The sequence below is a fragment of the Protopterus annectens genome, chromosome 4.part0 (genome assembly GCF_019279795.1).
Source record: "Protopterus annectens isolate FY-2018-M chromosome 4.part0, PAN1.0, whole genome shotgun sequence".
NCBI classification, from domain to species: domain Eukaryota; kingdom Metazoa; phylum Chordata; order Ceratodontiformes; family Protopteridae; genus Protopterus; species Protopterus annectens.
Genome location: NC_056733.1, coordinates 820,702,043 through 820,774,131, shown reverse-complemented (window position 1 = coordinate 820,774,131; position 72,089 = coordinate 820,702,043).

Sequence of the window (72,089 nt, the reverse complement as noted above, 5' to 3'; positions counted from 1 at the left end):
TTCGAGGAAGGTAGTTTTAAGGGAAAATTTGAAGAGTGGACTTTAGGTAGCCCGAATAGTTTAAACCTGCTTAACCGGAGCTGCCCTAGTGTGATGACCCAAAATGGCCAATAAACTACAAGTTACTGCCTTAAACCACTCCTCTGAGGACAAACAGGCAGCTCAGTACTCCCTACTCCCACTAGTGAGTAAAGAAACTACCCCTTGACCAAACAAGGAAAATGGAGAAACACAGGAACCAAGACAAAGCCCAGGGATCAGCAAATCTGATCACTGGAACAAACTAGTAGGAAAGTATGGAAAACAAGAGTATTTTTTTTGTTTTTTTCAAGTTTTTTTCAGATAGGCAGAAAATACAATAAATGCTGTGTTTTTCGACTAAATGCTATCAAAAGCTAGTACACTTAGTGTATTAGCCTGTTGTTTAACTTTTAAGCAAAACTTAAACAAGCAAGTGCAACAAACAATTCAAGCTATTAAAAACAGTAAAAACAGGTAATAGCAGAATAAAACAGGCAGAAATGGCAATCGAAAGGCTTAAAAAGTCGAAAATGCAGAAAAAAATACTTAGAATCTGGAAAGTTTGTCTTTTCTGGTCTCTGCTGCTCTAGGAACTCTGCTGGACACCACGAGGAGCTGTGCTGAGTTCTCTATAGCCAGAAAAGCCCGCCAAAGCGTGCTTTATAGCAGGGGGCTGGAAAAGACAGGAAATGACCCAAAATGGCCAATAAACTACATTTTTATGTAGTTATGTACATATACATATGTTATTATAATATTCATATGTTATTATAATATACATATGTTATTATAATATTCATGTTCACTACTACATAATCTATGTTGAAATAAATTCTTTCTTTTTTTAAAAATAACAGAAGCATATAAAGTTATAATTCTACATACTTTCTCTTGCCATCTTAAATCTACAATAGGTTCGCAGGTTCATAGTATGATACTAGGCTATTGGCCTGGAGGTCCTTATAAGCCTAGCCAAGAATTTCACCCATGTTCCCACAATGTTAGCACTTGTTTTCCCTGTCCAGCAGGGACAGAGGTGAGATCACAGGGGTGTATTTTCTGTTTTCCATCCAGACATCCAGGTTCCTCTTAAAGAGGGCTAGAGAGGTAATCTGCTTGACATAGAGAGGGAGTCTATTTCACAGATTGGGGAAGTCTTTGGGACACAAATCTATCCCACCAACAAATTCTACTAATGTTACAGACCAGGTTGAGGCCTTGCGTGTGGACTGCATGAGTGGATTTTGACTTATGGATATGCAGCATCTCCATCAAGGCTGAGTCTGAGATGGCCTTGTATGCCAGACACAGGTCACCTCTGAGCAGTCTGTATGAGACTGAGTAGAGGGGACAGGGCTTTTAGCTTATCAGTATAGGATAGGTGTGTGAGATCCTGGATTTTCCTGGTCAGGAACCTCTTTGGTCTCTCCAGCTGCTGCATGTACTTGGCAAGGTACATGCCGAAGGATGCATTGTACTCAATAATGGGTCTGATAAAGGAAGAGTACAGGGATGTTATGACCACTTTTTCCTGGATGAAATAGTCTTACTTATGACATGGGCCATGTAGAAAGCCTTCCATACAACAAAGGCAATGTGGTGGCCAAACATCAGGTTGCTATCAACCTGGGTCCTCAAGTCCCTCACGACTGATTGTGTGAGTAGTACATTATTATTAATGTGATAATTAGTGGGGATGCCATTTTCCCCAAAGGGGATAATGATGCATTTCTTGGCAGTCAGTTTGTGGCCATGCTTCTGACACCAGTCATTAGTTTGAGTAAGGCCCTCTTGGAAGATGTTCACATCACTAGGGGAATTTAAGACAGCACCCAGATTGCAGTCATCTGCAAACATGGTCAGCCACAGGCCACTGGTTTTGGCTTGCACCTCCGAAACGTATATCCCAAACAACTGAGGCCCCAAGACCGATCCTTGGGGTACACTGCTCATTACAGGTCTACTACTAGAGGTGGTTTCCCCTATTTTGACTGAGTGGGTTCTATCAGTGAGCCCGTTTTACCCATCTGGTAATATACGGATTAATGTCAGGCTGGAAGAGTTTATCTATTATGCTCCAGTGGGGAATAGTGTCAAAGGCTTTGGCTAGGTCAAGGTAGGTGGTGTGCACCATCTTCCCCTTGTCCATGGCTTTGGTGACTGTTTCGAAGAAGTCAACCAAGTTTAACAGGCATGATCTCCCTTTGATAAAATGAAACTGTGTAGGGTCAAGCGTTTGGAGGTTGCCAATGTCCTTGTTTATAAGGTCCATGATAATGGGTTCCATGGCCTTGCAGATCAGGCTAGTTAGGCTGATGGGCCTATAATTGCCTGAGTTAGTGGACACTCCCCCTTTGTGTAGAGGGATGACAGGGGCTGCCCTCCATTCAGCTGGGATGAAGCCGGTTCTCAGGCTTTGGTTGAATAGGGTGCCTAATGGAGCTGAGAGCTCACGCCTAAGTTAATGTAGGGTACAACCAGAGATGCTGTCGGGTCCATGGAGATTGCATTTTTTGCCTTTGAGAGGGCATTAAAGACTTGCTCCCTGATAATGATGGGAGGGGGCAGATGCTGGGGATTTCCTGGTTTACTGATGGGGGGACAGGGGGGTGAAGTTTTCACTGAACCTGTCTGCTAGCAGGTTGGCTATATCTATGGCATTTGCATATGCGGTGTTATCTAGCACCAGTTCAGAGCAGATTTGGGTGTTACCTTTGAGATTGCACATGTATGTGAAGAAGTTCTTGTGATTGTCCTTAGTGGATGTGACCGATTTTGACTAAAAGTTAGCCTTAGAGGATTTCACCAGTGACCTTATTTGCTTGTTCAGACAAAGGAGAGATTGCTTCCAACTTGGCACCTGCTCCTTCTTGGTTATGGATGCAATTTATTTCCTTTTATTATATAGTATGTTTACTGCTGCTGTCAACCAGATAGGTTTACACTTCATTGAGGAAGATGGTTTGGTCCTGTCAGGTATTGCTGAGTCCATACAGCTATGTAGGTGCTCATATAGTTTTTTGGTTTAAGCTTGCACATTAGTCCTGAATGGACGGTGGCTGTGAAGATGCTTATACCTGCTCTCAGGAGACTGTAGTCAGCTTTTTGCTTGATCCTGACAAATGGTGGGGGGAATCAGGGACGATGGTGACTTTGAACATTATCACTTTATGTTCAGATCTTACCAAGGAGGATGACACTGTAGGGGTGTTGGTTAGGACCAGGTCCAGGATATTTTCACCTCTCTTAGGGATGTTGACCATCTGATCCAATGAATTGGCATTGATAAAGTCAAGGAATCTCTGGGAATTCATGTTTGGGTTAGAATAGGTCTTCCGCTCTATGGTTGGGTAGTTAAAGTCACCCAGGATCAGGGTTGAATCTTGATGGATACAAGTAAGTCCAGATAGGTGGAGTGGGCATTCTGAGTCATGGTTGGGGGTCTGTAGCTAGCTATGATTTGAATAGGTGTTTTCTAAACAGTTAACTGCACCTGGAGTGTCTCCCGAGTGTCATACTGTTTGACCAGCCTGGAGGTGTGTATGTGTTTGATAAATATTGAAACTCCATCTTCTTTGGCTTTGTAGTCCTCCATTTGGGGTCTGAGTATGGTAGGATGAGTAACCTGATAAGGTCGGGGTGCTCTCCGCAGCTTTGAACCAGGTTTCTGTGACTGCACAAATGTCAGCATCCTTCAGAGCAATGAATACTTGCAATGAGTGCAGTTTCATGCTAAGACTCCTAGCGTTTAGCAGCATGACCTTTAAATTTCATTTAGAAGAACTTTTCATGTTGGTAATTTTGTGCTCGTGACTTTGCCTAAAAAAGTACTATGGGGGAGGCAAGAGCTAATTAATCATCTTTTCATTCATACTAATGATACAGCTGACATCTTTATTGCTTTCCTACACAGTATTGCTATTCCCAAGCAACATTCATTTCCCAAATTTCATATTATATTTCCACCCCATAGTTATTCTGTTTTAAATTTTTCATTTGTTAAAAATCGTATGTCTTCCAAAAAATCAAATGTATATCCTATTTATTACACTATTTTAAAATCCCTATCCTTCTTACCTTTTTGAAAAATTGTTCTGTATTTATTGAAATAATTCTTAAATTTAAAATTTAAATTTCATATTACTGTCTGTAGTAAGGCTTAGGAAATGTAATGTTTTCTGTTTTACATTCCCCTTTTAGTAAATTGTGATTATTAGCAACTGTCAGACATTTCATATATTTATTTATTTATTTAACATTTGTTGACCGGGAAAATCCGACTAGGTTCCACAGATCCTGTTTTCAGCGGAGGCCCGGGGAGAAACTCTCCAGAAGCATGTCTTTAGAATGTGGGAGGAAACCGGAGTACCCGGAGGAAACCCACGTGAACACAGGGAGAATATGCAAACTCCACACAGAAGGCACCCCAGCCGAGAATCGAACTGAAGAACCTCTTGCTGTGAGGCGACAGCATTAACCGCTGCACCACTGCGCCGCCCTACATCAACATATAGTGTTTTATCTCTGCTGAAAATGGGCTACTTGCCCAGCCAGACTCTACCTGGTTAACAAATGTGAAATAAAATAAAATAAATAAAATAAATTATTTTCCTTTTCCTTAATTTAAATAAAATTGTTTTCTTCTTATACTAATTTTTCGTTCTCGCCTTCGATTTTCATTAGCTTTTACCCATTTCCTTTCTTCTTTCTTTCAACTTTATACCAAAGTATCAACCCTGATTTTGTGTATGTACACAGAGTGAGTGAAATAATAACAGTTAATTTATGTAATTAGAAATATTAATACTTAATTTACGTAATTAGAAAATAAGAATGTTAATAGATTGAGTGGCATCAGTAAACTCTCTCAAACATTGAATATGAAAAAAATCCACCAGTAAAAAGAAAGTACGTACACAAAAATATTGTTTCAATACATTTAAAAACCAACAGGCTGGTACATTTCATGTACTAATAGAAAACAGCTCTTCTTTATACATATATACACACACACACACACACATACACACACACACACGTATATGTATATGTATATATATATATATATATATATATATATATATATATATATATATATATATATCTATAGTCTATATTAGAACATCGAAGTTTCAGAAATTTGAATGTTCTAATATTGACACCTAATAAGCGAAAGCTGAAAATAGTGAAGTTTGAGATAACTGAATTCTTTCCTAGGGAAAGAATTCGGTTGTCCGTTCCTGTCGCTTCACTATTTTCAGCTCTGTGGTGGAAAGTTACAGGTCGTGTTCAGGTAAGTGTGCAATTGGATGTGAGGGTTAGGGCGGGTTAGGTGAGTTAGGGTTAGGGCGCGTGTCAGGTAAGTGTGCAAATGTGTGGACGTGAGGGTTAGGGCAGGTTAGGTGAGTTAGGGTTAGGGCGCGGGTCAGGTAAGTGTGCAAATGTGTGAACGCTGGGGTTAGGGTGAGATAGGTGAGTTAGGGTTAGGGTGCGGGTGAGGTGTGTGTGCGATAGTGACGGACCTTAGGGTTAGGGTTTGGGTTAAGGTAAGTGGGTAGATAGTGGTGAATGTACAGTTTATTGTAGGATTAGATGTAAGATTTTAGGTGTCTGTGTGTGTGGATTGCTGTTTGTTTGATGTGCTTGTGTTGTGTGTATTTGTTTTGGAACAGCAAATTTTTTCCTTAGGAGATAATTTGGTGTTCTAAATTTTCAGTCTTTTCGGTTTTCGGTTACTAAGTGTCGATATTAGAACATTCGAAGTTCTGAAACTTCGATGTTCTAATATAGACCCTGTATATATATATATATATATATATATATATATATATATATATATATATATATGTGGATCTATGTCAGATGATCGAGTTTTCAGAAACTCGAAATTCATAGCCATATATGTGAGTTTCCGAAAACTTGAATGTCAAAAAAAAAACCTCTACTTTTTTAACATTTATGCAGGGGGCTTATCCCTCCATGTGGTGGAGGGCTCTCTGAGATTGCACTACAGTGAAGAAAAGGGTATATTTCTTGATCCTCACTGTACAGCGATCGCCATTCAAAAGCTTTGAGTTCTCAAAAACACAATCATGTGGTCTCAACCAGATGAAATTTGAGTTTCTGAAAACTCAAGCAATTGATAGGGATCCATCTCTCTCTCTCTCTCTCTATATATATATATATATATATATATATATATAGCTATATATTGGTCTACTTTGACTCATTGAAATAACACTTCAGCGAATTTCAGTTTCGCTAGTTGGGTTTCACGAAAGTGCATTTCTCCGGAAATGCACTTTCACGAAATTACAGATCACCAAAGCATTTAAAAAAAAAAGACAAATATACTACAGTAAAATTATGCAGGGGGGCAAGACCCCTGCACCCCCCACACTGTCGCTACTAATATATACCAGCTCTGAGATCGCACTACAGTGGGAAAAAGGGAAAATTCCTTTAGCCCCACTGTACCGTGATCTCTAGCAACAATGTCAGTGAACTGTAGTTTCACAAAAGTGCATTTCCGGAGAAATGCACTTTCGTGAAACCGGACTAGTGAAACTGAGTGTTAATTCAATGGGTCAAAGTAGACCCCACACACACACACACACACACACACACACATATATATATATATATATATATATATATATATGTATGTATATATTTTTATATATATATATATATATATATATATATATATATATATATATATATATATATATGGATCTACTTCAGTTGATCGAACTTTTAAATGTTTGAAGCACATATGGCCAAGACCATAATACTGAACATTTAAAAGTTCAAACATTTAAAAAAAAAAAAAAAAACTAAACATTTGTAGCAGAGGGGCAAGCCCCCCCTGCACCACCCACACCCCCGCTACTTAAATATACTAACTCCGAGATCGCACTACATTGCAGAAAAGGGAAATCTTCCCATTCCACATTGTACGGAGATCTCCATACAGATCGTCTGAACTTTTAAAAGTTCGATCATATGGTCTCGGCCATATGTGCTTCGAATTTTTAAAAGTTCAATCAACTGAAGGAGACCAATGTATGTATGTATATATATATATATATATATATATATATATATATATATATATATATATATATATATATGTGTGTGTGTGTGTGTGTGAGTGCGCACGAGCATGCATGTTATATTTAATAGTACTAACACCAAAATATTGGCAGTGATAAGGATGCATAAAAATCTTGAACACACAACGCTGACAAAAAAAAAATCAAACACCCAAACCTCACATTAAATTAACCCCCACCCATAAAAAAAAAGAACCAGTAGGTTGCAATCAGTTTAAGCAAAAAATAGCAATCTCATCAGGTACACTTTGTCTAAATAATGGCACTGTTAGGGAAAGTGTTTTTGGAAGGTAAAATGCAAGGCTGAGATTGGGGGCTGAGGTGGGGAACTGCTGGTCTACATTAAGGATGCTTGAGCTGACACAAACATGCAGACATACACGTATACACACACGCACACACACATACACACACACACACACACACACACACACACACACACACACACACACACACACACACACACACACACACACACACACACTAACACTCTCACATACCATTACAGACACTCAAATGTGGCATGTATACCTCTGAGCAATATGGAGGAACACCAGTTCACTTACTACATTACTATGAGATGTGGAACAGAGCCAGGGCACATAGGAAAACCCACATGCTGACACCACCCTAGTACTGTGAAACGTCTGTGTTATTGTTATACTATGCTGCCCTAAAAAGTCTGCATTTCCTTTTACTTCTTAGTTAACATTACAATAGTTTCTCAGCTTTTTTATGACATCTTTCACCATTACTGCATCAGTTCTTAAAGGAAGGAAAATTTTCTCCCTTATCATTAAAATCAACTTGTATAAACATAAATCTACTCATGGATTCTCCCTCTTTCATTCTTCAGACATGTTTACCACTTTATCAATAATGTTTAACATTCTGTAAGATATATCATATAATCTCCCTTTTCCCTAAGTTAACCAAATCTTTATTCACAACCAGTAGCTTAACACAGTAACCCAGGACATGTCGGTCTAAGGATAGTTTTCCCTGCCAACTGTCACCAAGTTTCTTCAGTCAGTACCTTGACCTGTCCTGCTGCTATGTCTTATTATACTCACAAAAGTGTGTCTTGTTCTTGCTAACACATACCTCTTGTATTATTCTTCTACAGTAATGTCTCTTCTCATACTGAAGTGTTTTTCCACCTCTTTCTCTCTATGACATCTGCTCTCTTATCTATTCCACAACCTCTGCTTCCACTTTTCCATCCTTATTCCCTCTTGATGGACCCTCCAGCACTTCCTTTCCCACTTGCTTAATCAGAATGTTCCACATCTTTGCTTCACTTTCCTGTCTCTCTGGGGCATCTGTTAAACTTAATTAAAACTTAGTTACACAGCCCCTTCATGTGAAACTTTGTAATTTGTAAGTCTACCCCTGTTTCGCCATTCAGGTCTACACCCTGCCTTCACAGGCCTTGGATTCTTTCTCTATTGACAAAAAGACTCCTTGTAACAGTCCTGTTGCAGCAAGAGTAGATGAATTTCCCTGGTAAATTGGCAAAGTACCCCCAAGTCAATATTGCCACAAAGTGTACTCATAACAATGCCCCTTGCAGCAAGAGTATGCTAATTTCCCTGGTGACCTGGCAAAATTAATCCATTCAGTGTAAGTACTACCTCAGACATCTCCTTAAAACAGACCAAAGTTTAATTTATTCAACAAAAGGAACATAAAATACAGAAATACTTGATTTTCATGATCCGTCAATATTTGAAAGTTTTAGTATATAGTTTCTCTTTCTATACACTCTGAAGTAGGAGGTTAAATACAGGTATCACATTTACCAGCAAAAGAATGTAGATGGCTTTTTCAGAGTTGATTGTGCTATTTTTGGCAATGTATTTAAAGGCACATAATTTAGGGATTGATGCAGATACAGAGAGGAGAAGCTGTGGATAAATGAGCTATTAGATGAAACGTTAGAGTTGCCAGTTAAATTATTCTCTTTACACTTTCAAAAAAAGATCTGAGTTGGTATAAATAGTAGAGAAAATGCTTTTCAGTGCAGTTTCAAAGTGTTGAATGCAGGTAATATTATTGTTTTTTCCTTTGGGAGGTAAACTAATTCTATTTTCTATAAAAACAAATGTGCTGGCAGTTCATTATCATAAACCTAATGAAGACAGATAATATTTTACTGATACATGTACAACTTTGCAGTAATCCCGGAATGTGTTTTCGTGACTTGTAGTTATACCAAGAAATTCTGTCACTTGGAAATGCAACAATCACGTGGATCACTGCTGGTTTAATACATAGGTATGTGGGAATTTAAAGGCGTTGCTATTGGCATTATTGGGCGAAGCTATTATTTTAATTTATAACATGTTTACGGTCAGGAATGGTTAATAAAGAAATGTAAATATTTGTTCAAAACAGTTGTTAATAAACTGAAAGGATAAATGCTGCATAATATAACCCAGTAATGTGGGTTCACCTGGCTGCTTTTAGATTTTTTTTAATATTTTTATATCCTGAGAAAGTAATAATTTGTGTTACTGAAATAAAACATACTGAACAAATGACTGTCACTTGAGATCAATTAATTTTCTCATCACCCTGACATCTACCTGTGCAGGTAAACCTGAAGCTTAACCTCTCACCTGAAGGATGATATCTCTGGAATGCACTGTTCCCCAGCCCACAGCCTCTCCTGATGCTGCAATGCAAGTTAATTACTAATTATTGAAGTATGATCCAAAGCAGCTGGTGTGGAAACAGTACTAGTATCACTTAGAGCACGTCATTAAAGGCAAACATGCTACCAGATGACATTCTGATAGGTGTTTAAATGCAATTCAAATACACACCATTCACTGTGCAAAATCCATTAACCATAAAATAAATGTAAACAATAAGATATTCCCAGGGAGTTATTACATAATTAATTTACATGGACTTAATACTCTTAATAATTATTCCACAGACGTGCCTAATTTGCCTTATCAATATTATATGACATAGCTACGTTACTATACTGAATGGAAGTTAATTATGCTTATTAACATATCTGCCTTTAAAAATATCAGTATCATCACCATCAGCCTTCTTTTCACATTCACATGAGGCCAGTGTGTCACACCAACTGTTGCCACATCTCTTGATTCAATGCCACTCTCCAGCCTTCTTCAGCAGACATGCCTGACTGTTGCAGGTCTTCTCTTACACAATCCATCTATCTCTTTGATGATGTCCTCATTTCCTCTTGCCTTTGCATCTCTCCCAGATCCTCTTCATTAAACCATGTTACGCTTTCCTGCACATTTACCCGAGCCACAGTATTTGCTCTCTTTGACTTTTTCTGCAGTTGGAGCTACTTTGGCTTTTGCTGTGATATCCTCACTTCTTCATCTGTCCTACAGTGCACATCCTACTACCCATCTCAGGCACTTCATCTCCATCACCTCAACTGCTCTGTCTTTACTGCCCAGGTTTCTGTACCATACAGTAATATTGGTTGCACCACTGTTTTGTAAACCTTACTTTCCAGCTTCTTTGATATTATTTTGTCATACACTCCCCAGTGACATTCTGTGTCAGTTGGTCATAGCCCATCTGATTTAAGCTTTGACCTCTTCATTCATGCCTCCCATATACTTGAAGGTGTTAGTCTTTTCCACTATTTTCCTTTCTATCTACAATTTCAGTTTCTTCTGATTCTTCACCATTTGCTGCCTTGATAACCATCTTGTGTGTATTAAGTTTCATCCTATGTGACTTCAGTTTTGGATTCCTGTCCCTCATTTGCTCAAGTTCTTTTTCAAAGTCTACTTGTAATGCCATATCATCTGTATTCAGTAGCTTTGTTAATCTATTACTTCCAATATTTTTTTCTTAATGCAGTATTTCACTAGTATGAACAGCACTAGGCTTAGAGCTAAACCCTGATGAATGCTCACTGCCATAGATACCCCCCCCATGAGTTCAAACACTTTTTGTACTTGTGTTATTGTGTCCTTGTAAATGGCCTGCACCAATTCTACCAATGTTTCTGAAACTTTGAACCATCACAAGACTGCCCAAATCAGCTTTCTTGGGACTTTTTCATATGCGTTCCATCCCAGGCCTCTTCTCCACAAGTTGTCTCACTGTAAATATCAGAGTGATAGTGTTACATCCTGATATTGATCCAAACTTCCTACTACTCTGCATATTTATTTATCAATCACCTTGCCTCCTGGATATACACAAGATGTCCAGTCCCCTCCTTACCATCATGTCATTTACTTCCAAACTGCATCCTGTCAGTGAACCTATATTCAGTGTAGTAATCTTTTAGTTCATTTCTGGAAGGATGATCGGTTTTACATCCAGCTGTTGCTCAACAGTGCTATCCAAGGTAACCCAGGATAGTTAACTGGACACCAGCCATCTGTCATAAAGAAATGTGCCATTTTATTTATTTTATTTTTATTTATGTATTTGTTTAGCCTTTGTTGGCAGGGTTAGTCCTACTAGGATAGTGGCCCTTTTTTTTTCACTGGAGACTCAAGGTGGTATTTATTCTATTAGGGGAAATTTTGCCAGAGCATCAGGGAACTTCCCCTACTCATTTTGAGTGGGAAAGCTGTTTCTTGTGGGGCTTCTGGCTTTTGGTTTGGGAGCAAAGGTGGCACATTTAAGCAGAGTGGAGTAAAGGCGAGTACAGAGAATAAGGAGGAGGTGGATGGAAGTATAAATGAAAGAGCTATGGAGGATTTATTTATGGCGGTGAAGGATTTCGATCATTTGCAAAAAGAAGTGGAAGCAGGAGTGAGGGTGTTGGAGAAGGTGGAGAAGCAGTTTGAGAAAGAAGGGATGAGTCAGGAGAATGCTGTAAAGATGATCAAGCCTTTACAAGATTTGGAAATTTTGTTCCAGGAAGAATTATTTGAAGAAGAAAATGAGTCGCAATCAGGATGTACTCTTACAACCCTCAAATTGAAAGGATTGCAGTATGTTTACTCAACTGACTTAATAAATCAAAGCAAACTAGACAGTGAAAAGGGGGAGATTATGGATAATATGATTATATATAGATTATGGACAAACTTTACAACAAAAGGAAGAAAATTTTGCAGAAAAGTGGAAAATCCGAGGATGCAAAAAACTCCCTTACTAGCCTCAGTAAGAAACTGAGATGCCTCATAAAATCCTCCAACGCTAGTTACGAAAATAAAATTGCCAAAGATTCCAAAGACAACTACAAAGCATTCTACAACTATGTCAGGAATCTAAATGGCAATGCTCAGATCTGCTCTGAGCTAAAAGAGAATGGCATTAAATATACTGATCCAAAGGATATTGCCATTATCCTGGCAGATCGATTCAGTGCCAACTTCACCCCCCTCTCACCCTCTAAATGGCCCATCTCAATACCGGAAGATTGCCAAATTCCAGTAATAATGGCCACACAGGTACAAAACGCACTCTCTAAAGCCAAGAATACAGCATCCATGGGACCAGATGACATCCCGGGCTGTGTACTACATGAACTACAATATGAACTGGCACCTCAGCTAAGTGTCATGTTTAATCATAGCCTCACCTCAGGTTTCGTGCCCACCGAGTGGCGCAGAGTTACAGTTATCCCAATCCACAAGGGGGGATCCACCTTAGATCCCGGAAACTACCGTCCCATCAGTCTGACAAGCCTTATCTGCAAGGCCATGGAGCGTATTATCATGGAACTTATAAACAAAGACATTGGCAACCTTCAAACACTGGACCCCACCCAGTTTGGGTTTGTGAAGGGCCGATCTTGTCTCCTGAACCTGATTGACTTCTTTGAATCAGTCTCCAGAGCCATGGACAAGGGTAAGGTGGTCCACACAGCCTATCTAGACCTTGCCAAGGCCTTTGACACCATTCCCCACTCTGGAATCATAGATAAACTTACTAAGTTGGGCATTAATCCCTATGTCACCCAATGGGTTGCTAAATGGCTTACTGATAGAACCCACACTGTAAAAGTAGCCGACTCCAAATCCAGCTCCAGACAAGTGACAAGTGGAGTACCTCAGGGTTCAGTCCTGGGGCCACTCTTGTTTGGCATCTATTTCTCTGAAGTACAGGTCAACACTAAGGGACTCTGGCTAACAAAGTTTGCAGATGACTGCAAACTGGGAGCCATTATTGAATCCCCAAATGATGTGGATACTCTACAAAAGGGCATTACAGAAACAGATGCTTGGTGCCAGAGCCATGGGCTCAAGCTCAATGCCAAGAAATGTATTGTTATCCCCTTTGGGAAAAAAACATGTATCCATGAATTACCATATAGGTGGCAGTACACTAAACACAGAAAGTGTGATAAGAGACTTAGGGACACAGGTGGACAGTGGTCTCACCTTCGATAACCACATCGCCACAACAGTCAGGAAATCCTTCTATGTGGCACACCTCATCACGAAGGGCTTTTCATCCAGAAAAAAGGAGGTCATTGTCCCACTGTACTCATCCCTCATTAGACCCATTATAGAATACAACGCCCCATTTGGTATGTACCTCTCAAGACATCTGCAACAACTGGAAAGGCCTCAGAAATACCTCACTAAAAGAATCACAGGCCTAAAGCAGATGCCCTACGCTGACCACCTTAAAAAACTCCAGCTATACTCTGTCGCATATCGTCTACTCAGAGGCGATCTCTGCTTAACATACAAGGCCATGTCAAACCCAGAGCTGTTGGAAATGCTACACTTAACGAAATCCCAATCCCTCAGAGCTACACGCTCCAGGGATCTAAACCTTGTCATCACAATAAACAAAACATGCTGGAGGGATAGGTTCCTGACCCAGAGACTCCCCAGACTCTGGAATAGATTGCCCATGCATGTCAAGCAGAGTGCCTCTTTGGACCTCTTCAAGAGGAACCCTGACGACTGGATGGGAGAAAGGAAATTCACCCCAGGGATCACGTCAGTCGCCCTGCTAGACAGGGGTCCAGGAAAGTAAATAATGTGGGAAGAAATAGCCAGGGAATTGTTATGGCTAGGCTTGTATAGGCCCTAGGGCTGATAGCCTAGTACCAACCTATGAACCTATATTCATGAAGAAGAGGTGGAAGAAACCAGAAGAGAGAAGAAAATATAATATTCACAGACAGTGAAAGAAGCTGAAAAGAGAGAAAAAAAGAAAATGAATTTAGCAAGGAAGACATTTATAGTAAGCATAAACCATAAGGAAGAAAAAGAACTTGAGAGGTATGACATTTGGGATAATATAGTATCACCTTTGGGCATATCACCTAAGGAGAGAAGAACAGTTATACATATTAATAGAGACTCATTTTGTGACATTTTGTTTGAGCCAGGACAAACTGAAGCTGGAAAAGGGGAATTAAAAACTTTTTAAAAACTGCATGCAAAGATGCCATGGACATTACAAAAATGTATGATAATGCAGGTTTATAGACTGGTGTTTAGGAATTTGGTGCTATATTGAAAATGGAAAATGAAAAAAATATATACGTATTCCAAGTATGATAAATTTGGAAGGAAATAGGGGCATTGTCAAATATTGAGGGCAACTAAAGACATGCTGTTTTGTGACAAAATGATTGCTTAGTTAGTAATTGTGATAAAAAGAAGAGATTTATTTGTGGTAGAGTGGGCCATGAAGCTAAAAAATGTGAAATGGAATGCAGAAAATGTAAATAAATGGGGCATTTAGGGATGGATTGTAAAAAAGATCCAGAACATAAAGAGGGAAAGGATGGCAGACAAGAGCAAGGCCAAAAACAAGCATAAAAACAAAATACAGAAATAGAGCAGGAAAAGAAGCAAGAAAAACAAAAAAAATGATAGAGAAAATAAACATGAAGAAAAAATAATAAATGAGGTAAGAGGAAAAGAAAGGGAAAATTGGTAGAATGAAATGAAGAAGACATGGTCTAGAGGGTGATTGAGGAAAAAAGAATTCAACAGGGAAAAGGATAAAAGACAGAAAATGGAAGTTTAAGAATATAAGTATGAGAGAAAATAAAAAAGACAAAGGATAGAAGAAAATTAATAAAATAATTAAGGTGAAAATCTTAGCTATAAATGTGAATAGTATAAAGAATATTAAAAGAAGGCTAGATGTACTGGAATGGTATTCAGCACTTGATATGGATATTATTTTATTGGAAGATACATAAATACTAACAGAAGGAGTTAGGTTACAAAGAGAAAAATTATGTGAAAGTGTGATTATTTGGAATATCGGAAAAGAAACATGTTCAGAATTAGGCATATTATGTCAAAAATCAATAAGTATTTTAGATTATACCCTGAGAATTTTGGGCAGAATAACAGTGATAGATGTAAGGTGGAAAAAGAAAGTATATAGAATTACTGCTGTTTACACATATGTTACAAAAAAGAAAGAGATAATGCTTTAAAAAATGTTAGATTATGTTGGTATGAATATGGAGATAATATTAGTAGGGGACTTAAGTTGTGACTTGAGAAAAAGAAGAAAAGAGGGAAGTGATGTTAAGATAATAACAGAGATAATAAAAAGTGGAAAGTTTCATATATGGAATAATAAACATTGGACCTATAAAAAAAAAATATAAGAACAGAGATATATTATTTCATAATTTCAGAAAGCTTGAAAGTTATACAAGAATGAACAAGAGTAACAGGATTTTCAAATCATTTAGCAATCTGGATAGAGATTCAAGAAAAGGAGGGATATATAAGGATAGACAAAGGTATTAAAAGACAAAATAAAAAAACTTAAATGAGGAAAATAGAGACTGGGTTATTCATTTATGAAAAGATCATTTAGATATGAGAATTTTCTATAAAGATTGGATAGTTTGGTGGATATTTTTAAAGAAAAGTATAAAAATGTTTTTTGGAATGGCAAGATATAAAATGATCAAAAGAGAAACAAAAGTATAAAGAATTCAGTTATAAAGTATTTTAAAAAGTAATAAAAACAAGAGAGATTTTTTGAAAGACTGGGGCAGATATATGAGATGAATCAAGAGAAAATTAAAATAATATTATTTAAACAAAGATATTTTCTACCAGGAAAAAAATAAGAGGTTGTACAATATTTGAACAAGATAGTAAAAGAAAATAAAACAATAATAAGAGTATTAATATGAAAATGGAGAAAATGTTAAAAACACAACAAGAAATAAGGGACATTATAAAAATTATAGCAAAAACATTTAAACAGAACATAGAAGAAAAACAAAAGTGGAAGGTTAGAGAAAAAATAACGATGAAAGAAACAAATGATATGTTAAAGGAAGTAAATGTGGAAAGATTGGATAGAATTGACTGCTATATGTTTACAGATATAAAAGATTGGCAAAATAAATATTTTGTGGAAGTACTAAATGAATGGTTAGAAAAAAGTATGGCAGAAAAAGAAATATGTTTGCAAGCAATGAAATTTATATGGAAGAAAGAAGAAAAAGGAGATATAAGAAACTGGAAACCTATAGTACTGAATAACACAGATTATAAGACATTTATGAAAATAATAGAGAAATGATTAGAAAATAAAAACACCATTTTTGATAAAAATGGAACAGAAAGTCAAGAATTGTTGATGATAATGAAGAAAAATAGTTGATATAATAAATAAGAAGACTGAAGTTAAAATTATTGCAGGTCATCTGAGCAAAGCATTTGATAAGGTGCAATATGAATTTTTATGGGATATATTAAAATATTATAATGTAAGTGATAAAATAATAAACACAAATTGTTTCAGTGAATGAGAATAACAAATTAAGAATAGTGGTAAATGAATAGCTAAGTAAAGAAATAAATATAAAATGCAGTATAAGGCAGGGATGCCCAGCAATAGTATATTATTTGTGTTAATTATGAATGCAGTGGTAAGATAAACAGAGTTTTAAAAGTAAGAGCGTAATCAATTGTTCTTGATTGAGCAAGATCTTGCCTAGACAAGTGTAGTATTTTACATTCAATGTTTCTCAAAAGAGGATATCCCACTGATTTGGTAGATGATTTAACCTCAGAGGTTATAACAAAAAGAATGAATGGTAATTTCCAACTGATTTTGGGTGGGAATATTTCCCCCTGTCCAGTAATAGGAAATCAAGTTGATTCAAACATCATGGAAAATGGTAAGTCCATAGGAGCACAGTGGAATATTGGAGAGCAGGCTTTCAATTTTTCGAAGGCTTTAGCAATGACTTTTAGTCAGGATATAAGTCTTTGAAATCTATTTTTTGAAAAAAATTGGTCAATTTTAATATGAGATTTCAATATTAGACAACAAGTAGGTGACAAACCTGTGATTATATGCAGAAGAGGTCTTAATTTTAAAGACCTACTTAAAAATAGGCAATCTATTTCCACGGGCAACAAACAAGGGACATTTAGGTATGGAGCTTGTGTATGGTGTCACAAGGTTCAAGTAATGGACAATTTTTTCATAAGAAATATAAGATATCAAATAAAAGGTAAATATACGTGTAACTCTAGGCCAGTAGTATACTTGGCTATGTGTGATTCATGCTTGAGTTTTTATATTGGAAAAACAGAGAAAATTCAGTCAAAGAATTTATGAACATGACTACACAGTAAGAAGGAACAACTTGAATAATGCCTTCACTAAACATGTTAGTGATAATCTTGACTACCAGTTCTTTTTTGCAGTCATAGATCAGGTTAATATTGATGATAAGAAGCCATGGGGGCTGTTATTAGAAATAAGTGAACTCAGGTGGCAAATTCACCTACAGGGGGACAGTTGGCTGGGCATAAATGAACATAGTCCCATTTCACCTATATTAAAATTAAAGCACTTGAAAGGAAAAAGGTTTTAGCATAATGTATATTAATATATGGGTTTGTTTTATACACATACAGATGTTTTATACGTGTTTTAGATAGGTGTTATACAACATTTGTTTTTTAGTGTACAGGCAGGTATAGAGGCAATAGTTTGTTGAATTCTTTTATAAAAAAAAATGATTGATGTTGGGGATAGATTCCTGTCCCAGAGACTTCCCATACTCTGGAACAAACTACCTATCTATATCAAACAAAGCTCCTCATTAGCACTCTTCAAGAAAAATCTTGATGATTGGATGGGAGATAGGAAATTCACCCCAGAGATCACTTCTGTGGCTCTGCTCGACAGTGGCACAGAAAAATAATTTTCTTGGGTGGCAAAAGCCAGGGTACCTTTTGGCTAGGCTTATATAGGCCCTAGGGCCAATAGCCTAGTACCTACCTATGAACCTATGAACCTATGGTTTTAGCCAATAGTATGTCTTATCAGAATATTTAAGAAAGTGGCTTAACTAGTGAGGTGTCTGATGAAGTTTAATAATATATTAAACGAAAGCTCTAACCAGTATTTTTGGATTTAATAAAGGAACACGTTTTACTTTGAGCTTGACTTTCTTTTATGATAAGAACTTTGGTGGAGTTTTTTGTGGATTCCGGTTTTCAGGTTTTTTTCTCTTATTAGTTGGTTCATTTGTTTTGAAAGTTTTAAAATAACAGAGAGAAGGAATTCAACTACTGGTGACATTTGTTTTTGCAGATGATGTAATATTAATGACTAAGAATAAAGAATAGATGGAAGACGGGATTAAACAACTTAATCAGTGTCTAAAGGTCATTGGTATGTACATAAATAAAAATAAAAGTAAAGGTATGGGAATAAGAAATAAAATAGAATGTATTCAGTTTACTAAAGAAGTAATTAGGGATAAAATATGGGATTGACTTGTATAGAATACAAGAATGGGAGAATGTTATACAAAAAGTAAGAAATACATGTTTATTCTGGAGGACATATAAGATGACATAAGAAGAAATATATTTAATTAATTCTACTTTATTGGGAAATTTACATATTTAGCAAGTGTGTATATGGTACTGTCAAAGTATGAAAAATAATTAATGTCAATCATGTTCTAATTTATATGGGGATCAAGGTTAAACCCAGTGAGAAGAGGGGTGTTATATGTCAAAGAAGTGGAAGGAGGATTAGGTTTAATTAATCCTATTGTCCATGTAGCATAATTAAATTTATATAAAGTATTGACATGGTTAAAAGAAGATGATACATTCTTGATAAGAGTGTTAATGAAAGAAAAATATAAGGAAATATGGGAAAAGGTGAGTACATAGAAAAGTTGGAAAGGGTATTTGAATGAGGAAATGAAAGAATATCAAGATAACATTTTGTTATGGAAAATAAATATAAATAATGTAGAGAAAAACAGGAAAGAGTGTTATTCAAATATAAAGAATAAATACTATTATATTTATACATGGAAATAACTAGAAAATAAAAACAGAAAAGCTATAAAAGTAAGACTTGAGTGGTGTAAAATCGTTTTATGAATGTAAAAGTTTTTTTGTGGAGATTAACAGTAGAGACATTACCAATGAAGGCCAATATGCCATATAAAAAATACAAGCAAGAGTATGTAATTATTATGATGAAATAGAAAACTACGGAACGTGTTTTCTTAAATTGTAAAAGAATAAAGGAGTTGTGTGAAAAAATATGTGAAAATAAAATGCTGTACAGTATTAAAAGTATAAAAGACAAATATGAATATGCTAGAATATGGATATCATGGTAATAAAGGACAGAAGGATTCGAAGAAAATTGATAAAAAAGATCTTTTATATCATATGGACAATATGGAATGAAAGACTAATGAGATAAAAGTAAATGGAAGATGGATAATGGCAGAAATATTGAAGAAGATAAAATTTTGGTAGTGGAAAAAAATGGCAGAAGGACATAAAAAATGGAGATTATAAAAAAGAGATCAGACTGTATCAAAATGTAAGTAGACAGAAAAGTTAAAGGATTTAAAAAATGCATATAATATGTATAAATTGTAAATAATGTATAATATGTAAATATGATATGGTGTTTAATAAAGACATACTACTCTTTTCAATAAGTTCCTTGGGATCTTTTATATCCATCTGAGTTGCAGTGGCAACTTGGTTTAATGTCTCATCCGAAAGACAGCCGCATTCGCATTATGCTATACTGCAGTGTAATCAATCAATCTAACTGATGTGGGAATGGAACCCACAGCCCTCGGCATCAAAGGTGAGTGTCTACGTGTTGTGCCATTGACACTTATCAAAACAAGTCACAGTTTAAGACTTTTCTTCAAAGGATAGTATTCATATATAAACTTTAAACACTAACCTTGCCATGCCTGTCTGTGACTGAATTTTTACATATCCCATATGGAATAAAAATAAATTTGCAATCTTTCTGCAGTTGTCATACAAAGATATTTGTCTAACCTGGTCAGGTACTACTAGAGTTAGCACACCCTTTCTTACATCTTAGCCCTTCTCAAAATCACCTTACATAATGAAATTGGGGAACAAAGTAATTCTAAACTCACACCATTTAAATGGATGCATCCTTTGGACATCGAAAATTGCTAAGTTGCACCTGTGCAAGTGGCACCATGAATTACCAGGATTTTTAAACTTCCTGTTTTCCACTGTTATACAACTGCTCAGATAGGACTTCCAATAGTGATGCTATAAAAAAACAAGTAGAGAAGTAACCCCCTGCATCAGCCAGTCAGATTGACAAGGGGAAGGTTGACTATGTACTTACCTGGGTCTTCTCCCTGGATTTGGAGTTGTAATATCACAATTATTGCTTTACTGCAACCTAGTGAAAGTTGGATACATTACTCACAAGTAAGTAGTAACTGATAATTGAAGAATGATATGCCATGTATTCTGTTGCCATGTCCTTTCACGAAGTCCCTAACAAACAGACTATATGAAACACAGTGGAGCAATTCCTATTTAGGATTTCAGTTGGTTACGGGTACCTCTTTCTTCCAAAAGTGCTCTGAATGCAGTTCATTCTGAAATGGCTAAACATGTACCCAGGCCATTCTAAATGTCAGGTTGCTACATTTCCAGACAAATATATAACAACTCAGGTGAAAAATCTGAAACCCGCCTAACAGTGGAGGTTACTTATGACTAGACAGTAACAGAAAGGGTGCCCTAGATTTAGTCATGGTTAAGGAAAGCATGGTTTATCATGGGGCTGACACAAGAGTAGCCTTCCAAGGTTAGTAAAGAACATTACAGGTTCATAGATTCATATGTAAGTAGTAGGCTATCAGTCTACAGACCATTTCAAGCCTAATCAAAAAATAGATTCAAAAGTTCACTTTAATCTCAAGTTGGAAAGACGAGACAGACCTAGAGAGTATTTGAGGCTCCCCATTCAGTTATCCCACTTAACTTGAAGATGGCAAGGGTGTTAGTTTGCTTGACATGTAGTTAAAGATAAATTGGGGAATTAATCTATCACACTAGTGTGTCCTTATTCCTTTGCTGATGAAGCTTTAACTCCCTTTACCACTTATTTGAGGTGCCATTAGTTCTGCAAAGGAACAAGAGGTCAAATAGTGTTGTATTATTCATAGTTCAAAAGGGTATACACAGTTTTCCAAGGAGGAGTCTGTAAAAACTGAATACAGAGAAAAAGTTACCAGTCTCTCCTGATAACTAAGATTTTTGAGGCCACTGTTTTTTTATGAATCTCTTGAGGTCTCTTAAGTTGTGTGATATGTTTACACAAATACATGCCAAAAGGTGCATTTTATTCAATAACGGGTCTGATAAGATATGAGTAAAGGAGACTTAAGACCTCTTTGGATCTAATGAAAATGATCTGAAAATTAGATGGGCCAGATAAAAGACTTTCCAAACTACTGTGGCGACATGATAGTCAAATAATAAGGAATCATCAACAAGACTGCCTATATCTCTTACTGCAGTGTCTGTTTCAAGAAGTGTATCTCCTATATGGTAAATAAAACTGTTTTATTTACCAAAATGAACTATGTTACATTTAATTTGAAACCACTGTCCTTACATCAATTACTAACATGGTCTAACCCATGTTGTAGCATTTATGAGTCAGTTGAAGGCTGAATAACAAACCCCAATTTGCAGTCATCTGCAATCTGTTAACCATAGGCCAGGAGTGCTGGCCTGGAGGTCTGAGAAGTAGATGGCAAACAGGATAGGGCCCAAACCATAGCCCTATAGTACACTACTAGCAACATTCTTGCTTTCAGAGGTGACACCTACAACTCTAACCAGATGGGTTCTGTTAGACAACCACTTAGCTGTACACTGCACTATATAAGGATTTATATTTAGATTAAAAAGTCTATCCATGCCTGCTTGGGGAATGGTGTCAAAGGCCTTGGCTGGGTCTAGTTATGGTATATGCACTGCATAACCACCATTCAGTGTGTCAGTTTCTTTATCAAAAAATTAATGAGGTTAGAGATGCAGAACCTTCCTTTAATAAAGCCAAATTGATGAGGATCTATGGTTAAGAAATTTTCAAAATCTAGATTAATGAAGTCTGAGATAATGTACTCCATCGCTTTACATATTAGGCTAGTGAGACTAATGACTCTATAGTTACCAAGGTTCCTGGTTGGGCTAGCCTTGTGTAACGGCATTATAATGGTTGTTTTCCAGGCTTCACAAATGTAACCAGTAGACAGGTTATATTAAACTGGTTAAGTAGGTCTTCAGAAAGACCATATTTGACACTGATATTCAGGAAACCTGGTATGTTGCCATGGCCCATGGATGAAGTATTCTTAGTTTTTGACAGGACAGAGGGAACTTGTTCCATAGTAATTATAGGAGTTGTCTGGGACTGAGGAATATGTGGAATATATATAACTGTGGGTACAGTAAAATTTATGCTAAATTTGTTAGCTAGGATATTAGCTAGTTCCTTTTGGTCAGTGAATGTAGCATTATTGTGGACTAGCTCCGAACATTTTTAGATGTTAGTTCTTAACTTCTTGACACAGTTAAATAAATATTTACAATTATTTTTTGGTTTTATGGCTTATTTTATGTTCATACTCAGCTTTGAGCTTCCTAATGGTTCCCTTAAATTATTTGCTAGTGTGTTTAAGTGTGCTCTTCAGGTAAATAGAACGGTACCGCTTATAAGCATTAAGCAAATTCTTTCTCTCCACCATAAGGGTTTATTCTTAAATTACTTATTATATTTGGTGCAGACAGGGTCTGTCTTATCAATGCAACATTTTTACGTGGGAATAGAAGTCAGAGGCATATATGCAGCTTTAGCAATAGGATCCTTCAGAGGAGGATTACAGCACAGTTTATTAAAGTCATCAAGTAATTGAAGAAGGTTTGTTTTTTAGAAGTCCCTAAACACAGAGGTATTTACATGAGAGGTAACACTAGTTTTAAAGAAAAAGGTTACTAAATTATGGTCTGATTTAACAAGACATGATGATACATATGGAGCCATGTAAGAAATGGCCATATTTGTGAGGTCCAGCTCCAGGATATTGAGACGGATGGTTAATTATTTGTAAAGAGTGTTAACATTTATAATGTCATTTATAATGTCAAGGAAGCACTGGGCATATTGACCATTTGCAGTACAGGTCAGACAGTTTATTGATGGATATTAGTCCTCCAGTAAAAGGTCTTGGGTTTAATGGGAATTTCAGCTAATGCATTAAAATAGCTATACTGCTCAGAAAGGGATACAGACGATGTTCTATTTCTAGCTATAATATGGTAATTAGTCTTGTTTAAGATGATTTGGACTTCTAGGAGTTCAAATATGTTGTCTCAAGGTATCTTTTGTGAGGTGATGATATGTTTGATAAATTCTGATGCTCCTCCAAAATTTCAAATCAAAGATCACATAGGCATAATACTCGGGAACAGAGGGAGTGCTTTCATTGTTCTCAAACTGTTTCATATATGAATGTGTTCAAGTTGCAGGACAGCCTCCAGTTTGGGCATTTTTTTAAGATTACTGGCACTAAGTTTGGCCATATGTTCCAAATTAGCATTTACTAGGTCGGAATGTCCAGCTGATGGACTCTGCCTAAAAAATGCATTGCGGAGGCAGGAAAGGCTTTAGCCAGAATGTGAAAGCTTTGGTCAGAGAGGTGGAGACCATCCTTAGCAAAATAGGAAGGATTGTCAGCCACTTCATCTCAAGCTGACAAACAGAAGCATAACTAGGGTGCGGCAAGAAGGGCAACTGCTCTGAATGCATGATCAGCCAATCCTGATCTCTCTGTAGTATAATACTGGCTTTTAAAAGCCGGTATAGCATTTGCAGTCAAACCTGAGGGCTGTAGTGTTCTGTGTGTGTTCTAAGCTGCAGCAACTGCTTGCTACATTGTGGCAAGCAGTTTGCTACAGTTTAAAAGTAATTTCCTTTTTTTTAATAAAACCTGAATGATGTAGCACTCCATGCAGGCAGGGTATACACTGTAGCAACTGTTTGCTACATTTGTAGCAAGTAGTTTGCTTAAAAAGAAGATGTTTTTTGTTTCTTTAACTAAAACATGAGTGCTGTAGTGCTCCATGCAGACAGGGTATAAACTGTAGCAATTGTTTGCTGCAGTTTAAAAGAAATTTTTTTTTTAAATAAAATATGTTCAAGGAGGGCTGGAGCCAGGACACAGAAATGGGACCTGAATGGCTGAGGCAGGACAGAGTGGGTGTGTGTCATGCATCTGGCCCCCTGGTTAGGGTGGCATAGATCCAACTGTAATAAGATGATCACTTAAAATGCAGTGATTGCCTTATAACATTATTACCTTGCACTAAAACATATAGAAGGGAGGAACAACTACATAAGGCTGCTGCACATTGACTTCAGTTCTGCTTTCAACACTGTAATACCAATGCAACTGGTGGATAAGCTCACGAAACTCGGGATAAACAAATACCTATGTAACTGGACTCTTGACTTTCTAACCTCTCAATGCTTAGTCCTGAATACTGGTATGCCCCCAAGGTTATATGCTCAGCCCTTTGCTCTTCACCATCCTCACCCATGACTGTACTGCAAAACATAACTCAAACCATATTATAAAATTCGCTGTTAATACCACAGTCATGGGTCTCATTAGTGGGGGATGAACATGACTACAGGGATGAAGTAAACACTTTGATTGTCTGGTGTGACAGAAACAATCTGGACCTGAATATTAATAAGACCAAAGAAATAATTATGGACTTCAGGAGAAAGGTACCAATTCACGAACCACTCACTATCAAAGGGAAGGTAGTAGAGAAAGTCAAAACAAACAAGTTCCTGGGCTTTCACATCTCAGATGACCTCTCCTGGACTGTTAATACCAACCATATTGTCAAGAAGGCTCAACAGAGGCTTCACCTGAGAAAACTCAAAAACGCCAGCCTCCCACTATCTGCTCTTACCACTTTTTACAGGGGACCTATCGAGAGCATCCTCACTAGCAACTTCATAGCATGGCTCTGCAACTGCACAGTTGCTGAGAAGAAGACATTACAGTCCTTGATGAGGGTAGCTGAGAAAATCTTGTCCACAAGCCTCCCTTCTATCCAGGAGCTTTTCTTTACAAGAGTAAGAAAGAGAACACACAAAATACTAGCTGATTTGATGCATCCAGCCCACAACTGGTTCTCACAACTTGTGTATGGAAGGAGGAGGTATCGCAGCTTCCACTGTAGGAGTACCAGATTCAGGAACAGTTTGTATCCTACAGCTATGAAACTTATTAACTCGGACACCAACCATAATACCTAATACATTGAAGCCTCTTTTTTTACATAATCCTGGTGCACTGACCAATTTCCATCAGTATTACTATTATGCAATATAATGGCTATACTGAGTCACGTCTAAGGTTAACAAGGGCAATACGGTAACTAAACAGATGCTATTCACTAGTCTCTAGTTATTCTTGATCTTAACAGTGAGGAGGTCTGGTGGTAGGTATTTATTATTGGATAATGGGTATTGGGTGTGTTCATGTAATGTGAACTACCTTTTGCATGTCGTATGCGTTATTTTCTTTCTTATGTTATTCTCTAATACCGCTGTATCTATGTAATTTGCACTCCATTTCTCTCGTGAGCTGACATTTGTAATTTTGTTTAGGCTGCACTTGTCTGGTCCTAAATGACAGCAAAGTTTCTTTGAATCTCTTGAATCTTGAATCATCATTGAAGTTTTTTTTTTTTTTGATCTTCACTTGAAGAGCTGAAGGGCTGGTGTGCCCAGGGCACTAGTTCAACCAGTTACACTTCTGCTGACACATACTGGATCCCCCTAGAATGACATCAACTACACAGCCAATTATTAAAGCCATTTATCTTGTGTTTGAATCTCTGTATCACTCAGGGTGATGGCAAAATACCATTCAAGACCAGTGTCTTTCCTGCCTCAGGCATATGCATAACAAATCTATCAAATCATTCTGCATGTCCCTCTGGAATACTGTCAGTTCATAATCATATTTGTCAGGATGAAGGGGTCTAGGAATCCTCATTATATTCTAGATCTTGGATCTAGAAAGACAGCTGTCTCACTGTATTCTTATCCAGCCCAGTAAGGGTGGTGTCTGTATGCCTCAAAATACAGTCAGCTATTACTAAAGCATTATCATGGTTTAAAGTGGTTTCAGTAGCCCATAAGGGAATGGAGTCTGCACCCTTGTAATTCTTAGAGGTATGCACCCTGGGTGTGGGTGTGAAGGGTGAAGGTGGCGCTGTTGCTGTGTGAACTAATGTCTGAGGTTTCTTAGTCATTAGCTTGGGTCTGGGAGGCTTAGGCAGTGATCTCTCAACAACCTCAATGTAAGCTGGTTTAGCGAAGAATGTTTTTTTCTCTGAGGTCTACAAAACGTACAAGACCTGTTTGCTAATGATGCACTTGTCATTAGGTTTAACAGACTCTTCTGTGCTTCCCTCATTAAGAGCTCAGGCACTGTTAGCATTGCAGTCATTCACTGTTTTAACAATTCTATAACCTTTTTTGCTTCTTTGTCTATTGTCTTAAAAAAAAAACTCCACACTAAAAATCAAAAAATGTTATTTTTTCATTATAACTTTGCTTTCTAAGACATTTTACTATATTAAAATAGCCATAGGTGCTTCTCATAAAATTGCAATGTTTTTCTACAAAACAGCTGACATGGGGCCTGACATATTAACATGATCATGTTTCAATGCTTTCATGTCTCTTTCCCAGGATACATTTCAAGTCCCTTTTATATTAATCATGCTAGGCATAAGGAAATGGTGCTGTTTTCCTATCCTATTGACATACAGTGGTAGCACTGTGAGTCAAGGCATCTCATAGTGTGTAGTAGGAATATTTTCATTTTATTCCTGATTGACTATCATATATATTTCTCTCAGCGCCTTTCATAAGCTATTCAGAGCAATTTAATCACTCCAGCCAAAGAAAGTAGCTAAGCTCAAGGCTTTTGTAAGGTCTATGCTATGATCACTGACAGACAAACCCCTAGTCTTCCTAAGGTGTCAGCACTGAAATCCAATTGCTGTTAATCTGCACTTCAAAGAACTAGGTCTGCTAGTCACCTGTATCTGTAGCAGGAGGAACATTTTTTTTGTTATCCTGAATGTTGGAGAAATATGATAATGTACTTGCTATTTTTGTTGAAAAGTATTTTTACAAGCACAGTACAAAAAGTAAGTTTGTTAGACAAATGCTTTCATACATTGTATTTTCCCATTTCTGTTGCACTATCCATTGATTTGTTATATAGCAGTATACTAGCACTTCATCAAAACCATAATCCTTGAACATGACAAATCAATAATAGTTCTGTGTGCAAGACTAATACCAGTTTCTGTAAAACTGTTGCAGAAAACACCACATACATATAGATTATTATACAAAAACAGGTAGTCAACTATTATGGTTGATATCTTTTTAGATGCCCAAAGTGAGATGATTTTACTGAAACTTGAGACTGTGGAGAATAAAGTATGCCATTATCAAATGAAAGATAATTACCAAAATAAAGACTCTGATGTGTAATATTGTTTTTATACCATGTTATGGGATAATAATATAATGATGTGAGTTAAATGTAGAATCAAAACTTTCAAAAGTCAGAAAATATTTTTCTTGTAAAATATTAACACATTTAGCATTTCCCATCCCCCCCCCCCCCCCCCAGGACAGAACTGCCCAAATTGGTGCTGTTATGCAGAAAGAGAGACAGGTAGCAACCTTATCAGCTAGGTGAACTGATAGTGTTTCTCTACAATATAATAATTATTATATTTTAAAGGGTACCTAAAGGCACAATTCTAAACCATATAAAATAGATAGGTTTTAAATAATATATGTGGTGGTCAAACATATGTCAGGCAATGTTAGGCTTTACATTTTATACAACACTTTGCAAAATACACTATGACATGATTAGCTGAAGGAGAAAAAGCAGTGAGACAGAACTGAAATATAAAAAGCAGCACATTACAACTTGACAAATTTAGATGTTCAGAAGACCCAATAATAAATAAAATTGTCTCATACTGTGATTACACATAATAAGATATCTAGCTAGTCAGCTATGACTCAGTGATTTATTTGGAGCAATGTTAACTTCTACAATTTCTGGCTATGACCCTGTGTTAACCCAGACTAAGTACCTAACTATTTACTATTAACTAGACTCCCACAATTCCTAGCCTATCATGATCTTGTGTTGTCTCACTAATTTTTAGTGAGCTTAACCTTCCTTAGGATTTTTTCTCATGTAAATAAGTATATACTGTGGAATGATCAAACACCTTCATATAGTATCACAACCTATGTGTTAAATAACACTAGAAATCCATCCTTGTTTGCTGTTCTTCTATACTCTATCTATCTATTGATCTCTAGTGTTTTTCTTTCTTAGGTTTTTGTGAGACGTTAGTATCTCTTATCATAAATTACTAGGTGTATCTAATTTTGTAATATGTTATAAAGATTTGTACTACACCATTTCTAATACAAATGTATTAGTCTTATTCATCTATTCTTAGATAAATTTTTCCTTTTTCCTACTGAAATATAAAATATATAATCTTAGGCTTGTACTATAATTGTTAAAACTTATGTACCAAATTATACTGTTATTGTCTTTGTCTTGACCTTTTATGTTGTTGTAATTTGTGGAGCTTCTTTCCCCAGGCCTCCACTGAAAATGGACATATATCCAGCTGGACTAGCCCGGTCAACAAATGTAAAATAAAATAAAAATAAATAAAATAAATAAATAAATTTCTATGCAGTTTTTATTTTCAAAATATCACATTTTCTGGAATCAACTGACATCAGGTGACCTTCTATACTGCAGTGAAAACAATGCAGCACTTTCCTTTCTTGTCACCTGCAATCCAACTAAATGTCAGTGGAAGCTGCAGTTTTGATGCAGTTTTTGTAGTTCATATTAATTCATAGGATTACAGGATAAAAGCCTTCTGTCTTCTTTCTTCCAATTATCCAATTCATATTTACAGTTATGTAAAGTAATAAACACAAGTGCTACAAGTGTCCATATTTAACAAAGAAAGCGTTATCTGTGCCACGAATAACAATGGACAGCCAAAGACTTGGCAGATGGAATTACAAATGCCACAAGAGGTGGCCAGAACATGCAAAGAAATGTAGTATACCTTGATATCTTCAATGGCGTCACTTAGGCCAAGGACTAGCACAGATCTTCAACTGCAATACCCTACTCAGAACTTGGACTGATGAACAGGGATTTATGCTTGTGGGTAGCAAGGCAGACAGTGCATCTGATAAAGGTTTACCTCTCTCTCTCGCTCTCTCTTGCTCTCCCTCTCTCTCTTGCTCTCTCTCGCTCTCTCTCTTTCTCTCGCTCTCTCTCGCCCTCTCTCTCTTTCGCTCTCTCTCTCTCTCTCTCACTCTCTCTTTTTGTCTCGCTCTCTATCTCTCTCGCTGTCTCTTGCTCTCTCTCTCACTCTCTCTCGCTCTCTTTCTCGCTCTCTCTCTCTCTGTGAAACAAGCTTGCTGAAATCCAGAAAGCAAAGGCATAAAACTAAGGGGAAAGGGGTGGTTATACAATCAATATGCAAGACAAAAAAGAAGGGTAGCAGAAGGATTTAGGTGAAAAACAAAAAAAATTAAGAGAACATAAGGCAGCAATTAACAAGAATGATCAGGGAAGGTAGACGTTACAATGGGTATGAATAGATATAGCAAGAACTATGTATGCCACATGCTGCAAGTCAAGTTAAGAAGAGTGAACAGAGTGGAAAAAGGGAAGAAAATAGAGCAGTCAGAAGGAGGAGGTTGGATGAGAAAGTGGTAGAGTTTCTGACAATTATAAACAAAGGGGAAGCACCCAGAATAGGAATGTCAGAAGGTGTGGAAATCCCAACATATCAGTTGTTCAGGTACGAGGGAAAGGACATGAGAGGGGAGGAGTACAGTCTATATTAGGCAAAGTATAAGGTGTGAGGTACTTGATGACAGAACAGCAAAATGTGTTAAAGGAACATCACACACTATCAAAACTGTGCAACCTAACAGATATACCAGAGGGGAAAAAAGGGGAAAAGTCGGTGGTTAGACACAATGCATTAAACAATGAATATTGGAAGAGGTGTTGATGAACAATTAAGGAATAGATTCCGTCCTAGGGACAGGAAAAAGAAAGGTGTTATGATGGACAGTGTTCATCTCTGAAAAGCTGTCTGATGAACTGCTGCGCAAATTAGGAAAAGGGAATAAAACAGTTGCAGAAGTACAGAAAGATATAAGAAGGGAAAAGTACCATACTTAGCAAGGATGAGGAAGCTTCGAGACCTCGATGGAAAAGCACCACCTGACAACAGTTACCATGCAAAAGTCATTTGGTTCATCATAGGCAAGAGAAAGAGAAAACGAGATAATAAGCAAACCGAATCAGTGCATGTTATTTCAGAAAGACAATCTACTTTCAGCTTGGGGGCTCTTTGAAACTGAATTGGGACAACGGAGATAAGTAAAGGAAACAAATGGCAAATTGATAAGGAAAAGAAGAGTGTAAAAACAGCCACTGAAGAGGGGGTTAGACAAAGAACCAGACCAGTATGATTCAAAGCTGTGGATGCACAGACAGCGACTGCAAGGAAATTATATTTCATAGGCTGGAAAACAGAATAATGGATTACGAGCAGGAGAATAGGGAAGCTGGAAAAAGGGCTACAATGTAGTAAGAAAAGCAAAGATAAACAGAGGAAGGTCTAGCAGAAGGAATTAATATAAAGAAGAAAGGATTCTACTGATACATAGGAAACAAAGAATGACCAAGACAGAGCTGCAGCGAATGGTCAAGGGAGGGATTGTGTTAGGGGAGGAGGAAGAAAGGCAAAAATGCTCCTTGGATTCTTTAGTCCCACCATCATAAAACAGAACGAAGGACGAGTAACACACTGGGGGTGAGAAAGTGGGGAAGACATATAACTGTCAGTCATACATTAAGGGAAGACATGGAAAAGATGGCAAGTTAAGGAAAATGAAGTGTAGAGTTCTGAGAGCATGCCTTCTCTCTCCGATCCTACAGAACCCAACAGGTATACTTACACATCCCCTGATAGATGTCTTCAAGTCACCATTTAGCAGTTGTGACATTCCTGAGGATAGAATGGGGGCCATTTGTCACCATTCCTCAAAGGGAGTACAGGAAATTCGTGAAAGTCACGGACAAGATATTGAAGAAAAGCTAGCTGACTTACTGGACAGTAACAAAATACAGCGTAAGTCTCAACATGGCTTGGTGGAAAACAGGACATTTTCTTCCAGACTGATTCAGCTTTGTGATTAGTGTATGTTTGAATCTGACAAAGGCAATCCAGTCTGCATTATAAAACCTTTGATTCCAGTCCTTGATAGGAGACTAAAAGGGAAATTGTGAAGATTTGTTGTAAAGGGGAGAGACAGTGACTAAATAGGCAGTAAGGGTAGGTTAGCGGCAGGCAGCTATATCCATAGTAGCGCTCAGGGCACTCTCAAAGGAAATAAAAGTAGTTGTTGGCATTTAACAGGGGTCATTCCAAGCCATTTTTACTGAGAGTAAAAGAAATAATAAAATTATACGAACATTGAAAAAAGGCTGATGGTGCATGTCATAGTACGAAAATCACTATGACTCATTTGCTGAGTGTTCTGCCGCTCAGCTATATATATAATATCGATACCAAAGTAGTATTGGGGTTGAGGTTATATATCACCAGCTACTTTCTTTATATTTAAATAACATACAATGATAACCCTAAGCAAACTAAGACAATGATCTTTGGTGTGTTACCACATGTTGACAGTTTCAGAAAACAAAAAACTGACATACAATGAGAAGCAAAACTGAATACCTTCAGACTGGTAAGAGTTTTAGACAAAAGCTGAACTTTTAATGTCACACAGACAAAACAAAAACAAGCATCAATAAATTACTATTCTTGGTCAGGAAAGTATCACAGATGCAGGCAAAGGTGTACCATTAACACAACTTGAATAGAGCTTCCCTCTAGCAGTAACTGCCTCTAAGACAAGAGATACTTCCCTACAAATTACTTCCAGCAAAATCTGCTAGATCATCACACCTGTCCTCCCATCATGAATATTACTGCTTAATCATTTCAAAAGCTAAATGTGGCCCAGTACAACAAATATCAATGTGCCTTTTGGATTTCCTTCTATTTATGCTTCTCAGAATATTTACCTGTTCTTTCCTAGCAGGCAAATTCTCTTTAAAACACTCTATAAAGTCAGATCTATTCCCTCCAATGCCCTATCTTTTTTATCCATCCCATAGCAAACTAACTGCAACGATAGTAGTTTCCCATCCCATTACTTACACTCTGGCAAGCTTTATTTATCGTTCTCAAAAAAGATTTGCTCACATTTTAAATATTGTAAAGCTTTAAAAATGTCCACTTAAAGCAGCCCAGTGCAAATGATTCTAGTATAAAAACTCAGCCCGATTCTTCAACTTGCTGATAACCAACTGTTAAGCAATTAGAATGGAGAATGAAGGCTATTAGCTGCTAACATAGCATTGCATGTAGTTCAGGGTTTGAGTCCCTGAGCATTCATTTGCTTGTGGTATGACTCTGGGTGGGCAAGGCTCTTAACCAGACAATGCTGTGGGGCAGTGGGAAAATTGGGCCAGGATTCTTATTGGTCATCTGTATCTCAAGTCAGATAAATACCTATGAACTCTGAATTAGGCATCACATCTCCACCGTAATATCTTAGGATCAGATAGCCTTGTAATATAATACCCTTCTCAAAAACTAATTCTGTTAATATTTATTTAACATCTGTTTACCTGGAAAGTCTGACTGGGAGACTGCCCATTTTCAGTAGATGCCCCAGGGAGAAACACTCCAGACACATATCTTTGGAGTGTGGGAGGAAACTGGGGCACCTGGTGGAAACCCACACAAACACAGGGAGAGCATTCAGAGTCCACACAGAAGGCACCCCAGCCGAGAATTGAACTGGAGAACCTGTTCCTGTGCGGCAACAATGCTAACTGCTGCACCACTGCACCCCCTCTTTTCCATAATCCTAATTCTATGATGTGTGTCTGTCTTGGCATTTAATAAGATTTAGTGAATGATGAAAGAAAACTTCTGACTCACCACGAGAATAAAATAGAAATAGACTTTAATGAACAAACGGTAAGCGCTTTCGCGTATTCAGAGATACGCTTCCTCAGACCATGACATCAAGTTAAATACTGTGTGCTTATATAGTTAAACATCCACATCATTGTTGGTAATTAAGTAATTAATTAAACAATTAAACAATCAATGAGCTGGCCATTTAAAGAAATAGCTTACTGAATATTCAGTTCTTAATGCAAAATACACTATTATGCTGTAAGGAAATGCAGTCGTTCATAGCTGCTTTAAAAAACCTTTAGATGCATATAACATGCTGAAAATCTATTTGACATCTAAATAGGCATATATAAGCATATATAAATATATTTGATAAGAACATATACATATTAAAAATAAAAAATAAAATAATATATATATATTAGGTAATATGTATAAATATACAATATATAACATAATGCCTAATGCATAATTAATACTAAAATGTATAGTAAAATATATGTATGTATATAAGCAGACAGATAAATAAACAAATAAATGAACAAACTAGATGATGCTAGGTCAGCTCAACTAGGCAATAGAAAAACAAATACAATATCAAATATTATAATAAGCTCAATTGATATATACTATCATGAAGTGGTTGTGATGATTCAACTCAAAATTATATCAATATTTATGTAAACAGCTAACTACCTAAATAGATATGTTAAACTGTATATAGATAATCAATTTGATAAATGTATGTTTAAGACCTAGTCAAAGCTAATAGGACCTTACTCTCATGAATATATGAAAATTAATACAAAAATAATATAAAAATATATATCAAAATATGTAAAAAATATATAAAAAATATATATATAAAAAATCTATAAAATCTATATAATCTAAACTCCATTTAATTATAACTGAGTTGAACATTATCTACGTGAAGCGAGGTATGACTTCAGGGAAACATACATATTCAAACCTGGGGGATAGTGTCCCCTCAGTTTAAAAATCCAATGCAATTCTTTTGATTCTAAAAGGCTCATATAATCTCCACCTCTCCTACTCTGTTCTACAACCTGTAGCACCCTGAATACAAAGGAATGGTCAGGATGGAGCATGACGTGTCTTGCCAATGCATTCAGTTCATTTTTATTTTTGATATCATATTGATGGTTGTAAATTCTATTCTTTAATTTTCTCTTAGTGAGACCTATATAGAAGACAGAGCAAGATTTGCATGTTGCTAGGTATATTAAACCTGATGTTTCACAGGTGGCCTCAAATCTAGGTACAAAAGAAAGGCTAACAGTAGGATGTGTAAACAACTGTTCCCTAGAAATAAATTTGCAGTAGCTACAATGATTGCAAGGATAGGTACCATATCTAGTGTACCGTATTGGATTTACTACCTGCTCAACATCTGATCTATCACATAAAAGTCTTTTTAGACTTCTATTATTTCTATATGTGAATAGTGGTCTTCTGCCTATGAGCTGTAGTGTCTGTGCATCTGTAATCAAAATTTTCCAATTATTAGTAATAATATTTCTTATATAAAGAAAATCATTAGTATATGTAGTTAGAAAATGTAGCCTTTCTGTTGTTTCCTTGAGATACTTTTCAATACAAGTACCTACATAGGGTTCACACCTTGCTTCCCTACTTGGTGGTAAAATATCTCCCAGAACCTGCTCTCTGGTGTGTTGTATTAAGTTTCTGTCATAGCCCCTATCAATGAAGATCTTTTCCAATTTGTCAGCTTCTAAGGTCAAGTCAATTTTATCTTTACATAGTTTCAGAATTCTATGGAACTGGCTCTTAACTATACCACTAAAAATATGGCGTGGGTGCATGCTGTCGAACCGCAAGATAGTATTTTTCCAGCATGCCTTTCTATGCAGTTTGGGAATCAATCTACCCCCTCTAATGTCTAGAGTAACATCTAAGAAATTCACTGAGTCATAGGATGCCTCAACAGTGAATCTTAAGAAATCAGTTGTTGACTCAAGGTATTCCTTGAAGAGATTGAATTCCTCCGGGGTTCCATCCCAAACTATTAGAATATCATCCACAAAACGCCTGTATAGTAGGACCTTATCAAACCACTAATGATTAAAAACGAATTCCCTCTCCCATTGGTACATAACCAAATTGGCGTATAAGATTTAGTGAATGTTTAGCAAAGTGTACCATTTTATTAACTTACTTAGTAGTCTCTGTAATGTGAAATTGTTGTGTCGTTTCTTGCTAATGTTAAGCATAAACTCCTGGGCAGGGTCAGAGAAGATCAGTTTGAATCATTTTGTTATCATAAAAAAAATTCAGGTAAATACAATACAGTACAATAGTGTCAGCTGAGTATTGAAGGATACTATCCCATGTGGACATTCACCCTAAATACAACACCTGAGTCCTGTATGAAGCAGTAATAGTTTGGTGCATTAGCTTAGTATTTAGTTTAGTTCATAATTCAAGGTCTGGTGTGCCATATTGCTAGATTATTCTAACATATAGATTAGACAATGAATCAGGATCCATATGTTCATTATGTAAGCCAAACAGATCTGATGAGTGTTCAAAAGGAAAAGAAAACAGGCCATTTTCTGTAATGAGGGACTACCTTTCCCAGACTCGTGGCTGACTTCTCCATTCAATAAAAATGTTTCACAAAACTTCTGATAGCTGTATAGGTAGCTATAAACCAAACAGCTGCCACTCCCCTTTAGTCAGTTTATTACTACTACTACATGGCTTCCAAAGTACTTCGAGACGGACTACATATGAAAAGCAGTACATCAGCTCTGAGTTTGTTTTTAATGAAACCAATAAAATGAATTACTGCAAACCAGCATTAACCACTGGAGCTTTAGCAGCAAGAATGTCAAACAGCACAGCAAGGGGCAGTTTGTTCAGCTGTGAGAGGAAGGCATATTAATGTTCTGTTACCTGGTAATGAGCTACAAACACACCATGACTGGTGTATTACTATTCTCCCTTCTGCCGGTTCCTGATAGATAGAAACCTAAGCACTGTCTGAATCCTAAGACCTAAACTACTTGATAGTTGATTAGCTTTCTCATTTACTTCTCCCTGTAAATTGTTCTTAAGCTCTCATTTTTAAGGTGTTATACTTGCAAATTTAAACAGTTTAATATTCTGGATAACATCCTTTTATTGCTGCCCTGCTCCTTCTGATCTTTAAACTAATTTTGCGTTTCTACCGCAACAGTTTTCCCTTTGACTCAACATTTTTCTCTTCAGAGTTTGTAATTAGATCATGAATGCATGGGATCACTTTACAGAAGAAATGAGCTTCACAGATGATGGAGAGATGGCGACATTCTCCTGTAATGTCACAATCGGTAGTCTTATTTCTAAATGCAGTATGCAAGATTTTCAAAAACAAAAAAAGATTTGTCTTTCTTTTACTGAAACTGCCAGTAACTACTCTTCTATAACAGTCTGGTGTGAACAATTTTGGAATGATGACTACTATGCATTTTATTTTATATATTTTTTTTAATCATGTGAGACACAATGCATTGGACAAGTCACCCAGACGTCATCCGCTGCAACGCAGTCATTTTTTTTCCATGGCAAGTGTATTGCACATAGATGCTATTGCACATATGCTAGGCATGTGTATATGCAGACAGGGCTGGGGTGTATTCCTGTATGAGTAGCACACAGAGATACATGAAACTTTCCTCCAGTCTGGTGTGTTATTTTGGTATGTCACACAATGTAACATACTTCTTACAACACAACATAATGGTGACAAAGCCAGCTCATGTGTTCAAGCTAGTTTTCAAAGTAAAAGTCCAGTAAAGCAGACAGAGGTAGGAGGAAAGGAAGTGGCATAAAATGGAGCAATAGATTAGGTAGAGCCCTTCTGCTGAGGTAGATATGGTAGGTTATTGCAGCAGGAGTATTTTTTGAATGATAGAATCAGGCCATTGTAATTCTGCTTTTGTTAACATAAGAGAACAAATTAATAGTCATACTGTGGACATGATTTATGTTTTTGAATTATAAGTACAAAATGATTAATTTAAGTCAAAGTACGAGCACTTTCGGATGAGGTTTGCTATGGAACAATTATACTAGTAAAAAGTGTTTGGTGCCTGCAGCTTATTTATTCAAAAGGTGATATTAAGCAATTTTTTCAGCAGCTAAAGGTCATACGAGAAAGGCTGAAAGTGTGATTTGTACATATTAATGACTTGCATAAAAGAATGCAAAGTGACCTTTTTCCTCTAATAAGATACTATTCATCAAGTACACTGAGAGAGATTTGCATATAAAAGTTATACGTGCCTATAAATGAATTATCAAAGTAGTACTAGGTGGATCTACACTTTGTTATTGGATGATTTATACATGAGCTTGTTAGAGGAGACAGTTGCAGTGACTGTTTCTGTAAAACAACACAGCACAAAACGTCAGGCCATGTTGGATGTGTGAGGACATTTAATACTGTTTTGGAAGTGATCAGCTTGTGGATGAAGGAGTGGAGTTTTAGCAAAATCAAAGATGCCAGAAAGCATCTACATTGTGTATCAAATCATGTTGATTGTTGTTCAGTTTACTACTACTAGTGTAGCCAAAAATAAAACCCATTTGCAGCCACACTACAGACTTACAAGGTCAGTTAAGCTGAAAATCATAACTGCATTGTAATTGGAGTTCCTAAAAGCATTCAATGGAGAGATGGAAGCACATTAGTGAAGCGATTAGATTGCTGCCTCATAGTGCTTGATTCTCCGATGTATTTCTCAGCTGGGAAGCCTAATTATGTTGATATTGATTTCTCCTGTGTTTTCATGGGTTTTCACAGGGTGCACCAATTTATTTCTACATCTCCAAATAAGCCAGTGTTATATGTGCAATGTGCAAATGATTGCAAGCGTGTGTTCCTCATTGGGATGGCACCCATTCAGGACTGGTTTCTCTGCCTTGTGCTCAGAGAATTATGGGACAGGTTCCAGCTCACTACAGGACTGAAGTGGATTAAATTAGTAATTGAAGAACGAATTGAAAGATCAAAGGAGTGATGAAGTGTAGAGGAGTTGCAAAGTTTAATGGAACACTGTAAATTCAGAGAGGGATTGGCTGAAACATTAAGGGACAGATCCATGTACAACATACTCTAAGGGAAAGCATATGAATACGCTTTCAGTCTAAGAGAGCCCTAACATTAGATACAGCATTGAAGACAGCAATGACTATGGGAACAGCGATGCTGCAGGGTTGCAGCTGTAACTGGTTGATTGCACTATTCATGAGATGAGTGGTAAATATACTAGGCACAGCCTACTGGAAGTAGGCCGCACAGCAAAGTCAGGCTATGCTGAAGACAGTATATAACTCAGATTGTCTCCTGAGCTGCTGAGGACAGCTGCTTGGGACAGACAAACAGACAGAGAAGTCTAGTCTGCCTGCCTCATCTTGCTCCCACCAAGACCTTCCTCCTGGATGGAATGTTTATGGAATGTTTTAGTTATATATTTAACGTCAAGTATTCAGAGCACCATAACTCAATGCATCTTAAAAATGCCTTCAGTATGCTTCCTGACAAATATTCCAGCTAGCAATAAACAACCAATCATAAAAGGACCTTGCATGTGAGTGGGGAAGGGGGTGCCTTGGAATATAGCTAAAGCCCTGCTAGTGATAGGCTACCTGTTAATTTGTAGGGTGCAGTATAGCCATGCATTCAGTCATTGATGGGAGGCTATCCACGAAAGGTAATCATATGGAGATGACGTACAGTTTTAAGAATGAAGCATTTTAGAAGCATGGAAACCGTTTTTTAGAATGTCCACTCATACAGACTTGGAGGGTGATTACAATGGAAGATCAAAATTGGCTGAAAGTGGAATGTCTTGAAATAATCATAATGTATAATGATCTGGACGAAGTTTCAAGAGGTGCTGTATATGATTTATGCATTAATTAAATACTGTTTGGCAGGTGCTATATCACCAAATTATGGAGCATATGAATAATATAATAGGATGTGTTGAAAAAGGGAATTGCAAGATAAAGAATGTATGTGAACTGGCAATAGCATCTGGAATAACAGTGGTTTGAAATCACAAGTAGACTGAATTTACAAGTAGTTTTCAAAAATAAAAATTTACATAACAGAAGCAATATGAAAATGGAAATACTAAAGTTTAGAATATAGAAAATATAAAGCTTTTGTACAGTTCAAAAGGAAGTTTAGGTAGAGATTTGGGGTCTGATGTGACTATTTATTGTCATTTATTGTGTAATGGCACAATGTTTAATAACTTTCATACAATTATTATCTTTGTGGGTATTTAAACCACCAGCAGGGAAGCACTTTACTGCAGTATATGTTCAGTCTTGAAGATTGGAAGGTGAGCTTAAATAGATGTTTGCAAATGTGTTGTTTGTTGTCTCCTTACCCTGCTGTCACACCTTTTCTCAGGTAGAAATTTGGAAAACTACTGAGGAAGATTCCAGGACAGCAAACAGCTATTGCTGAACAGTGATGCTATACTTTTCACTCTGGGAACTCAAGACATTTTTATTTAATAACTTATTAATTTATTTGTTGTTTGTTTAGTCATTATTTTTAACTGCATAAGGTATACTTTTCCAAGGCCCCTCTTCAGCTACATACTGAATCAGAGACCCAACAGGTTATGCAAAATATAAAGGGACCTCTGACTAACTGCATTCAGGCTAAAGCTGCCCACAAAGCTTGAAATGCGAAAAAGGCAACAGCATAATAAGTGCCTTCAAAAAGTGCTCAAAAGCATGAATCAGCAGTGCCGCAAGTGATGAACTGCAATTCCTGCAGGAAATGCAAAGCACTGAGGAGCAGATAAACCAAACAGAAACATGAAAAATAAGTAAATAAACCAACCAGATATAGTTGGGTGGATTGAGTGCCCAGAAACAAAATAGGATGTACTACCAGTAGAGGACATTTTAAGAAATGTTGCTTTTGATATTAACATGTGGTCTCCATAAAACTGCATTATTTTTGAAGTGCCTTCCTAGGCATCACTGAGCAGACAGTCATCCAGGCTTACAGCACTCCTGAAACCTAAAATGCATATCAGTTTACATTATAGCACTGGCGAGGGAAGCCATCAGGTGAAAAAAAAAGTGTAATGCTACTGGGAGGGAACTTCAGATTTGATTGACAGGTACCAAAAAGACAGGATGACAGTAGCTGTTGCTGGACTGAACACACAGGCGTGGAAGGAGTCTAGTGAGGACAAGAAGAAAGACAATGGCCTCAAAGAGGTTCTGGCAAACCAGTGAGAGACTGAGGAGGGTGGATGATACAGGACAATGCTGTGGTTGTATTCAGCAAGGGTGTAGAAATGCTGATCAGTACTGGAGACCTTGCTAAAAGACAGAAGAAGTACTTCCAGGATCTCTGGGGTGGACATACCATCATTTGAGGAGACAGTTACAAAAATGAGATGATAGAACTGGATCCATTTTGATACATAATGTCATCACATTGACTACAGTTCCACTTTAGAAGGATAATGTAATGGATGACATGTGTCTTGAAGTTTTGAAGTTGCTGTACTTTGCTTTGGTGTCATGCTTAAGACAAAATGCTGTGTGTGAGGCTAGGACCACACTTCTGGATTCACGCACTCAGTAGTACTCATTTTCAAAAAGGGAGACAAGAGAGTGCATTCCACTTATGGGTGGACTGTAATCATCAAACTTCCTGGAAAGCATATGCCATGATGGTGGAAAAGAGACTGTATTCAGCGGACAAGCCTCGGACTCTATAGAAGGAAAGCAGACTACATCCTGCCTGTGGAAAGGTGGGGTATCTCTTTGTCTATTTGAAGGGTCACAGGAGCTGGTCAAGGCTGTCTGTGTGTATTTGTGTACCTGAAGATGGCATATGACTATCTACCTTAGAATGCCTTGGGGGAAGGGTTACAATGGTATGGGGTCACAGGGCATTGCATCCAATCCCTGTGTTTGAAACATGAGTGTTGTATCTGCATTCTTAGTGTTAAGCACAATACATTTAAGGTATGCATAGGACATCATCAAAGGTCTATCTTATCTCCCTTCCAGTTTGAAATTTCCATGGAAAATGTTAGGATTGCACTAAGATCTGTGCAGCATCCAATCTGAGGGCATGAAGGTTTCATCTTTGTTGCTTTCAGATGATGTTGTATAGCCAGTGGTAAGAAGAGGGTAAAATCAGAGAGACAGTTTTACTGCAAGGATTTTTTCATCCCCGATTCCTTTCCACAAGTCCTCCACTATCCTATGTTTTCCCAGCTTTGTCTTATACAAGCCGATGCAGCAAGCTAACTGTGTGTGTGTGTGTGTGTGGGGGGGGGGGGGGGGTCACAGGAGGAAAGAGCATCTTTCCTGGCAAGATGACACATATAACATGTGCACTACTGCACTGTACAGCTTTACTATTGTATAATATTTGTGTGTACTAATATGCTCTCTTGTTGTGTTGCCTTCCTTCTGCAGGTCCAGTTGTGGTGTAGTGACAGCCAACTCACCCTACACCAGTCTATGCCCCTGGCACTGGGTCACAAGTGTTCACCAGGCCTGCCTCTCAGCCGGGAGTGTATAAATATTTGGGAATTGATGAAGGATCAACAATAAAACATGAACAAATGTGAATAAAACTTAGTAAGAAGTACTTTAGAATACTTAAATTAATCCTGAAAACAGCATTGACATCTAGGAACAAAATTCATGTTATAAACCAATTTGTTCTTCCTGTCCTAACTTACAGTTTTGCAGTGATTGACTGGCCCCAAAATGTGTTGGATAGATTAGACAGGAAAATCAGAAGGATGCTTCATGCTCACCAAATGATTTATAAAAATCAGTGCACACCAAGATTATATGTTCCCCTTTCCAAAGGAGGGAAGGGCCTCCTTGAAACTGATTACATGTATAGCTCTGCAATCATGGGACTGCACACACATCTGCTGATCTGACAAGACCCAAATGTAGCAAAAGTTTTGAAACATGAGGAGAATAAATCTAAGATGACTTCTCTGCTTAGTTTAGCAGAAGCATATGGGCATCAAGCAGGAATGGAAATAAAACCAGAAGTAGATAAAAATCAAGCAGCAACTGAATGTGCCAAAAAACAAAAGAAAGAATAGGTTCATAGGTTAGTACTAGGCTTTCGGCCACAGGGCCTATGCAAGACTAGCCATAACAATTCCCTGGATATTTCTTCCCACAATATTTACTTCCCTGGACCCCTGTCTAGCAGGGCAACTGACATGATCCCCGGGGTGAATTTCCTATCTCCCATCCAATCATCAAGGTTCCCTTTGAAGAGGGCCAAAGAGGTCCTCTGCTTGACATGTATGGGCAGTCTATTCCAGAGTATGGGGAGTCTCTGGGTCAGGAACCTATCCCTCCAGCATGTTTTGTTCATTGTGATGACAAGGTTTAGATCCCTGGAGTGTGTGGTTCTGAGGGATTGGGATTTCCTAAAGTGGAGCATGTCCAACAGCTCAGGGTTTGACATGGCCTTATATGTTAAGCAGAGATCGCCTCTGAGTAGACGATATGCGACAGAGTATAGCTGGAGTTTTTTTAGACGGTCAGCATATGGCATCTGCTTTAGGCCTGTGATTCTTTTAGTGAGGTATTTCTGTGGCCTTTCCAGCTGTTGCAGATGTCTTGTGAGGTACATACCAAATGGGGCATTATACTCTATAATGGGTCTAATGAGGGATGAGTACAGTGGGACAATGACCTCCTTTTTTCTGGATGAAAAGCCCTTAGTGATGAGGTGTGCCACATAGAAGGATTTCCTGACTGTTGTGGCAATGTGGTTATCGAAAGTGAGACCACTGTCCACCTGTGTCCCTAAGTCTCTCATCACACTTTCCATGTTTAGTGTCCTGCCATCTATGTGGTAATTCATTGGTGCATGTTTTTTTCCAAAGGGGATAACTATACATTTCTTGGCATTAAGCCTAAGCCCATGGCTCTGGCACCAGGCATCTGTTTCTGTAAGGCCCTTTTGTAGAATATCCACATCATTTGGGGATTCAATAATGGCTCCCAGTTTGCAGTCATCTGCATACTTTGTTAGCCAGAGTCCCATAGTGTTGGCCTGTACTTCAGAGAAGTAGATGCCAAACAAGAGTGGTCCCAGGACTGAACCCTGAGGTGCTCCACTTGTCACTTGTCTGGAGCTGGATTTGGAGTCGGCTACTTTTACAGTCTGGGTTCTGTCAGTAAGCCAGTTGACAACCCATCGAGTGACATAGGGATTTATGCCCAGCTTAGCAAATTTATCTATGATTCCAGAGTGGGGGATGGTGTCGAAGGCCTTGGCGAGGTCCAGATAGTGGACCTTACCCTCATCCACAGCTCTGGAGACTGATTCAAAGAAGTCAATCAGATTCAGGAGACAAGCTTGGCCCTTCACAAACCCAAACTGGGTGGGGTCCAGTGTTTGAAGGTTGCCAATATCTTTGTTTATAAGTTCCATGATAATGCGTTCCATGCCCTTGCAGATCAGGCTTGTCAGACTGATGGGACGGTAGTTCCCGGGATCCAAGGCGGATCCTCCCTTGTGGAGTGGGATATCTGTAGCTGTGCGCCACTCAGTGGGCACGAAGCCTGAGGTGTGGCTATGATTAAACATGACACTTAGGTGAGGTGCCAGTTCATGTTGTAGTTCATGTAGTACACAGCCTGGGATGTCATCTGGTCCCATGGATGCTGTATTACTAGCTTTGGAGAGTGCGGTTTCTACCTGTGTGGCCATGATTATCAGAATTTGGCAATCTTTTGGTATTGAGAAGGGCCCTTTATGGGGTGACAGGGGGGTGAAGTTGGCACTAAATAGATCTGCCAGGATATTGGAAATATCCTTGGGATCAGTATATTTAATGCCATTCTGTTGTAGCTCAGAGTAGATCTGAGCATTGCCATTTAGATTCTTGACATAACTATAGAATGCCTTGTGGTTGTCTTTGGAATCTTTGGCAATTTTATTTTCGTAACTAGCTTTTGAGGATTTTATGAGGGATCTCAGCTTCTTACTGAGGCTGGTGAAAGAGTTTTTTGCATCCTGGGATTTTTCTCTTGTCTGCAACAGTTTCTTCCTTCTGTTGTATAGTTTGTTTATAGCAGGGGACCACCAGATTGGCTTCCTTTTTTTGGAGAAGAGCATATTGGTTCTATTTGGGATGGCATGATTCATACATGAGTGGATGTGCTTGTACAGTGCCTTAGTGTAGGATTCTGCAGTCGAACTTCCAGATCCCGTCTGTGTGGGTGTTGTGAAGTTTGTCACTTCTGACTTCAGTAGCATGAGGTTGGCTTTGGAGAAGTTTTTTAAGGAGGTTTCCTTACTAGGGGGGTGGGGGTGCGATGTGGATGTCAAAGGTTATTTGCTTATGGTCAGACCTGACCAATGAGGGGGTGACCACTGGTGTAGAGCATCTAACTCCCATGTTGGTAATGACCAGGTCTAGGATATTGGAGCCCCTGGTGGGACAATGGATTAGTTGATCCAGGGCGTTGGAATTTATGAATTCCAAGAACCATTGGGAAAAGGAGTTGGGACCCGAGTATTTTTCCCAATTAATGGCACGGTAGTTGAAATCACCCAGTATTAGGGTGTTTGGTTGTATCTTAATATTTTCCAGTATGTTTAGAAAGGTGTACTGAGAATCTTGGGGCATGGCGGGGGATCTGTAGCAAGCTACAATTTGGATTTCAGTCTTACCTAGTGTTAGTTTCACCTGGAGAATTTCAGATGCATTGTGTTGGGCAACTAGCCTGGAGGTGTGAATATCCTTGGTGAATATAGACACTCCTCCACCTTTAGTGTTTCGGTCTTGGTTTTGTGGCCGAAAAGTGTGGTAAGAGTTGTACCTGGTATTGTAGGGGTACTCTCTGAAGCCTTGAACTAGGTCTCAGTTACTGCGCAGATATCGATGTTCTCCATTTTTAAGAGTGCCTCGAGAGAGTGCATTTTGAGGTTTAGACTTCTGGCATTGAGTAGCATTACCTTCAGATTTTGCATGCTTGTATCTGTTACGGTGATGGTTTTGCCTTTGAACCTTGCCTAAAAAAGGCACTAAAGGGGTGACAAGAGCTTTAGCCAGTAACCTGAATCCCAGGGGTGGCAGGTGCAGACCATCTCTGGCAAAGCATCATAGTTTGTCGATCATGTCATCCCAGGCAGACAGATACTGGATCCCCTTTGAATGACACCAGACGCTTAGCCAATTGTTGAAGTCAATCATTTTGTCCTTATACTGTGGTATAATTCTGGGCGAAGGCAGGATTCTACTCAGGGATAGGGTCTTACCTGCCTGGGTCACATGATCCAAGAGCTCTTCCATGTCTCTTTTCATCTAGTCCAGGGAGGTACGCTTCAACTCATTCACTCCAGCATGGAAAATGACAGAGTCATATTTGTACTTGTTGTGGAGTGACTTGAGTGCATGCATTATGTGGCGGATCCTGGCACCCGACAGGCAGCTGACTGTAATTTTCTCCTTGTTCAGCCTGGTGAGTGGGACATCAGCGTGCCTGACTATAGAGTCACGTATGATTAAAGTGTTGGGTACATTGTCTTGCCTTATGGGCTGTTGTTGGGTGGCACACTGGTGTTGTGAGCTATGTGTCACTTTGGTTGTGACTGGTGTTTGTTTGCATTTTGGCTTCGGAGGTCCTTGTTGTTTGGGCAGTTTAATGTTAAGGGCCTCCGCATATTTGGGTTTAGTGTTGCTATGTGTGGGTGTTGATGGTGTGGGTTTTGAAGGGCTATGAGTTGCTTGAGGTATAATGCAGGTGTTAACCTTCTCCTCTTGACTGTCTAGCACAATCTTGGCTGGAGAGAGCTTTGCTTCCAGTTTGGCTATGTAAGTGCATCTCTCGCAGGTTGCAGTGTTGGGTGGTAGGAGGAGAGGATTGTCTGTGTACATGAGGCAGAATATAAGGTGAAGGACCAGATGAGAAGGCAAGGAATGTGGAAAATGTGTAAATATAGTTGCAAATACAGAAAACTTCTGGAAGAACATCATGTTGATCAGGATCGAACACAGGAATGGTTAAGGAGAGGCAAATTCAAACCAAGAGGTGAAAGGTTAATATTGGCACCCCAAGATACTGAGCTATGTACACGTTGGTTTTACAAAGTTCATTGAACATGTGGGAGAAACAGGCAAATGTAGGTTTTGTAAAACAGAACTGGAAACAGTTGCACACCTTGTTACTGGTTGTGACATACTAATGGCAGAAGGCCTGTATACTGAAAGGCATAATAAAGTGGCAAGACTGTTGCACTGCGGATTGTGCAAATATTATGGTATTGAAGTGGCTACAAAACACTGGAAACATGAGCCACAAAGTATCATAGAAAATGATGAAGTCTACATCACATGGGATCACCCATTACCAACAGTTCAAAAGATAGATGTTAGAAAACCGGATAGAGTGGTCCATGAAAACAAGACAAAAGTAGCATTGATCATTGAATTTGCCACACCCAGTGACTACACTACAGATTATGGTATACAGAGAGACACAAATTCATAAAATATTAGGATTTGCAGGTACAAAATAAGAGCAATGTGGAAGAAAGATACCCAGACAGTTCCAACAGTAGTAGGGACAATGGGTCTTATAAATGTTACCTATACATGTAACCCCATATGAATTGCAGGAGTCATTACTGGGCACATTGCAGGGACTGCAAACAGCACGTCTGGCTGACATCAAAGATTGAAACAATAGTAATTTCTTGAACTTTAATCGTACTTTGACTTAGGAATGGGGTCCATTCCCATCATGATATTAGAAACCCAAAAGACTTGGAGAAATTTAAAAAACAGGATGGAAGTCATCTTGATAAACTTGACCTACAGGCCTCAGTTGTGGCCTCCCTATCTACTATTCAGTGGTGAAGCTGGGCCTCCTCATCTAATTGCAGAATGGAAGAGTCCCTGTGGTCTGCTGACAATTGTTGCATATGTTGGTATCATCTAAGGTGCGCTGACAACTGGATGCCTTCCTCACTACAGTGGAGCAGCTCCTGGCATGGTCAGTTGGGACCAGGGTTGCCAGACGTCCCTATTTCATTGGGATTGTCCCGGGATCGAGTCTCGCACTGCCAGTTACACTGCAGGCAAAACAGCCTCCACTTTGTTTTTGTTTTTTTTTATTGGCTTGTATATCGGTGTACAAGACAATCAAAAAAAATTGCAAAAAAGAGCTATTTCTGTTCAATGTGGAACTGTTTGATGCTCCACACTGAACAGAAGAGGGTCCGCTGTGTGAGTTTTTGAATAAAAAAAAAATCGCAAAACAGAGCTACTTCTATTCAATGTGGAACTGCTTGATGTTCCGTATTGAACAGAAGAGGGGGTTTGATTGTGTCGTATACCTGCATACGGGCCAATTAAAAATTGCCAAACATGGAGCTACTTGACTTTAATGTGGAACTACGATGTTCCGCATTAAAGACCTTTTTTTTTTGGTCTTCACCTAGTGTGAAAGACCTTTTTTTTTTTTTTTTTGTCCCAACCCGGCCAGTCAAGAATCTGGCAACCTTGGTCAGGACACATAACTAACAAGCCTCAACCACTGGCACTGGGCCACGAGAGGCTGAGCCTGCACATGGTATTGGCCATGGAGGTGAGTGTTGTCTGTGTTGGTTGTTCTCTGCACTGGTTTGCCATCTACCATATACTCCATCCTATTCCCTCATTCACAACGTCTCATGTCTTCCTTCTACCTTATTTGTTGCCCAACCTTCCATCATCGTGTCCATGCTTTGTTTGTGACATTCCACTTTTGTTCCACCATTCATGTCAGTATCACCCCTCTTTGACTATGCAGGCATTTCAGATTTATTTGTATACCCTTGTAACCTCTACTTTTCTCTCTGTCCCTACCACCAGCATTTCTCACTATCCTTCCCTGCTACCCCTTAGTCTTCTTAAATTAAAAATTTTAACTTTTCCCGCAGAACGAAATCTGCCCTTCCCCCTACAGCAGCAGTCATTCCTTATAGTACTCTTGTGTGTTTTCTTCCGCTTTCTAGTCCCCATTTTCTAACTTTGCTACCAGTTCCTCTCTTTCCCAGGATGAACTAGGGTGGCACTTTGCTGTGTTGGTCCTGCTTGGACTATCATCCACATTGTGTGTAGCAGTGATGTGGTACTTTATTATGTGTGTGAGCCTGCACAGTGATGAGAACACCTAGGCACATTAGTATGTTGTTCATGTCATGTTGACTACTTTAATCAAGCACACTTTGCCAGTGTGACACTCCCACTGAATCTGCACACTTGTCCCCGTAACGTTGCTGCACTTACTTGCTGTGCACTCCTTTTCTCAGTGTAGTGGCATCATGCAGGACCTGAAACACACCTGAGCAGCTATAGTCCATGTTACACTGCTTGATGGTTGGTTATGTAGTGCTTCACAGCCAAGAAGCACTTATCTGAATCCCACTCTTTGTACGTTTGCATTTGTTTGCATTTGCAGCAAACATCAAATTCACTAACATATTTGATATTCTTTCTTCAAATGACATAAACGTGTACCAGGATTTACTGTACAATATACATACTACACTACTGTTCTTATTTATGCTTAGCTTATACATTATTAATGATGCATAAATGCTCATGGCACAGGTGTTAGACTCAGTGTGTAAATATTGTGTCCAAGAATTTCTTCAGCTGTTTTTATTTACTGCAGGTATATGTGTCTGCTTTCTTCACAGTGTTCTTTTCATATCTACGTATGCATTTCTGAAAATACATATTTCATATCGCAACGTTTTGTTAGTAAATCATCTATGTCTAGATTATTCTGTCTTGGCTTTCAATGTAAATGGGGTCTGTCCAGCTGGATCTTCAGTTAAACAAGCAAGGGACAATCTTAAATCAAACAAACATTTGTTAGTGGAATACCTCTATGAGAGGAAAAATACAGCACTGTGCCCTTTTGAATTTTTAGAAAACTGATAAGGCTTAGACCCAGGAAAAAGGATCAGTTTAACTCCATTAATGTGCTGTGAAATGGGGTCAGATCAAGCACCACAGTGTCTCAGCTTCTTCATGTCATAATACAGACAGATACACAGACACTCACATGTGCATGCATGCACTAACACACAGATATGCAAACACATACACAAATGCTCTTGCACATACACATGCACATGCACGCATGCACGCATGCACACACGCACACAAGCACGCACGCATGCACACGCGCACACACGCACACACACACGCACACACACACACGTGTGCGCGCACACACACGCACACACACACTCATGCACTATCACTAACAGGCACACAGACACACACACACAAGTATAAACAATCAAACACATGCACTCAACAACACATACAGGCAACTTGCCATCATTTGTACTAATAGCACAGAAATGGTCTAAACAGAAGTCAACGATTTTTACTGATGTACCTAAGTGATCTGATCTACTGTGTTCTCAGAGTGCCTGCTATTTAGGTTTCAAAATTACCGTCTTGGTTACAGTCAGTCGCTAACTAGCTCCTCTAAGGGTAACTAAGGAATTCATAGAAGATTATGACTTGGTCTCTGATCACAATCAGGTTATTATGTGTTTGGGGCATGGGTGCCGAACAGTGATAAAACTGCAGAATACTGCTCTAAAAGCCGATCTTGCAGAGTATTAGAAGACGGCCTGCTGAGATTTTTTGACTGATTTCCTCTTGGTTTACAGTCTTTGTATTCACTGAAGTTACAGCTTTAGGAGCTTGCAACATTACACTAACAGTCTAACTTCTTATTTCACTCTTTCTATTACCTCAGAAATACCTCCCATGCCATTTCCCCCTTCAACCTCTACCCTTCTACCAGTCTACCATCTTTTCTTTTGTCCTTTCCTGGCATGCTTTTTCCTTATCCCCTATCAACCTGTTTTTTTGTTTATTTTTATTCACAGGCTGCTGCTTTATCTCATGTCACTACTGCAGGGTTTAATCCACAGTGACGTTAAATTATTATTTATCTGTAGAATCAGTCACATTACGTCTCTGTCTCTCTCTCTCTCTCTCTCTCTCTCTCTCTGTGCCTCATATTTCCTTTGTCTTTAGTTTCTCTGTTAGTATCCACTCAGTTTTCACTTAGTCTGACAGTGTTGAACTAGTCATATCTTGTGTTTTGTCACAATATTTCTATTCACGTTCACAGTATTTCCTAATACATGCATCCATTTACAGTATGCATGCACAGTGGATATTAATATATGAGATGACTAACGTAGATCACATTTCTCTTATAACCTTATTGTCTCTACCAGCTGATGCCCCAACTCTGACTTCCTGTTAGGAAACCTGTGACTCATCTGTCAATGCTGTTATATTCTCAATTAGCAACTTGATTTCACAGCAGAGAAATTAGCTACAAAGTCCATTGAAAAGTAAATATTCTAGATGAAAATCTAGACACTTAATTAGGATCATAGGATCATAAACTAATGGCCGTAGGGCCCGTAGAAGCCTAGCTACTCTTGTTTCCATAATAATCACCAGTTGTCCAAGAGGGGCAAAGTTAGAACCAATGGGGTGAATTTATGATCATCCATCCAATCATCCAGATGCCGTTTGAACAGGGCCAATGAAGTGCTCTGTTTGACATGAAGTGGGAATCTGTTCCAAAGGTGTGGAAACCTCTGGGAGACAAATCTGTCCCTCCAGCAGGTTTTATTAATGTCACATACCAGGTGAAGGTTTTTAGAGTGAGTAACCCGTGTACCATTTGACTTTTGGATATGAGGCATTTCCAATAATGCAAGGTCAGAGACTTATATGAAAGGCAGAGATCACCTCTGAGCAGTCTGTATGAAGCAGAATAAAGTGACAGTGATTTCAGATGATCCTCATAGGACAGATGCTGAAAACATTGAATTTTCCTTGTGAGGAACTTTTGTGGTTTCTCCAATTGCTGCAGATTCTTAGAAAGGTACATACCAAAAGGGGCAGTGTACTCAATTATTGCCCGGATGAGGTTACAACTTCTTTTTTTCTGGAGGCAATGCCCTTACTTATGAGATGAGCAATATAGAATGCCCTTCTTACCACTGTGGAGACATGGTGGTCAAAGGTAAGGTTGCTGTCAACCTATGTGCCCAGGTCTCTCATCACTCAGTGCATACTTAAGGAGTTGCTGTTGATGTGGTAGTTAGCAGGAACATCACTCTTACTGAAAGGAATGATAATATATATTTTTAATTGCGTTTAAGGCCATGCCTTTGGCACCGGTGATGTGTTTGTGTAAGACCCTCTTGTGGGATGTTGACATCGTTTGTAGATTCTATGACTGCTCCCAGTGTGCAGTAATCAAAAAACTTTGTCAGCCACAGACCTTTAGTTTTTGCTTGTACTTTGGAGAAATAGATTTCAAACAGTAGAAAACCCAGGATTGATCCCTGTGGAACACCACTGGTTACAAGTCTGCTGTTGGAGGTGGATTCCCCTATTTTGACTATATGAGTTCTACCATTGAGCCTGTTAGCGACCCATCTAATAATATAAGGGTTTATGCCTAGTTGGGTGAGTTTGTCAATGATGCCTGAGCGGGGGATAGTGTCAAATGCCTTGGCTGAGTCCAGGTAGACAGTATGCACAGCTTTCCCTCATCCAGGGCCTTGGTGACTGTCTCAAAGAAGTCCACCAGGTTTAACTGGCATGATCTCCCTTTGACAAATCTAAACTGAGTAGGGTCAAGTGTTTGGAGATTACCTATATATTTGTTGATAAGGTCTGTGATGATTCACCCCATGGCCTTGCAGATGAGGCTAGCCAGGCTAATAGGTCTATAGTTCCTGGGGTCAGTGGAAGCACCACCTTTGTGCAGGGGAATAACGGTGGTTGCTTTCCATTCAGCTGGTACAAAGCCAGTGCTTAGACTGTGATTGAAAAGAGTACCCACTGGTGTTGCTAATTCTTGTTGGAACTCATTTAGGATGCAGCCTAGGATGTTATTAGGTCCCATAGATGCTGTGTTTTTGGCCTTAGAGAGGGAATTTACCACCTGCTCTTTAGAGATACAAGGCAGAGGATAGGTGGTACGGATACCATGGGGTATGTGTGGCGGGGACAGAGGAGTGAAGTTTTCACAGAACCTGTCAGTCAATAGGTTATCTATGTCCACAGGCTCAGTATATGTGGTATCATTAACTACCAGTTCTGCACAGACCTGAGCCTTTCCTTTTAGGTTATGGATGTAACTATAGAATGCCTTGTGGTTATCCTTTGTTGTGGAAGCTAATCTGGACTTGTAGTTTACTTTAGAGGACTTCACAAGAAGTTTTATTTGCTTGTTTAAGCTGAGGAGGGAGTGTTTCCAGTTTAGGAGGGCTGGCTCCCTCTTACTCTTAGATAGCAATTTCTTCCTCTTATTGTAAAGCGTGTTAATAGCAGTTGTCCACCAGGCAGGTTTGCTCTTCCTTGAGGAGCTTGTTTTGGTCCTATTGGGTATGGCCGAGTCAATGCAGTTATACAGGTGTTTGTATAAAACATTGGTGTACAGCTCGGCATAGTTGCCAGTTCCATCTGAGGGAGGAGGTGCAGTGAAGCTATTTATACCATCCCATAAGAGGTTATAATATGCTTTGGAGAAGCTTTTTAGTTTAGTTGCTGCTGGGGGGGTGGCGTTAATTGTAATAGTTACTTCAAATGAGACCAATTTGTGGTCAGATCTCACCAGGAAGGACCTCACAGTGGGGGTGCTACAGTGGTCCCCCATACTGGTGAGCACCAGATCCAGGATTTTGGCACCACTTGTGGGGGTGTCAAACAGCTGGTCCAGGGCATTGGAGTTAACAAAGTCGAGGAACTTTTGGGCAGTTAAAGTTAGTTAAAGTCGCCCAAAACCATGGTGTTTGGATGTATCTTGATAGACTGAAGTAAATCCAAATAGGCAGACTGGGTTTCCTGATTCATGGAGAGGGTCCTGTAGCTGGAAATAACTTGAATTAGTGTTCTGCCAACAGTTAATTGCAAATGAAGTGTCTCCAGGGAGTCATCTGTTTAACCAATCTGGAGGTGTCTCCTTTAGCTTTCACGCCTTCAGTTTGAGGTCTGAATATGTGGAAGGAAGTGTAACCCAGTATGATTAGCATTTTCTCCACAGCCTTGAACCAGGTCTCCTTGAGTGCGCAAATGTCTGCATCTTCCAAGGTGAGGACAGCTTCCAGTGAATGCAGTTTCGTGCTGAGACTCCTAGAGTTTAGCAGCATAACCTTGAGGTTATTTCATACAATCTGCAGACTGAATAGCAAATAACTCTTCCGATAGCATTGTAGAATACTTCTAAGAAATACAAGTTTGGAAATCTGACTGGGACAAAATGACACAAAATATATTATTATTATGTCTTTATTGTGACATGATCATTCTTTATTGTGTTTTGCTTAGATGTTTAGCTGCAGTAAAGGAGCACACCTTCTGTATGTAGTAGTATAAAAGGCACTATGATTATAACTCGCAACTACTAATAAACTATTCACACCTAAACTTAGCAAAGCCAAATTCAGACCATTTCACTGGCAAGAAAACAAACTACTTGTACCCTTTCTAGTATCCCATAACATTTCTTTTAGAATTGATTCCAAGAACTGCGCTCTTACATCTGATATGCAGATATGCATAGGGCTGCTGTTTAGTGGTTTGTGACCATGACATTTTACATTTGTTTGTCAGACTACCCATCTAAGTAATCCTGTGTCAGTTATGCCAAGTCACATGTGAACATTCTTTCCTCATTCACTTCCTGGTCAGTATATATATTAGCCAGAGGAGCATTTTTCATAGGTACTTGAACCTGTCTGCTTGTTAGCACAAGAGATGGTGAGTTCTGCTAATGGTGGAGCACATGCTTTTATGGGCATGATGTGGTACTGCTTCACCTCTGTTAGTATGGAAATGCCTCCATGAGTATAGACAGATATTCATCAGTTAAGTCATGATGTATAAGGTCATTTCTAAGGGGACAACATTCTGATCAGCATAAGGGCACCCATCATCCACTTTCAAGCATATAAATGAAATCAGAACAGTATGTATGAGTCAGCAAACAAAAATTGCTTTGTGCAGATTGATTCCTGCTTGGGACATTACTATAAAACTGTACTGCATATTCTTTTACAGGGTGTTAATACAATAACTTTACTGTATGTGCTGATCTTTAATAGAAAAAGGCAGTTATGTTGGGGAGGCATTAGCACAGGGGGATGGTATACAAGAAAGTAGTTTCTGTTTGCCTAGGGATGGGAAGGTAGAGGATACAGTACAGACGTTGGTGTACAAATCTAAAGTTATTGACCATGCCCCCGAATGTCACTCATTCAAAGAAGGTCTTTGGTTATCAGACAGAAACTCTCTCCTTCTCCAAGCAGGCATAAATAATCACATCTGAGCTGATTACCTAGTTTGTTATACACATCTTCTAATGTTAAAAGTATACCTTCTAAATGTCTCCTACCTATGTTAGTCAAGCGACAGCTGGCATTCCAGTCATCTCCTTGCTTATTTTTCTCCCAAGATAGTTCTTGCTTGAAATTCATATTAATCTCCTGGTTTGCCATTTTAAAATAATCTGTTCTCCAATAATAGCTGCCTATGGATAAGTCTTGCTTCATCTGTACAGCTTGGTGAAATTCCTTTAGTGGTTGTAATTTAACATGCTTCTGGAATTCTGATTCCACTTGCACTCAAGAATACATTGTGAATACCTGATAAGAATTTTACTTTATCGGGATGCGTAGCAGGCCTCTGGGTGTTTAGTAGGCCGTATCCTGGTTTCAAACACAGACTTTTTCCTCAGAAAAAGGTTGACAATTTAACTCACATTACATTCTACATGATTAAGGATTTTTTTTAGTGTTGCTTTGTAAAGCAGAGATATGATTAGTTTAATAAAACTGTAACTGCTTTATTTTGGTTTAGTATTGCTGATCCATATCTAGACTCCCAAGGAGTCTGCCTGATAAGCAGGAAAAGGTTATTTAACTTCTGGCTGTACTTTCAGTCAATCAGATTAGTGTGTCTGATTTAATTTGGCAAAACTTGTACAGCTACTAATTACAAACAAATTCATCCATCCACTGCTGTTCAGTCATATCTGACTCCTACTGTGACCACAGGAAGTGCCATCACCATCCACAGAGTTTATTTGAGAAGTAGGGAATGGAACTAGATTGCCAGGCCTTTCTAATGCCATCACATACTCACTAAATGTACATCTATAGACAGCTTAGAGTTGCCAATCCGGCTACCATGTCTTTGGGAGGTGGAAAGAGCTGAGTTACATGGAGAAAACCCATGGGAACATAGGGATGACATGAAGACTCTGCAAAGAAGGCACCACAGCTGAGAACCAACTCAATGGACTTCTAGCTGTGAGGTGACAAAGCCACTCACTGCACCACCTCACAAATGCTCCATTATTAATTTCATACCAAACTTTGCCTTCTGTAAATTGTATTAATGCTTAGCTATAACCATTTGGAAAGTTGACAAGAATAAGCTAAAATCAGCTTTTTCTTAATAGTAGAAACTAGTTGGCAATAAGTTTTGCATCGCGCTCTGAATTCCATCAAGTGCATTGTTTGTAGTCAGGCAATAGTCAAATTAGCAGTGTTAGCTACCCACTGCCAAGATGCTGTACTTCTGTCTCAGTTAATTTCTTTTTCTTGGATACATGAATATGTACTCTCTATTGAACTGCTTACATTTAGTTTACTTCGCATTTCTGATGCCTGAAGTACAGCAAAGGTTTACTGACGAGTTAAATTTCCTCATGTGCGTACATAAGTAATCTGACGTTAGCTGCATATATCAATTGTCGTTATTCATTAAAGTATAAAAAAATATTCACTTCTTGTTACCTAGAGTTTGCGATTAATTTTTTCCTCAGGGTGATTCAGTACCCCATTCCCATTACTTTATTTTCAAATACAGTATTCAAGAATATAGCAACGAAACTCATAATTCTGAGACCAACAAGGTGATCCAATGTGAGAGTAGTTCTTTACATAAATTTGCTCGCGTAGCAGTGAAACAGTTCCTATTTTCTTCTTTTCTGTACACGCACTGCCACTTTTGTTCCTTTCTGTATCAACTCTTGTGTACCAGAACAGTTGTGCTCTTTCCCTGCTCCCCTGCGCTTCTACGAGATATTGCTCTTTCTTACTACCCATATGGCTTTTCCAGCTGGGTCTCTTGTCCTTCATTCACTAAAAAGTTTAGTAATATGCTTCCTTCTTTTTTCTGCTCCCCTCAAATTCTACTTATCTATGCACCCACATATGTGCCGACATCGCCTTCTAATTCAATCTCTGTTCCACTGCCTAATATTATTCATAGGTTAGTATCAGGCTAGCTGTTCTGGTAGAACATTTTAAGCCTAGCCAATTTCCCATTCAAAGGTGAGAATTAAACCCTGTACCTTATGACTGTGAGGTAAACACCTTAACCATTATACTAACCTCAAGTTCATAAATTAGTACCAGGTTAACTACCCTTCTGGGCCATTCCAAGCCCAGCCAATTACCCCATGTAAGAATCAAACTCTATACCTTGTGCCTATAAGGTGGCCACCATAACCACTATGCCATCCTCCACTTTACTATCTCTCTGCACCATTTCTTCCCCTGTGTCAATAACACTGAAATCATGGGAAAATGAAAAAAAAAACTTTCTTCTATGAGCCATTTCAAGCAGAATGTTATAACAACCTTCCTCCTCCAGTTATCAGATATGGATCTAAATCCAAAAAAAAAAGTATTTTCAGATTACCAAAAAATGCCTCTCTCACTAATCAGGTCTTCCATTCTATTCATTAATTCAGGTAACATTCCTGGACTTAGTCATCCCACCACTAATAATACATTTCTGTCACCTCATGACCCTGGGAGAGAAAATGCAAAAAACTTAGTGATTATTCACAAATAATGCCTCAATGAGCATAAGAAATATAATTCCATGATTCTAGTTATAGATTTTCAGATAAAAGCCACACACACTAGCTGTCAATGACACTGGGTTATGCCTTCCATTAATGACACAGGATCCTGTTTTACTAGACACAGTATTTACAAAAAATACAGAAAAGCACAAAAGGCTAAGTAGCTGTCTTTGTCTGTGACAGACTATACTCCTGCATGAATGAAATGCAGACAGCTGAAAGTGGAGGAAACAGATTGTGAGTACATTCTTCCGGCTAGGGAGAAGCGAGCAGATATCTGATGAACAAACCTCCATTTAAAGTTTGCCCTACCCCCATTCTCAAACAAGCTATATACTGCCAAGAGGAACACTAATTATGGTCAGTTTCATTATTTACACTAATTACATTAAATACATGGCCTCAACATATGCCTATTTATGGTATAACATAACCTAATACCCTGCTACCTAAAAGACAGACAACAGAAAAGGGCGGTCAGCACTTACAGACTGATCCAAGCTTCTGCACATAGTACACCAGCCGGATGGCAAAGTATCACATTTCCTGAGTGACCACACTCAAATTTTTGCTGCCTAGGTTCACTCTGTACAACTGGCACAGAATAAAATTCTCAGACTTAGAACCATGAAATCACTCCTCTACTCAGATATTTGGTGATGCTGTTATAATAGCAGATTCTTGTCCTCATAACCCTCAACTGATGACTTGCAATGACACCAGAAATTCTTTCCTAAGACTTAGTCCTCAACACGACCCAACCTAAAAGCTCTGAGTCACATACAGTTTACTATTATACATCATAATCTATGTGAAGGCTTACATGGCTGAAGGGGATCTGGCATGAAAAGTATTTAAAACATTAGGCTATCCTGCTGTCCATCAGCAGTGCAGCACAGAAAAAAACAAGTGCACTACACTTACAATAGACAGGAATCTTAAACTCTTCACAGAATTTCAGGATGATACACTGTCAGACCTTACATTTTTTTCTGGAATGACCTCAGAAAAACATAACCTTATTACAAGTATCACATTTGTACACTGGAATACAAATTTTGACCCCATAGACAATAAGTTTGCAACTATGACTCCTTGTTTGGTTACATAGTCAGTAAATTTGCTATTATGATGCCTTCTCTAAGCAATATGATGCACCTCACATGCCTTCTCCTGTTTCCTGCTGCAACCCATACTTAATCTTCAAACTACAATACAGATAATCGCATGCTTATGAGTCCATGGTGCTCTGGAAAATACTATTCACCAGGTCACTGCCAAAAGTAAATTAATCAGGACTGAAAGATTAGCCAGGTGTGAGGCTCACAAGCAACTTGTTTTCAACAAGATGTCTTGAAGGCTGACTGTCAGGTGAACTCTTTCCTTTATATCATTACCAGCATATGGTACAGTAGCTATGAATGGTAAAATCCAAATAAACAAGCATGCTTAATGGTTAAGCTTTTACTTCACAGACACAAGGTACAGGGTTTGATTCTCATATTGGGAAGCATGGCTAGGCTTAAAAAAGGCCCTCTGGGGTTGTTAGCCTAGTAATCACCTGAGAGTGTTGTTGTTGTGTCTTTTGGCTTTTCCCGGTTAGGGGACGCCACAGCAGAACTCCGGTCCGCTAATAATTGGTAGTTGATTTTTACATGCCGAGTTACCAGCCCTGACGCACAAACTTCAACGAAGGTACGCCCATTCACGCATGGCTCCACGCAGAAGACGCTCTAGCTGAGAATCGAACCGAACAGCGTGTTACTGTGATGCGACAACGCTACTGCAGCACCACCACCGCGGATAGTAATCACCTGAGAGTAGAAGTCATAAAAAATCGGGAAATGGAGGTAGAGTTGTTGGTAAATTTAAGAGACAGGAATTTAACCAGAGGAGAAAATTATGAAACAATGGGTTTACCGCAAGCAAGCAAATCAAAGTAAAAGAGTTATAAAAACAAACGGACATATTCTCTCTGATAAATGTATGCCAGCCGTACAATAGACGATTAAAGAAATAACTGGCAAAACGTTAAGTTTGCAACCTACCCAGCATTCTCCCTTACAGCCTTATGAAAAGACCAAATGTAAGATAAAGGTATATAAAACAGGAAACTGGCTGACAGAAGGAATACTGATAATTGAAGTTAACATTTATTAAATTTGATACTGAGATGGTTTGCTCTGTACAGGAAGCATGTAAATCAGTTTTTGTTTAATGAAAACATGATTTATTTGGTGTGTGGTGATATTGCAGTAGGAGTAGCTATAAAGGATATGAACACTTACAGAAGAAACAGCAGGGTAGGTAATAACATTTGCTTCTAAAAATGTTGCTAATATGTGGTTAAATATGGTGAAGCATGAGTCAGGATGGAAGAGAAAGTGGTAAAGTTTCACCATTGTTTAATATCCCCTAGATAAAAAAAGTGAATCCATTATGATGCTAAAATGAAATGCAGCAAAATTTTGAAAAGGGAATTATAATTTCTACCATCCCCAGAGGTGCAGTGACCTTGGAGGTATTATATTTAGCTGTAGGGGATGTATACACATAATTGAGCTTTAATATATCTTTAGAGTTTTTTTCAGCTGAGATGACTCTGAGAAAGCACTTTGATTTACCCGAAATATTAAGTGCAATGCATAATCGTAAAGTATCTTTTCACTGTGAAACAAAATTGTCCTTTGAGAAAAGTAAAGACTTTTCATAACAATGTGTGGTTCTTACTACACTGCAGGTGTCCTGCATTTGACTAGTAACTCAGGTGCTTGTAAGAGCTGGTCAGGGAGAATGGGAGTGAGTGGGTGGTCCCGACACGCCCATGCCAGGGTGGAGGAAGGTGGTTCTGGCTCGCTACAAGGGTGACATTAGAAGGAGCTCAAGAGGGTAAACAGTGGAGTTCTTGCTAGATAAGTCTGTGCTGTCATGCATCCCCTCAGGAAACAGCAGTAACAGGCTGCAAGGGGCTTCCAAGGGGCAGGTGGTACTCCCAATGGGGAGAGGGTAGACCACCACCAACAGCAGCAAGCTGGCTAACTCCCTACCACCCAATGTTCACCAGGGAATAGAAGATCTGATCAGGAATCCTGGCTAGTAAAAAATGGACCATAGGTTTCTCACCAAGCCCAGGGATGCCTGTCACCCATGTCCCTGGAACAACTGGACATATTTGAGTGTTATTGGTGGACCCATCAGGCACAATCCTGGAATAAAAATGTGGTTCTTTGTTTGGATACTGTCACAAGCCCTGAAGGTCCTGCCTTTTTAAGAGTAAAGACAAAGAGTAGTAAAGTAGTGCTGGAACCATGAAAGATGAGAGAAACACTTTAATCAATAAACACAAACAGCACAAGTGTAGATACACTTTCACCTAACCGGCTTCTTCAGGTGAATGTGAAGGACTTTAAAACCCAGTGTTGTATGTGTTCTAAAGTGTAGAATACATATTAATTCCTCTTGTTCTGTTAAGATGTTTCAAATCACCCTGCCCCCTTAATGGTTTAAGAACAACTTGCAAAATCATAAATTTAAAAGTATGTGTGCTATTTGTTTCAGTTATGTGTTTACACAATGCATTGGTCAATACTTGTCTTCTAATATCAGATAAATGATTAGCTATCCTCTCTTTTAACTTTTGGTTTAATTTACCTATGTAATAAGGTGGGTAAAGATTGCACTTAGCTAAATATAAAATATTTCTGGTGTTAAAGTTGCCATATGCCTTTAATAAAAGATTTTCTGTACAAATCTTTAATCAACTTGATGTCAAGGAAATTAATCTCATAGGTGGATTTATGATTTTGCAAGTTGTTCTTAAACTGTTGAGGGGGTGATTTGAAATATCTAACAGAACAAGAGGAAATTAAAATGGAGTCTACACTTTAGAGTGCATATAACACCAGGTCTTAATGGAATGATTAGTAATAAACTACATTTGAAACAATTGCAGATGCAAATATAATAAATATTTTAAATAAATATTTTAATATTTTATATAATCACATTTTTACTTAGTTTTAATGTTTTGTTACAAGTTTTATCATGTGATTTTATTGTTCGTGTGATCTGATTCTCATGTGACTTTATGTTTTTTTACTATATAAAATGAAGTTTTAAAGTCCTTAACATTCACCTGAAGAAGCAAATTAGGCGAAAGTGTATCTACACGTGCGGTGTCTGTATTTGAGACTGAGCTGTTTTTAATTGACTCCCTGCTGCACTTTAGCTAAGGAAGAACTTGTCCTAACACAGAAGTGTAGTGTCCCTGGTCTAATCAGAAGAAAGAAAGCTGTAGAATGAAGTCAGCTCTTTGCTGTTTTTACTCTGGATTTAATTATATAATAGCATTTTCTTAATTTTGCACTTGCTGTCTATGGCACACTTGAATGCTAATCATTGCCTTTATATTATTTGGTCTTATTCTGCACTGGCGTTTGGTGCAATTTACCACCCTTTAAACACACACACACACACACACACACACACACACACACACACACACACACACACACACACACACACACACACACCCATGCACAACATTATTGAACTTTCCCAGTTTGCCAATATATCTTTGATACATTTAGAAAGATAAACAGCGTATAGACTCTCCATTAATTTCCTGTGCTTTATCACCCTTTCATATAAACCATAAACATAGTGCTGTATGTTTAAGCTGTATGTTTAAGCTCTTTCAAGTCCCCCTGTATAAAACCCGTTTTGGCGCGATTTTTGCGCTTGTTACTACTCAGCCAAGCTCCTTGTGGTCCTGCAGAGTGGTGCTAGCAGCAGAGAGGCTAAAAGAGCAACTGCTAACCTGATAAAGTGTTTTTTTTTCCTGCTACTACCTGGGCGACTGTCCGATCTAGCTAAACTGCAAGTATTTCTGCTTCTTGAACTGTTTTAAACTGTTTAAAGTTGTTTTTGCACCTGCACTTTTAAAGTTTGTCCTGTTTGTTGCATTTACCTGTTGAGGCTACACACTCAAGTGCGCTAGCCTGTGTTACATATTTATTGCATTTTCCTGCTGTTTGTTGCAAAAAAAAAAAAAAAAATTATCCTTGTTTCCCGTCTTTCCTGACCTAGAGTAGTCCAAATACAGGCTTTGCTGTATTCTGGACTTTTGGAAAGTTCCTGTGTTGCCCATTTCCTTTCTTGGATAAAGGGAGGCTTCTTTGTTCACCAGTGGCAGTGGGGAGCTTAGAGCAGCCTATCTATCCCTGGAGGAGTGTTCCCAGCACAAGAATCTGGTAGTCTATTGGCCGTTTTGGGCCAATTTCTAGCTCTTTCAAGTCCCCCTGTATAAAACCCGCTTTGGTGCAGCTTTGCGCGATTTTGCGCATAGCGCAGCATCGGGCAGCTCCGCTTAATTGGTTTTATTTATTTATTTAAACCATTCTCGGCTCCACAAAGTCTGCTCTTCACTTTTTCCCTTAGAACTGATCTAGTTCTCATAATAAACACCCTATTCCTACTCTAAAGCCTGGCACTTGCTCACTAAAGCAAGTATATAAGTCAGCACTAAAAAATTAAAAGCACTACACCCTCACAAACTCCCCTTGAGTACCTTGTTCCCCATTGGCCTTTTTTTCAATTATAAAGGAATTCCCAGTACTATTCTAGCATGTCCAAAGGTCAGTTGTCAATCTCCTCTCCGGTCCAGCTGGTGAATCTGGGAATCTTGAGGCAATGTTACAACTGCCTCATGTACACAGACAACCCTCTCCTCCTCCCAACAAATTCCAACACATGTGAGAGATGCAACCATATAGCCAAACTGGAGGCTAAGCTCTCTCATCTCAGTACTGGCGTAACCAGTCAGGAGGAGAAGGAAACCACACTCACTACAATTCCAGTCTCACATAGACCTACCACGACAGCAAACCAAACACATAAACACACAAAAACATATTCGGAGGCTCTAAATAAAAATCTGCCTAAGCAGCAGAGACCTCCAAAGCAGAGACCCAAGCAACCGCTACCCCAAAACAAAACATGTGCAACACATAGCTCACAAAGCCAGTGTGCTGAACACTCACAGCCCTTAAGGCTAAACAACACACCTGATACAATTGTAATAGGTGACTCTATCGTCAGGCACACTGACGTCCCGCTCACCAGGCTGAACAAAGAGAAGGTCACGGTGAGCTGCCTGTCAGGTGCTAGGATCCGCAAGGCAAGTACAAATATGACTCAGTCATTGTCCATGCTGGTGTGAATGACCTGAGACGTGCCTCCCTGGACTACATGAAAAGAGACATAGAGGAGCTCTCTGAGCATGTAGCCCAGGCCGGTATGACCCTGACCTTGAGTAGCATCTTACCCTCACCAAGAATGATGCCACAATATGAAGACAAGATGATCGATTTCAACAATTGGCTTAAGTATTGGTGTCATTCAAAGGGGATCCAATGCCTGTCAGCCTGGGATGACATGCTCGACAAGCCACGATGCTTCGTTAGGGACGGCTTGCACCTGTCACCCCTGGGCTTTCGGATATTGGCAAAGGCTCTTGCCATCCCCATAGTGCCTTTTTTAGGCAAGGCTCAAAAGACAAACCCACCTCCATAGGTATCACAAGGGATAAGAAACTAAGAGCAATGCTACTCAACGCTAGAAGTCTAAACCTCAAGATGCATGCACTCAAAACTCTCCTTAGCATGGAGAACATTGATATCTGTGCAGTAACAGAAACCTGGTTCAAGGCTCCCAAGAGCACCCCAGCACTACCAGGTTATACCTCATACCATGCTTTTCGGCCGCAAAAACTGGACCGAACCACAAAAGGAGGGGGAGTATCAATATTCGTCAAAGATACCCACACCTCCAGGTTGGTGGCACAGCACGAATTATCAGAGACTATCCATGTGCAACTAACAGTGGGTAAAACTGCCTTCTAGTTTATAGCCTGCTACAGACCATCCTCCCAAACCCAGGAACCCCACTCGGCCTTCCTGAGAACACTGGAAAATATGAAGGTCTCTCCAAACACCATTATATTGGGCGACTTCAACTACCCAAACATAGACTAGGAGCATTACTCTAGCTCCAACATCCTAGCCCAAAGGTTCCTAGAATTTATAAACTCAAATGCTATGGAACAACTTGTTACCACTCCCACAAGAGGGGAAAACATACTGGACCTGATCATCACCAACATGGGGGCTCTATGCTCCAGACCAGAAGTGTACCCCTCACTGGTACGATCAGACCATAAACTAATCTCACTGGACATTCACATCCCGACCCCACCTCCTGCCCAGAAAACCACAGTGAAAAACGTCTCTAAAGCAAATTTCACACTCCTCAAAACCGAGGTGGAATCCTTAAAACCCCCCGGGCCTGTGGAAAATACGGCCCAGACCGCAGAATCCTTTATAAACGCATTCTATGAACACCTTCAGGAATGCATGGATCATGCAATCCCAAATAAAACCAAGACCCAATCCTCCAAAGGCAGGCATCCTGTCTGGTGGACCCCAGCCATAAACAAACTATACAATAGAAGGAGGAAGCTACTACATGATAGAGCAAAATCCCAAAAAGGGAAGGCATCTCTGATCAGTATTAGCAAAAAACTACGGGCACTCATAAAATCATCTAAGGCCAGCTTTGAGAGAAAAATTGCACAGGACACTAAGGAAAATCACAAGGCTTTCTTTAGTTATGTTAGGAACCTGGGTGGGAATTCCCAGATATGCTCAGAATTAGTCCAAAATGACAAAAAATACACCGAACCCACAGACATTGCCAACATCCTAGCTGACAGGTTCAGTGCAAACTTCTCCCTCCCCTCCCCACCAAAAGGGCAAATATCTATTCCAGCAGAGTGCTGACCCCCTGACATCACAGATGTTCGGGTAAGAGCCGCCCTCTCCAAAGCAAGAAACACAGCATCAATGGGACCAGACGGTGTCCCGAGCTGCGTCCTACATGAATTCCAAGAAGAGCTAAACCCAAACATAAAACTACTGTTCAATCTCAGCCTTACTACAGGATATGTACCCAAAGAGTGGCATACAGCAACATTGGTCCCTGTCCACAAAGGTGGTGCCTCAACGGATCCTGGAAACTATCGCCCCATAAGCCTGACTAGCTTGGTCTGCAAAGCTATGGAAAGGATCATCGTGGACCTCATAAATAAAGATATTGGGGACCTACAAACACTGGATCCTACCCAGTTCGGCTTTGTTAAGGGCAGATCCTGCCTCTTAAACCTGGTCAATTTCTTTGAAACAGTCACCAAGGCCATTGATGAGGGGAAGGTGGTCCACACAGCCTACCTGGACCTCGCAAAAGCCTTTGATACAATACCCCACTCGGGCATTCTAGATAAGCTCACCAGCTTAAATATAAACCCCTATGTCACTAGATGGGTTGCAAACTGGCTCAAGGACAGAACCCACATGGTTAGAATTGCTGGAGCTATGTCAGACTCCAAACTAGTTACAAGTGGCATCCCACAAGGCTCAATCCTGGGATCTCTCTTGTTCGGTATATATTTCTCGGAGGTACAGGCCAATATGGAAGGACTGTGGCTGACCAAGTTTGCAGATGACTGCAAACTAGGCACCATAACTGACTCTCCAGCTGACACAAGCATCCTACAAAAGGGCCTCATAGAAACAGACAACCGGTGCCAGAGCCATGGCCTCAAGCTAAATGCCAAAAAGTGTACAGTCATCCTCTTTGGCAAAAACAAAGTGCCCACAAATTACCACATGGGTGGTAATCCATTAAGTACAGAAGAAGTAATTAGGGACCTGGAGACACAAGTTGATAGCAATCTCTCATTTGAAAACCACGTGGCCAAAGTGGTTAGAAAAACATTTTATATAGCCCACCTAATCATGAAGGGATTCACATCTAGATCAGGGGAGGTCATCGTGCCTCTTTACTCATCCCTCATTAGGCCCATAATACAATGCCCCTTTTGGGATGTACCTTACCAGACACCTGCAGCAACTGGAAAGACCCCAAAAGTACCTCACCAAGAAGATCAAAGGGCTCAAACAGATGCCATATGCTGCCTGGTTAAAGAAACTCCAGCTCTACTCAGTGGCATACCACCTGCTCAGAGGCGATCTGTGCCTGACGTATAAAGCCATGTCCATCCCGGAATTAATGGACATGCTGCACCTCAGAAAATCCAAATCCCATCGAGCTACATGCTCAAGAGACTTGAACCTCAGCACTGAAATAAATAGGACATGCTAGAGGGACAGATTCATAACCCAGAGGCTCCCTTCACTCTGGAATAAAATCCCAGTCCAGGTTAGGCAGAGTCCCTCATTGACTCTCTTCAAGAGGAATCTTGATGAGTGGATGGGAGATCGTAGGTTTACCCCGGGTATCACTTCTGTGTCACTGTTAGACAGAGGCACAGTATACTAACCTCAAAAAAAGGCATAGCAAAATTCATTTAAAATGGGTGGCGAAAGCCAAACACACTCTGGCTAGGCTTATAAATGCCCTAGGACAGATAGCCTAGTATGAACCTATGAACCTATAATATCTTTTTCTTGCTTTAGTGGGCATCCAGTTCTTTAATAGCACCTTAAGCAGCACTAACTCCAATCTTCAACCCTACCTAAAATAGACAAATGTCCATTTTTCTTAATTTTGCATGTAGTAAAAAAATATTTGCATCGGAAAGGCCATAATCTGTCCATATGACTAGAGATCCTCAGTAATTCACTTCTAGTGACCCTTACTGAATATCAGATGCAGTGGTAGCCTCACTTCCTGATGCCATGTGTTCTTGTTCTGTCTTTGAGAAATAATCATGAGCTAAGATAAACACCTACTTCTGTATGAAATGCTGGGTCAGTCTGATTCCATCAGCAGCTTAGCTAAAATTCACAACTTGGACTCTTGCCTTCACTTCAGTTCTATATTTTCAGCAGTATCTGTGGGGGTCTCAACTTATGAACATGCTGCAAATTCTGCCCTGAGATCCAATTTCACTCAAATGTAAAAATGCACTTCAGAACACGCCTGCACAGAGTCAGTAACATATTTCATTGAGGGGGTCATTAAGATGACTGCAATGAAAATGTAGAACTCCAGTAATGAGAAATGTACTAGTGTTGTGAGGCTGCATTCCCTTTTATGAAAGCTGTCTTTGTGATTTTTTAATAACATTACTTTGCAGCATGCTTTCATAACAGGGCATCAAATTGTGAACTCTGACACTACTCAGCAATCTCAAATGTTGTGATTTTGCACAGTGAGCATGAAGGCATGCTTTTGATTGAATTATTTAATAACGATGGTGTACAGCATGGCTTTTTACTATAACATGTCTGTGACATAAATCTGACATGCAACTGTCTACAGTTGCCAAAGTTATGAGGCTGAATTTATGCCAACCCTTGCCAGATCTTATTATTTTAGTGTGCCCTAGTAAAATTTACTTCATGCTACCTTATAAAAGCTCTACCCAAAGCTTTACTGATGTGGGATAGCAAGGCATTACTATTATTATCCAAAGTTTACATTATACAGGGACCATGAAGGTAACGTCTCAAACAGAATGTTACAATAATCACACAGCATTTCATGAAGTACTGTTCTAATACACAGCTGTGCTGTAAATCTTGACCAGAACTAATGATTCCTGGTTGCATAATTAGCATGTTTTGCATTCAGTGACCTCAAGTGCACCAAATCCTCATTTCTGTTGTTTATGCTTTACTTTGTAGTCATCACCAAACCATTAAATCACTCCATACATTTTCTGTTTAGGTATACATAACAATCATCATTGCGGCAACACAGAAGTTATTTCTTCTTATAATTATAGCTGTAGATATGCATTTACTAATGGCAAATATTTTTTCAGTATTAATGTTAAAATATCAAGCATCTACAACGCCAAGTTGAAAACTGTGTATGGTCGTGTTAACTGAAACATTGCACAGATGCAAGCGGGTCTCCTTTGTGGGGCAGTTACAGTTCCTCATTATTCCCACTAGGGGGCAATGATAATTCAGATGAGCATTGCTTGTGATATAAAAGCATGCAGCTGCAAAAAAAAAAAAAAATTAAGGGAAAAAGAAAAACAGCTTAAAAAGCTAACCCTACGGCTGTGTTAGGGGTGATATTTATCACCAATTGTCCATAGTGCCTCTCTCTGTCACTGATGTAATTTATCTAGTGAGAAGAAAAAGCAGCCTAAGTATCCTGCTGTACATAAACCATCAACATCTCATAACCACAGAATGTGACATTTTATTAGGAACTGCTATTACCTCCTTCAAACCAATTCATCCTCTGTGCCTCTCATATATATATATATATATATATATATATATATATATATATAAAACCGTTTCATCTTCAGACATCGAATCTTTGTATACGAGTCTGCCTTGTATGGTGATGATACTCTGCCAATGTTATTCATGAATACAAAAATAAATGCCTCTTCAGATTGTATTCCCTATTCACAGTCTCACTATCCTTAAAAAAATAAAGAAAGGATCCTGCTATATCAGTGGTGATTCTTCTCAAAAGTAACATTTTACGTAGCTTTTATATTCTTGCTTTTGAAACAATATACCAGTACAGAAACCCTATACTCAGAGGTTCTTATAAATGACAAGAAAATCTGGCTAGTAAATAATAACAATTCATTAGTGTCTGTTACTGCATAAATGCTAATCTGACATACAATTACCAGCAGTTCTAGGTGTGGGGGATTTTTTGTCATCTCACAGGGGAGACAGCTTGGTGTTCACTCCAGTAGATGTCTCACAACACAATCAAGTAGAGTTTGTCACGGAAAACAATGACTGACGCTGCCAGCATAGCGACACTGCGGTTAGGTTCACTGTTAGTTCCACATATCTTTTAAATAAAAATCAGACTTAATTAAAATTATATAAATAAATAATGAGATTTCCCCACAGCCTCTCTGTAAACAGGTTATTAGCAAAGTAGGGCCAGTCCAGTAAAATATATAAATAAAGCGTTTTTTTTTCCATTTTACTGTACAAAACAAAAAGGCTAATATGCAGTTAAACTGTGAGAATTTTACTCGTTTACAATTTGAAAACTGATAACTCTGCTCTTTCTCTTACTCAGGGAATGTAATTCCATTCTTCTGCATTGCCTCTTACTACATAATTGTAACAAATATTTGCATTTTTGATTGAATGATTCAATGTTTACTCTTATTGTAAATCGTCTGAGATTGCAGATGGTCAGCTTTTATCAGTGAGAAACCAATAGACAACCAGCTGGTACTGTTTCACCAAACACGCAAAAAGCAGCAGCAATCAGGAAACCGGCAACAGTCATACGAGGTGATCTGCCCAGGTTAAGAAAATAAAATAAATATACATAGAATAATACTCCCATTTTATTATCTGTAGAAAAGAAAAACAAATCAAGTATTATGGTAAAACACGTATTCATTTCTTTGTTTACTTCCTTACATCATATTAGTCTTCCTACTGAAGGAGTAAGATCACATGACGTTTCTCTCTCTTTAATAATTTCAGATTGGGAAGGACAGTTGGACAAGCCTATGGGCAAATCATAAGTGCATTAGATAGCTGGTAATTCAATTTCTCCAATGTAGTTCATGCAAGGATAAGCAGTAGTGAGTTTCACCATCACAGCCTGCAGCAAACCAGGCTACATTATTATACTCTTGTTCAGGTTTATGTGGAGGGAGTGGCAGTAATCCAGAAAGACTGTGAAGAGTTGTGAAGAGATGACAAAACTATGAAATAGTGATTTAAATATCCAGTGATATCAGTAAGGAATGGACAAGCCTTATAAAATCTGCCAAGCATTTGGATAGCTATAATTACATTATTCACCACTAGCATAGCTAGGGTGGGATGAAGGGTGAAGTTGCCCCAGGTTAAAGTTACTAGGGGGCATGATTGTGAGATGATGATCAATTGTTAATTCAGTACCGGTATTCATTTATGAGGGGCGAGGTGCAAAAACAGGATCTGTCTGGCTCATGAGTTTTAGGAGACCCAGCCAGATTATGAAGTTTTTTTTTTTTTTGAGTTGAGGGGTGCCAGATCAGCGAATGGCACCAGGTGCTGGATGAACCAGATTTGGCTGTGTCATTCCCATCTGAATTAAATTTTAGTTGACTATTATGAATATGACCAAGTTGCTTTTTTGAGCTAATTCCCTTTTCTGGAGAGAAATCAAAAGAAGTCATGATAAGATTCGGTTTTGTTTGGGTTAAAGGTCGCAGTGCTGCATGCTGGGAGGTTACAAGTCACATGCAATCCCTCAACTGGAGTGCAATGTCATTTCAATGCATAAGTGTAGTAGCATAGCTGGGGGGGGGGGTTCAGTCTGCCCTTCCACAAGGTGTTAAGGGCCATGATTCTCGGATAATTTTTTTATTAATTTTTTTTTTCTTGTCGTATAAACATTACGGCAGAACAGTAGAGCATGAAGGCATTAGGACCTCCTATCCTAATTAGAGAAGGGAGGACTGTCAAATCAAACAGAATGAACTTCCTTTTTTTTCCCTCATCCTAATGTTGAGGTGTATGGCACTGGGTGCCAAATAAACCAGATGCAGCTCTGGATAAGTGTGCCATATCTGTCCACATTAGCAATACCTTTTTTCTGTAATGTGTGTTGGGGAATAATCATTTCTGTGTCCTTTTGATCTGCAGATTGTACTAGAGATTTCCAAAATGTTAGTACATCTTCCTAATATGAACTGTTGCATGACAGTTTGGGAGAAAGGAAAAAGACATGTAGTCAAGAGCTCTCTGAAACTTGCTTGCTGTGTTTGCTTATGACTGAGATAAATCTGTCAAGGCTGTCAGAATTTCTTTCTGTTTGTCATGTGTAAGGAACAGTTTCATCACCACTGAACTTACAACTGTACCTCAAAATGTTATTAATGTGGAAAGGATCAGAGAAGGCTTTCTTTAATTTATTGGTATTTTCAGATACTGGAAGGGTACAACTGCCTTTTATGTGCTGTTAACAGTTCCCTCATCTTTACAACTATTAAGAAATCATCTGGGTTAGGAAAGGCAGTTATGTCTTATTTTTTGAGATGTGCAAACAATGTAGTTTTACATTACCTACTCTACAGGCTACAGATAGTCCAGTCCATATAAAAAAACTAAAGTGATGTAGACCTTTTTGGAATCTGAAGTATTTTTAAGGGAAAGTCTCACTAGACTATAAAGACAGACAATGCATCATGTAATAAGTTTGCTTTGTAAAGGGAAGTCGAGTCTTCAGTCACATTCTTAAATGATTTTATATTTAAGAAATTGTTCAGAATTGATAAGTCTAGAACTGGTCTTCAGATTGCATCCCTTTTGGGAAATGGGTACAACCTGGTATAAAAACCTTGGCTTCAGAATCTGGAAGGTGCTCCCTTATTTTGTCTTTTTATAAGCAACTGATCCATCAGGGTAATGCTCTTTATACTGCTGTGAGGTCAACTATGAAGTAAGCTGCATTTGTGGTTTCTGGGCAAATTATATTGCATAATCTTGCATTG